Genomic DNA, 72,089 nt, shown 5'->3' on the forward strand with positions numbered 1-72,089 from the left:
CCCTGGACCTTCTTGCTGTGAGGCGACAGTGTTAACCACTACACCACCATGCCGCCTTGCTAGTGTCCTGTTTTATGCTGTGTTCTCTGCTGGGGGGGGGGGGGGCAGCATCATGGACAAAAAAAACATATACATTAAATCATTAAAAATGCTGGCTCAAGGCGGTCAGGTGGCGTAGCGGAGATTGCGTTCGTCACCAAACGCCGGAGACGCTGGATTCGCCTGTTCGAATCCAGCTCACAGCTCCGGCGTTGTCACCAGCTTGGCTGGCCGTTCACACTAATACAATTGGCAGTATTAGAGGGTGGGAAAGCTGGCGGGGTGGGTCCGGGTCATTGTAAACAGCGACTCCTACAGTTCGGTCGGGGCGCCTGCTCAGCGCGGATAGGATCTATGGGGGGTAGTGTGATCCTTCCGCACGTTACACCCTCTCAGTGAGAGTCCGCGCTGCCAGGTGAAACGGTTGATTGGCTAGACGTGTGTCGGAGGAAGCACGTGATAGCCTCCACTCTCCCAGACCGACAGTGGGGGGTAAGTGTGCAGCGACCAGGAAGGGGATTGGGAATTGGCATAACGACTAACATTGGGATGGGAGAAAATCGGAGGAAAAGGGAGGGGGGAAAAGATCAATAAAAAAATTTAAAAAATGCTGGCTCAGTGATTGGCCTCCCTCCTGATTCCTTGGAGATCATTATTGCCAAGCGAACTAGGACTAAATTGAACACAAATCTTTTGAAGACCACCCTCTGTACAATATATTTGATGCTCTGCAAAGCTCATTTAGTGTTTCTGATGCCTCTATGCTCTATTGAGCGATTGAGAAGGTCCTTTGTTCCTGCTGCGGTTAAATTATTTAACGAACACCGCTAGCTCTGTGTTGAGAGGCTCTCTTCTTCTCAGTTACAGTGGGTGACAATATTGTCACAAGGAAAGATGAAATTACCTACCTGGGCTCCATCCTAGAGGCTAATCTTTCCTGTGACAAAATGGCATCCAATGTAATAAAAAAAGTCAACCAACGAACTCGATTCTTGTACCGGATCTCCTCTCTGGTAAACAAGAATACCCTGAAGACTCTGGCAGGGGCACTCATTCAAGGGTACTACAACTATGCTTGCACCTCATGGTACCAAAGCACCTCAAAGGCACTAAAAACCAAATTACAAACATCTCAAAACAAACTAGTCAGACTACTGCTTGACCCGACTCCTAGAACCCACCTCACCCCTGCCCACTTTGCCAACCTAGGATGGCTTAGAGTAGACGACAGAGTACAGCAACTTGCAATGGGCCTGGTCTACAAGATACACTACACGACCAAGGTACCCATGTACATGTCAAAATACTTCCCAAAGGTCAGTGAATACCACGATCACAACACCAGAGGGAGCTCCACAAATCATGTTAAACCCAGATTCGGCTCAAACAAGGGACTAAACACGTTTCGCAATTATGCCACATCAATGTGGAACGCCCTACCCAAAGCTGTAAAGGAATGTGAATCACTACCCACTTTCAAAAACACTCTCAAAGAACACCTACGGCAGGGCTCTACAGTGCGACCATATTGCTTGCATATGCCCCTAAAAATATTTGTGTGCGAACCTCAAAAGTCAATTAGGCGCACGGTGTGCGACTGCAGATTACAGCCTTCAGTCGTACTTTTTATTTCTCCGCTGAGAATCGTTAAAAAAACTACAAGTCCCACATTGCACTCAAGCCAATGATCCAATCACAGTAGAGTGAAGTGACTGGTTTCATGGGAAATAAAGCAAATGACCAATCGGAAGCTCTCATTTTGCTTGTTTACTTCCTGAAACTCCGCCATTGCGATCAGGGCTCTCGTTTTCCGAGACACTAACTTATTATATAGTATCTTTCTTACCAATAGCAATAGATTTTAGAACACCTAGATTTATCGATAGCAATAGTAATATAACGTTAATGCAACAAAACGAATGCCTTGCTTTGTTAATCATAACGTTGATGCAGTAGAGTATGTCTGTGTGTTGGCTGTAACGGACATGACAATAACATAACGTGTACACATTAAAATTGCGATAATCTATTCTAACATTTTCAAATCGATGCAGTTGAATTTCCCCCTTAGGATCGACGCATTGTTACACCCCTACACCAAAGTCACTGGCCCACTGTGTATCTGTGTGTATAATAACTTGGCTAGCGTTATCAACAGCAGAGATGGGCTAGGGTCCAGCTGCGGCGCCGGACGGCTGGAGTGCAAGCGGTGTGATGTAATTGGCAGACTCGACTGTCAATCAATGGTCTACCTGACACGCAAACTCATAAACAATGTTTCTGTACTGGAGGTGTACAGTATTTCAATAGGCAACCCTGAAAGGATTATTTTTCTAGAAGAGCAACACAGCCAAAACATAGGCATTGTATGCATAAAAGGGGCAAAAGCTAAAGTTAAGTGACTGAACCTTTGTAGCAGTAGTTTGATTTGATAGTTTATTTGATAGGGACAGCACATGTACATCAAGTACAAAATACAAAATGTAAACATGCAGGGTTGTAGCAAGAGCTAATTTACACACATGCACGCACAGTACAAATATACATTTATTTTTGAAAAAAATTAAAAACTCTGTTACTTGAAATATTTTCACTGTGCTCCTAAATATTTTTGGGTGCTCCTAAATTTCTTTGTGTGCTCCTAAATTTTTTCATTTAGGAGCACATGTGCTCCTTGGGAAAAAGGTTAGCGTAGAGCCCTGTACGGGAGACTGCAATTCGAAACTGGCCCCTACAAATGTCCTAACCCAGTTGTACAGTGAAGACCATGTATGGCTTTGTCAGTATTCCAATGTACAGTGTACAGTGTCCCCCCCCCCCACCTCCAATGTACAGCCCCACCCACCCAACCCCACCCCCAGGGAACAAAATTTACTTTTTGACTTACCAGCCCATTTGGCTGGTAGATTTTAAAAACTACCAGCCAGGCAGATCTTTTACCAGCCAAAAATTATAAATAGCTTTTTAGTATATCGCCATGTGTTATTATTACTATATAATACTCTCATATGCTATTTTCAATTAATATCATAAACAACATAAGGAATATTAGCATAATTTTGAGTTGACTGAAGGAATGAGTCAGCGTTAATAGTTTTAAATGCAAATAATTTATTGAAACATAGAAGTGGGGTCGGGACACACACACACACTGTTTCAACTCACCACCCCGCATCATATTGTAGTCTAGTCTGTCTTCAAACGTCCACTCCTCTCGAAACGTTCTTTTTCGTCTGAGAAAGGCGCGGTGGGTTTTCTTTTTAGCGGCAGGCTTACTCCTTCCATATGGTTCCACTTCCACATATTTGTAATTGTAACCCATTTAATAATAATAATATTTACATTTATATATTTAATTACCGCATATATATATATATATATATATATTTATAGGGCAACCAACCTTTTTACACTGCCATACACTGAGGCATCAGGGCATGTATAAACCCCTTCCTCTCCCAAACCGTTTCTACAATTGTTTTATGTTGCATGATGATCATGAATTCATTTATTATAATTTTTTTTTATATTTGAATATCAACATTATCTGTCCATCCTCAGTAATCCTCAATTTACTATAATATACTCCTGACTTCATCGTCTTTCCAAACGCGCACACACACAGAGAAAGGGAGAGTGCCCCCCCCCCCCCCCCCCCCCCCCCCCCATTTCCCTTTCCCCAGTCCACACTTTCTGCTGTTCTCTATGGCTCTGCCTCTGGTCAGGATTAGCTTGCTAACGTAACGTTAATTTCGGGCGATGTGGGCATAAAGGAATGGCGACGATGCAAAGCATGTTAGATGCATTTGACCCGTTGTGAGAAAAAAAAAAAAATACTTATTTCGGGTCGCAAAATAGGCGCACTGCTGTGTAGCCCTGCTCTGCTTAATGCCAGCAGAAGCACGGACTGGGCGGATATGACGCCGAGTTGCCACGGGATTTTCAAAATAAGAGTATCGATATGAACCGAACGTTGCTAGCTGCCGGAGCCATAGATATTATAGCTGGAGCTGCGCTTGGGGCGGAAATGAGACCCGCCACAGGATTTTCAAAATAAGAGTATCGATATGAACTATTTTGTTACCGGCCTGGTGGCGGGCAGACCTCTCATTGTTACTCGCCAAACCTTAAATCTGCCCGTCATTGGCGCTTGGCGGGTACTTATTTTGTTCCCTGCCCACCCCACCTACCGAACCTCCTCCAATGTACAGTTTCTACGTCAAATGTATATAACTCTTTTTCTGGACACTTTTTGTATCACAAACAGTACTGTATTTGCAAATCTGGTATGTCATAATTAAATGTATAGATGTAGCAGTACTGTCTATCTGTATGTCGTGTGTGTCATATGATGAATTGAAAATGGGGGACCCTGATGTAAACAAGACGAAAGTCTTTCTCTGGTCTGCATCCCCTTAACAATTGTATGTATTGAGCTGTACTGTACTGTACCCATTCTGCAATCTGTTAATAAACTTTTCAATCAATCAATCATCTTCTATTTACTGTGTTGTGTCATTTGTACTGTATGTAATTGTTTCTTGTTTGTGTATTTGTATTCGCTCTGGTGGCAAACCATGTTTCCCCTCTGGGATTAAGAATAAAACCAGACCATGAATCAGGCAGGAGGCAGTACTGGGTATCAGGCTCATTGACTGGAGGTCTCTGTGTGACACACATCAGATGCACAATCATTAGGTTTGGTGTGCAGTTGCTTGGTTTCACCTCATAGGCATCCGAAAATACTGTGTTACAAATTACACTATTATACTGTATATATTCTGTTTGGCAAAAAACTAAATTAAATTCCATAAACAATCAAAAATATTAAATGACCCATATTCACTTCAATAACAAATATGAAAATAAAACACATTATAATCACACAGTATCATTCTTAACATTCAAATAGGGCTTTAGTGACCTTAGAACAACATGTAACTGTGTTGTGTTATTATAATAACAATCACACCAGCCAGACTCACCTTATATAGCTGGACTGGTGTGGATTAGCTAGAAGGCTACTAGGCCTACAGCCTTTCATTCCACATAGAACAACGTGTTGAAAAGAAACAGACACAAACATCTCCATACCTGTGTTCCACACATCAGATGCACATCACTGGGTTTGGTGTGAAGCAGCTTGGTTCCAGCTGATCAACAGAACAGAACTTGACTGCAGTCAGCTGGAGCTCTGGAGCTGTTCAAATAACAAACTCAGCAAGACCGACGGCTTCTCAGTTACAGTGGGTGACAATATTGTCACAAGGAAAGATGAAATTACCTACCTGGGTTCCATCCTAGAGGCTAATCTCTCCTGTGACAAAATGACATCCAATGTAATAAAAAAAAGTCAACCAACGAACTCGATTCTTGTACCGGATCTCCTCTCTGGTAAACAAGAATACCCTGAAGACTCTGGCAGGAGCACTCATTCAGGGGTACTACGACTATGCTTGCACCTCATGGTACCAAAGCACCTCAAAGGCGCTAAAAACAAAATTACAAACATCTCAAAACAAACTGGTCAGACTACTGCTTGACCTTACTCCTAGAACCCACCTCACCCCTGCCCACTTTGACAACCTAGGATGGCTTAGAGTAGACGACAGAGTACAGCAACTTGCAATGGGCCTGGTCTACAAGATACACTACACGACCAAGGTACCCATGTACATGTCAAAATACTTCCCAAAGGTCAGTGAATACCACGATCACAACACCAGAGGGAGCTCCACAAATCATGTTAAACCCAGATTCGGCTCAAATAAGGGACTAAACACGTTTCGCAATTATGCCACATCAATGTGGAACGCCCTACCCAAAGCTGTAAAGGAATGTGGATCACTACCCACTTTCAAAACCTCTCTCAAGGGACACCTACGGGAGACTGCAATTCAACACTGGCCCCTGTAAATATCCTAACCCAACCCCCTCCAATGTACAGTCATTTACCTAGTATGGTTGTCAATAGTCCAATGTACAATTTTGTTTGTTTGTACAGTGTGTGTCCCCCCCCCCCCCCTCAATGTACAGTTTTGCCAATGTACAGTCATTTACCTAGTATGGTTGTCAATAGTCCAATGTACAATTTTGTTTGTTTGTACAGTGTCTCCCCCCCCCCCCCCTCAATGTACAGTTTTGCTTGTTTATACAGTGTGCCCCCCCCCCCCCCCCCCCCAACCACCTCCAATGTAGATTACCCAGTATGGTTGTCAATATCCCAGTGTACCCAACCCCCCCCCCCACCCAACCTCCTTCAATGTACAGTTTCTACGTCAAATGTATATACTCCCTTTTCCTGACTCCTTCTGTATCACAAACAGTACTGTATTTGCAAATCTGGTATGTCATAAATGTATAGATGTAGCAGTACTGACTATCTGTATGTCATGTATGTCATATATGTCCTGATGAATTGAAAATGGGGGACCCTGATGTAAACAAGACGAAAGTCTTTCTCTGGTCTGCATCCCCTTAACAATTGTGTGTATTGAGCTGTACTGTATTGTACCCATTCTGCAATCTGTTAATAAAGTTTTCAATCAATCAATCAATCAATCAGAGGAGAGAGAGCTAACAGGAGCTAGTAGCTAGCTGTACAGGAGCTAGCATTAGCCTACTTTCTCCCAGACTAAACTAATACAAAGTGGGTTAGTGGTCTTGGATCCGAACACAATGTACACAGGATGAGTGGAATGTTTTGCGGAACATGTAGCAACAAGTAGATAACGTTTAAAACACGAATGACAACTTTTATAAGCGTTTATCAGGCGGAGCCTCAACTCACCTCGTAGAAATCCGGAAAGTGTGTATTTTTTTAGTAGGGTATATCTGCAGAGCCGCAAGCCCAACGTCTGGGCGGGGCTTCGTGGCTTGGACTAGGTTTGAGGTGGATCTTCGTGGCTTGGATTGATTGATTGATTGAAAAGTTTATTAACAGATTGCAGAATGGGTACAGTACAGTGCAGCTCAATACATACAATTGTTAAGGGGATGCAGACCAGAGAAAGACTTTTGTCTTGTTTACATCAGGGTCCCCCATTTTCAATTCATCATAACATATATGACATACATGACATACAGATAGACAGTAATGCTACATGACATCTATACATTTATGACATATCAGATTTGCAAATACAGTACTGTTTGTGATACAAAAGTGTCCAGAAAAAGAGTGTATATACATTTGACGTAGAAACTGTACATTGGAGGAGCGTGGGTGGGTGGGGTGGGGGTGGGTGGGTGGGGTGGGGGTGGTGGGGGTTGTACATTGGAGGTGGGGGGGGACACTGTACACTGTACATTGGAATACTGACAAAGCCATACTTGGTCATTTACTGTACACCTGGGTTAGGACATTTGTGGGGGCCAGTTTCGAATTGCAGTCTCCCGTAGGTGTTTTTTGAGAGTGTTTTTGAAAGTGGGTAGTGATTCACATTCCTTTACAGCTTTGGGTAGGGCATTCCACATTGATGTGGCATAATTGCGAAACGTGTTTAGTCCCTTGTTTGAGCCAAATCTGGGTTTAACATGATTTGTGGAGCTCCCTCTGGTGTTGTGATCGTAGTATTCACTGACCTTTGGGAAGTATTTTGACATGTACATGGGTACCTTGGTCGCGTAGTGTATCTTGTAGACCAGGCCCATTGCAAGTTGCTGTACTCTGTCGTCTACTCTAAGCCATCCTAGGTTGTCAAAGTGGGCAGGGGTGAGGTGGGTTCTAGGAGTCAGGTCAAGCAGTAGTCTGACTAGCTTGTTTTGAGATGTTTGTAATTAGTTTTTTAGTGCCTTTGAGGTGCTTTGGTACCATGAGGTGCAAGCATAGTCGTAGTACCCTTGAATGAGTGCTCCTGCTAGAGTCTTCAGGGTATTCTTGTTTACCAGAGAGGAGATCCGGTACAAGAATCGAGTTCGTTGGTTGACTTTTTTTATTACATTGGATTTGGTTTGATCTCTCTCTCTCTCTTTCTCTCTTTCTCTCTTTCTCTCTCTCTTTCTCTCTTTCTCTCTCTCTCTCTCTCTCTCTCTCTCTCTCTCTCTCTCTGAGCATTGCATTGCTTATAGTTGTCAATTGTGTCGGTCAGTTCATTGCAATTTTACCTTCAGTCACATTTAGTTTTATCCTGCACCTGGCCTAAAACAGGTTGGATGTGCACACAGCTGCTCTACTGTATTTGTAGCAGAGCAACCACTAGCGATATCGCGCTAAAGTGCCCTTTTGAGTGAAAAAACTAGAGGATGTGCCCCTCCAATGGTCTAAACTTGACCATGTGCCCCCACAGTTGAAAACATCGCGCTAAACCTAAAGTGCCCTTTTGAGTAGCAAAAGCGAGAGGACGTGCCCATTGGTGCCCTTCCAATGGTCTAAACTTGACCCAGATGGTTAAATAATGTCACACAAAAGTGTTAGCTACAACTCTGAGCAGCCCCGTCACTACAATATTCCATCCATTTAAATGTTCAGTTTTAGACACATCCCCTCTTGAATGTTCAGATGCCAGAGGGCTTAATGCAGTCTGAGCTGTAACCCTGCATCCTACTGCTGTGTGTGCGGTAGGTAATACAGCAAACTTCACCCCCCCCCCCCCACCCCCGGTGCCCCCACGGTTGAAAAACGCGCGCTAAAGTGCCCTTTTGAGTGGCGAAAAATTAGAGGGTGTGCCCTATTGGTGACCCTCCAATGGTCTAAACTTGACCATGTGCTCTGATGGTTAAATAATGTCATGCAAAAGTGCCCTTTTAAGTGGAAATAATTAGAGGATGTGCCCTATTGGTGCCCCTCTAATGGTTAAACGTGACCATGTGCCCCCACCCACAGTTTAAAATATCGCGCTAAAGTGCCCTTTTGAGTGGCAAAAGCGAGAGGACGTGCCCTATTGGTGCCCCTCCAATGGTTAAACTTGACCATGTGCCCCCACAGTTGAAAATATTGGGCTAAAATGCCCTTTTGAGTGTCAAAAATGAGAGGACATGCCCATTGGTGCCCTTCTAATGGTCTAAACTTGACCATGTGTGCCCCCACAGTTGAAAAACATCACGCAAAAGTGCCCTTTTGAGTGAAAAAACTAGAGGATGTGCCCCTCCAATGGTCTAAACTTGACGATGTGCCCTCACAGTTGAAAACATCGCACTAAACCTAAAGTGCCCTTTTGAGTAGCAAAAGCGAGAGGACGTGCCCATTGGTGCCCTTCCAATGGTCTAAACTTGACCCAGATGGTTAAATAATGTCACAAAAAAGTGTTAGCTACAACCAGGGGTGTAGCTCCAGATTCTGGGCCCCATGAAAGAATGTATTTGTAGGCCCTCAGTGAATGCGAGCGCGCGTAAGCGCGTGAGCGGAATTTTTTTTGGCCATTTTTTTATTGATGAAAACGCATAATATGGTTTTTACCTATACATTCGGATCAGCTGTTCAGCACCTGCACTGTTGGTGGGTGAGCCTAGTAAAGGATGTCGCATTGCGTTCATCTTCAATGAATGGACCAATGCAATAGTCTACCAAAGCCCCCCCTCTCTCTCTATATATCTCACACACACACACACACACACACACACACACACACACACACACACACACACACACACACACACACACACACACACACACACACACACACACACACACACACACACACACACACACACACACACACACACACTTCAGAAACAAACATAGTATCAATGAGAGCATCAATAATACACCTGAGTGATGTCTAGTAAAAAAAGATTTTTTTTTTTTTTTTTTTTTTTTTGGGCCCCCCCCCCCAGTGCTGGGCCCTTGGAATCATCCTAAGCTACCCCCCCCCCCCAGCTACGCCCCTGGCTACAACTGTGAGCAGCCCCGTCACTACAATATTCCATCCATTTAAATGTTCAGTTTTAGACACATCCCCTCTTGAATGTTCAGATGCCAGAGGGCTTAATGCAGTCTGAGCTGTAACCATGTGTAACAGGTTAATATGTTCCCCTTGTGAATTTCGCCAAAACACCCTTTTTCATTGTTTTGTTGGAATCTCCTACCTTTGTTTTGGTGTGGATGCTGAACGCACCACCGTGATCTCTTACCTGTGGTGTCACCTGTGTTGTTTTGGGATATGGTGTGGATGCTGAACGCACCATCGTGACATTGCGTGATGACATCATTATGCACGATCAAACCTGGCTCACGTTCTGTTGCTTTGGATATGCAATTAAGGTGAGCCACGTTGTTAATGTCCGCCTGATAAACATTGATAAAAGTCGTAATTTGTGCTTTAAACATTATCTACTTATGGCTACATGTTCAGTTAAATATTCTACTCATCCTGTGTACATCCTGTTCGAATCCAAGATCACAAACCATTCTATATCAGTCTAGTCTTGATGGGCTAATTTATCATTTGGTAACTAGCATAAACTCACTGTTATGTTCGCACGGTTTCTCATTACGTGTATTCACACACGGCTGACGTTTTGTCATTCTTATCTTTTGTCAGAAGGTGGAGGAAGTCACTGCACACCAAATCTAATACCTTTGTATGTTGGATCTATGTTACACAGGTATGGAGATGTTTTTGTCTGTTTCTTTTGCAAACGTTTTATATGATTTTAGTGGGAAATGAAAGGCTGTATGTTTAATAGCCTTGTACAGTGTAGCTAATCCACACCAGTTCAGCTATATAAGTTCAGGCTGGCTGGTGTGATTGTAACACAGCAAAGTTACATGTTACTCTAATGTGTTTATTTTCATATTTGTCATATAAAGATATATGGGTTTTATTTTATATTTTTGTTAAGATTGTTACGGTAAGCTTTGTCGTATATTATCTAGATAAAACATGTAAACATATCAATGAAACTGTACAAAATGATTAGACGAAATGCTGATTTGGCAGAGGGGCCACAGGGGCTTCTGGAGAACTGGTGTCAGCTGGCACCAGGCCAAAAGGAGAATAATCCTCCCCCACGGTCGAACCCAATTTGGTAGGAGACTAGAGAGTCAGGTATTATCTTTAGAACAGGCATGAACAAGATCTGGGGGGAGGGGGATACATTCTGTAGGATGATGAAACCTAGAATTTGAAGGCTCAGAGATTGGAGGTTAGGGAGGGGGTAGGCACCCCGAACCTCTAGTCTTCAGCAGGCGGCGGTGGAATCGGACGAAGACCGCCCAGAGACATTATATCCGCCCCCACATTCTCTGTACCAGGAATGTGGAGAGCCCTCAGACTGCGCAGCCTGCGGGATGCCCATAGCAACAGTTCGCGCGCCGCCCGGAGCAGGAGGGCGGAACGAGTCCCACCTTGCCTGTTGATATACGCCGCCGCCGTCACACTGTCCGTCCTGACCAAAACGTGTTTGCCTACCACCAGGTGGTCGAACCGTTTGAGGACCAGGAGGACCGCCTTCAACTCCAACACGTTGATATGCAGGGTAGCCGGGCCAGTATGACCTGTCCAGCTGCCCCCCACTGCATGGGTCCGACACGTCCCTCCCCAACCCGTGAGAGAGACGTCGGTGAAGACCGTGACGTGTGAGCCCCTGCTGCCTATGGGGACCCCAATGGTGAGGATACCCAGCCTCCTCCAGTGGGCGAGATCTCCCCATATCGACAAAGGAACCGTCAACCGTTTCCTCCTGTCCCTCACCGGCTGTAGTCTCAAAGAGACAAACCACCTCTGTATCCTCCTCATAAAGAGGAGGCCAAGAGGAACCACCATGTGAGCAGACGCCATAATGCCCAGCAGACGCATCACCTGCAGCGCCGTAACCGTCCCTCCCAGACGGAAACCCCCGAGCGCGTGACGGAGAGCCCCCCGACGCTGCTCCGAGAGGGTTGCAATCATGGGCCTCGACCTCAATGTCAAGCCCAAGTACTCCACCTGTTGACTGGGAAGAGGGGTACTCTTCTTCCAATTCACAGCAAAACCCAGGCTGGTGAGGAATTCCACCACCAGCCGAGTATGAGACCTGGCAACCTCCTCTGAACGGCTGAGGAGTAGAATGTCGTCGAGATAGAATAGAACTCGTATCCCCCGACGACGTAAGGGCCCCAGAGCAGCCGCCACGCACTTGGTGAATGTGCGGGGAGCCAGAGAATAACCGAACGGCATCCTGTGGTACTCGTACGCTACGCCCTGAAACAGGAACCGTAGGAACTTCCTGTGAGGAGGGTAAATGGGGATGTGAAAATACGCATCCTTCAGGTCTATGGAGGTGAACCAGTCCCCCCTCCTGACAGCAAGCAGAAGGAGTCGGACGGTCAACATCCTGAACGGTCTCGCCACAATCAACCGATTGAACGCGGACAGATCCAGTATAGGTCTGACCCCCCCTGTTTTCTTGGGCACCAGAAAATAACGGGAGTAGACGCCTGACATTGCGTCCTCTCTCGGGACCACAACGACGGCCTGCTTCGCCAACAGAGATTGGATCTCGTCGGCCAGGGCTGTCACTGCGTCTGACCCTAACAATAGGGTCGGCACCAAACCCGAGAACGGAGGATGGGATTGGGCGAACTGCAAAACCAACCCCTCCTCTAACGTTCTCTCCATCCACTGATTCAGAGGGCATTCCCGTCGCCATATGTGAACATAATCCCACAGCGCCCCCGCCGTCAACTGACGCTGGGCCGCAAGGAACAGTAGATAGTTGGCCCGGTCCCTCCCGCTGTGCGAAGCACCCAAGGGGGGACCCCGACAGAAAGGGCCGGTTTGATACGGGAGGAGCTGTCATCAAACTTGTGGACACACACTCCCCCCCTGAACACCCCTCCAGCGCATGCTGAGGAGTTGTTCCGCAGCTAGATATGCAAGGCATGAGGACCCCATGGGCTCCTACACGCCGAAGCCCTGCAGTGATATTGCTACCACTCAAATCACGCTCGCCTCTCCTTTGCAGACCACTGCCGGTTTGACGGGAGTGGGAGGCAACAGCGCGATACCCCGCCTGGCGAAGGCGAAGCCGGGGCAACCCCTGCTGAGCATTCAACAGAAGAGGCAACGAGTCCCCCTGCTGACCACTGGAGCTAGTGGCAGCTGTAACACCAGGTTCCTCCCACCCCCAACCTGCGGTGTAGGAACCACGCGACGACGGAACATTCTCACGGACAGACCCAGGCTCAGCCATCAACTGGGTGTCAGCCCTTGTCCCCATGAGAAGTGAAGAATGAGGCCGCATACGCTTCAATGAAGGTTCGCGGCCCGCAGCCAAAGGAGAACGATCAGAGCCCCGCTTCTGTGGGTAACAGAGAGAGGATTGAACGGGGAGCGGGCTGCTCGCGGCAAAATGACGACGGCTTGTTTTACCAAACTCGAATTCACCCAAAATGACCGATCCCTCGGCCGCCAAGGCTGTCGGCCTCGCAATACCCTGTTGACTCTCCAACCAGGGCACCACTGGCGGGGGAAACATGGCCGCCTGTCGAGGATCTCGCCACAGTCGTTGACGAGATCGTGCTCCCACCTCTGGCTGCACAGCGTGAGGCGGTGTAGGACCCAGATCAACAACCGCCTGCGCCTCCACAGAATGCCCAAAAAGACTATCTGTGGAAAAAGGAGTCGTGAGGAGAGAAAGCCTATCCTCTTCCCCAAGAGGAGATTGCTCCAACCAGACATGCCTAACAACCAAAGTTGATAGCATCCCGCAGTTATAGCTTGCGACTGAGTCAAGATCTCCATAACACCACAAACATGAATTATGTTTACAATGCCGGTCGGACCCAAAGTCCTACTACCCGACGCCATCGTGGATAGGAAAGTAGCCAGCTGAGCCATAACACTGGCCGCCGCTAAATGCCATCCTGTAGCAGTATACCACTCATCCGTCCATACTGCCACCCTCCGAGCCGATATGCTATCAAGCATCGGCCGGGCGGAATGTCGTTCATCCCCGCTTGGGCACAGGAAAGAAGCTACCTTGCTGCTTAGCCAAGGTACCCCCGGCCTGCACCCTGTTGTTAGCCCCTTTACCTGTAAAAAAAGGAAAATAGAACTCAGCGAACCCCCCCACATCCACCACCGACTGACCTTCATCAATGAAGCTGGTAAGAGGAGGGAAAAGCGGTATCCCGCGGCGGGGATTATTAGACATTCCAGCGTCAACATCAGCGTTAGCAGAAGTAGCAGTAGCAGCATTAGCGTTAACAGCATGTTCCAGGATCGCCAGGAAATCGTCCACTGCAGTGGAACGATCGCCAAGCCGCCCCGGCCCTGGTGCCGAAACACACTCCACAGCACGACCAACACCGACATTGATGCCTACTGACACAGACCTCACCTTTGTACAAGCCGACTTGCTAGTCAAACCTTGTACGCTGCCCCTCGATCCGTCGTCGTCAGCCGAGGAACCATCAGCACAGGTCTCATGTGTCGCTGAAACAAGCTCCGAAGAATCCAGGGAAAAACAATCCTCCGGTAAGCCTTCAACATTACGAATCTTCCTTAAACTTTTCATCCTGCTAGTTACGTACGGTGCACGCAGCCGATACGATGGAACGAAAATAGAGGAAGGGTGTTTGGTGACCAGAGTCATGGTTATATAGGCTACGCCTCCATAAGGGCGGGGGCCCTTCAGGTATGGGTGCATTTGGTTGTTCGTTGGGATACAATAGGTATCATAGGAGATAGGAGGTATCTCATAAGGCTCAGAGCGGGACGCGATAAGCAAATACGATATATAACTGATTTTATATGTCAGGAGAAGACTGGTACTCATCAGCAGGTCCACAGACGGGCCTCCCATCTTCGTCTCCACAAAGTACTGGGGGGGTCTACTGTATGTGAGACATATTCCTTAGAGTGAAAGAAAAATGATATGTGAACAAGTATGTTGTGTGCCAGGTTTATGTGCAGTCATGGTAAAGTGAGAGGTGACGGGTGGACCACCACTTATGTCATGTGTCCAGGCAGGCCTCAGGTACAAGTCATTTTAACTCCAGCAGCCCATTACGTACCAACCCGTTTCTTTTCCCATGAATCCCTGCACAGCCACTGACACTAAACCCAAAGAAGCTTTAGCTGCCATGACATAAAGATGCCAGACATCCATACATCTGCTTATAGATCTGTTTGATAATGTCTAGCTCAGGAAAGGCTAAAGTAATCTTGTGTGCATTTAACATCCTGCTATCCTCAAATTTACAATTTACATTACATTTGGTTTCCTTGAGGTAAATTTCACCCCAGCAATTTAAACCTCTAGAAAAGTATTAAAATGTTAACCAAAGTTTGTGTCTGGGGTGCACGGGGGTAAAACAATTAGATTTTAGAATATTTCAGATAATGAAATTAAATGTTTATCATCAACTATCTAGTTAGTATTTACAGGTACATTGAGTCCATCCTCGCCTCCATCACACTATGGTACGCTCAGGGGTGTAAAGTACTTGAGTAATTGTACTTCGTTACAATACTTAAAGGAAAACTCCAACATTTTGGGAAATTAGCTTATTTAACATCTTCCCTGGAGTTAGACAAGAAGATACATACCTTTTTTGTCTCTGTGCGTGCATTTTAGCTTTGGGAATAGATGCTCCGTTAGCATAGCTTAGCTTCATCACTGGAAGTGAGTAGGGGCCGGAGCCTTACAGTGTATTGCAAGGTCTGACATTGACCAAACTTGATATGCATGACCTTGGTGGGCTCTAGGTCAACTCCTGAAAAGGGGGTCAATGTCAGACTTTGCAATCAAAAGTTAGGGGGCTAATAACCCTTGCCATAATTTCAGTGTGCCCCCTAACTTTTGATTGCAAGGTCTGACATTGACCCCCTTTTCAGGAGTTGACCTAGAGCCCACCAAGGTCATGCATATCAAGTTTGGTCAATGTCAGACCTTGCAATACACTGTAAGGCACTGTAAGGCTCCGGAAGATGTTAAATAAGCTAATTTCCCAAAATGTTGGAGTTCCCCTTTAAGTACTGTTTTGGGGGATTTGTACTTTACTCGAGTATTATTAGGTTTGTATACTTTGTACTTTTACTCCATTACATTTCAGAGAATAAAAACATACTTTTTACTCCTTACATTTAAAATGCAGACCTACAAAGTGTCGTATTCGATTTATATAGAATAATCTTCAGGACGAAGAGATAGCGTGTATATATTTATTCAAAGGTAAGTATCGTTCAGCATGAGTGTAACTCCATTCACGGCTGGCAGCCAACTGCCTGTCAGGACCCCTGGTCAGGTATACATAAGCAAGGTGCGCCTGGCGCGCCTGTCGTAAATGATATATTCACAGCATGAATAATATAGTAAAGATATATTCAAAGCATGAATATTACATCCTCCTTCTTTTAAAGAAAGCTTAATAAGCTATGAACAAAATTGAAATTAAGAAGGGTTGTGCAATACTCTGTAAGAGTTTCTTTGTAAACAATAACAAGTGCGTTACCTGTGTCAGGACCAGGCAATGTAAACAGGTAGGATTAATATGTTAAACATAAAGATTCATGTATCAAGGTATTACAGTTCGTATTGTGTGCCCTCTTATTCTGGATAGTCTGCTTTAATATTTGAATACTTCAGCTGTGAATAAGGTATGTATTCATGGCTTATTTGGTCGTGTCTCAACACTCTTACCATATGCAGTTCTTATTTGTAGAAGTAGCTTGCTAACAAAATGGGAATATATCGACAATTAAGCAAGGTAAGTAGGTCATAGATTCAACACATATAGTAAGTCATCATTTCAGCATACAGTAATATTTGTTACATTTCACCACCCCTTTTTCCTTTTTTTTTTTTTTTTTTCAATGGGGCAAAGGTGTTATAATAGGGCAGCGATCCGCCTGCACCCTGTACATTTATAGGTCTAAAATGTCCCGAGGCTTCACTGCTCGGCCGGATCTGGTGTAGTATGAAGCTGAGTTCTCTTCTGAGTCCTCCGACAGTTCAGGGTCGTTGGTCTCCGGCGGTTGATCGACGCACTCTGGACTTGGCATACCGTCGCTTTCCTGGAAGTGTTCCTCTTTTGTGTCCCTCAGGTGCCTGCGGTTGCGGCGGTATTCGCGTCCATCTTGGGTGCGAACGTGGTATGACCGCGCAGTGTCGGCTGGTTGTATGACTACTGCTGGCCTCCAGCGTCCAAGTTCTTGTAGCCTGACAGATTCACCACACTGTAGTGGGGGCAGCGGTCTAGCTGACCTGTCATAGTATTTCTTCTGGTGCTTTTGTCTCTGCACTCGCTTGTCATGTCCATCTTTTTGGCTTACTACCCCTGGCCGCAGCTGTTGGTTGGTGCTCGGGAGGGTTGAGCGTAGCCTGCGGCTCATCAACAGCTGTGCCGGCGATTTGAAGTTGTCGACTGGGGTGTTACGATATTCCAGGAGGCTTAGGTACGGGTCTCTTCCGTCTGCCTTAGCCTTGTCCATGAGTGATTTTGCCGTCTTCACGGTTCTCTCCGCTAGTCCGTTGCTTTGCGGATAGTGTGGGCTTGACGTGACGTGTGTAAACTCCCACGACTTGGCGAATGCCTCGAACTCTTTAGACTTGTATTGTGGTCCGTTGTCTGAGACTATGGTCTCTGGGACGCCATGCCTGGCACAGGCTGCCTTTAGTTTGTGGACAACAGCTGCCGATGTGGTGCTGTGAAGTCTGTCTAGTTCGAAGAATCTGCTGTAGTAGTCGACGGTCACAACATAGTCCTGGTTGTTCCAGTTAAAGAGATCTGTCCCTACAACCTGCCAGGGGCGGTCTGGGATACGATGAGGCATCATGGGCTCCTTGGTGTTTGATGGGCGGCGCTCTTGGCATATTGAGCACTTCTCCACGACTTGCTCTATATGTCTACCCATTCCAGGCCAGAACATGATGTCTCGTGCTCTCAGTTTGCATTTTTCCATTCCCATGTGGCCTGCCTGCATGGATCTTGATCAGCATCTCTCCTCTGAGGCTGGTAGGGATGACTATTTTCTCCCCTTTGAAAATTATTCCATTCGTTTTGGATAGTTCATCTCTGTGATTCCAGTATTCGGTGATGCTCTGGGGGCATTGTTTTCTTTCCTCAGGCCATCCCTCCAGGATAGCCTGGCTGAGCAGCTTTAGCTGTGTGTCATTGTCTGTTGTTTCTCTGATCTCCTGTAGCCTGTCGTCGTGTACAGGTAAGCTGTTGTACACCATGTGTACCTGAAGGTCCATCCCTTCACTGAGACCGTCGTCGTGAGAGGTGAGTGATTTCCTGGACAGCGTGTCGGCTACTGGGATGTCTTTCCCAGGGCGGTGCACGATCGTGAAGTTGTACTTGTGTAGTTGTAGTATCATCCTCTGTAACCGCGGTGGGGCTGCGGCGATCGGCTTCTTCATGATCGACTCCAGGGGCTTGTGGTCAGATTGCACCATAACATGGCGACCGTAGGCATATTGGTGGAAACGTTTGAATCCATAAAGGACTGCGTACATCTCCTTTTCGATTTGTGCGTAGTTGACCGCGCTGTCCGTGAGTGATCTGGATGCGTAGCTAATGGGCCTTCCTTCCTGCATCAGCACAGCACCCAGACCATACTTTGATGCGTCCACTTGTAAGCTGAGCTCCTTATCTGGGTCAAAGTAGATGAGGACTGGCCCAGGTTCACTGGTAAGTATGTCTTTCATCTTTTGGAATGCAGCGTCGTGCTGCGCGTCCCACAGGAACTCATTCGATTGTTCAAGCAGCTGTCTCATGGCTGCGTTGATCTCGGAGAGGCTCGGGGCGAATTTCGCCAGATAGTTGACCATACCTAGCACGGTCTCCAGTTCTGCACGGCTCTTTGGCGCCTCCATCTCCTTGATGGCAGCTATCTTGCCTGGGTCAGGCTTCATGCCGTCAGCTGAAAGGATGTGCCCGAAGTAGCTCACTTCGGTGGCTCCGATGGTGCACTTGTCTGCGTTGAGCCGAACGCCTCTCTCCCGTGATCTCACCATCATAGCATGTAGGTTCTTATCGTGTTCCTCTCTGGTCGCGCCATATACAAGGATGTCGTCTACTATAGCTGCTACTCCGTTCAGTCCCTCGTATGTCTCGTCGATTTTTCGTTGGAACTCGTCCTGGGCAGAAGCGAGCCCAAATGGTAATCGTAGGAATCTGTATCGTCCAAACGGTGTGTTGAACGTCGTCAGCTTCGATGATTCTGTGGAGAGCTTGATGGACCAGTATCCCGACCTTGCATCCAGTACGCTGAAATAGCGTGCGCCTGTTAGTCTGGGTGTGATGTCCTCTAGTGTCGGCAGAGGGTAGTGCGGGCGCTTGATAGCCTTGTTTAGCTCCTTAGGATCCAAACATAGTCTGAGCTTGCCTGTGCGTGGTTTCTCAACAATGACCAGTGCACTGACCCACTCCGTTGGTTCGATGACTCTAGCGATGATCTGTGTGTCTTCCATACTCTGTAGCTCCTTCTTTAGTCGGCCACGCAGGGCGATCGGTGTCCTTCTCAGTGGGCAGACTACTGGCGTGGCGTCTGGGTCTATATGGATGTGACACTCTCCTGGGAATAGTCCTATCCCTTTAAACACGTCGTGGTATTCTTCCATGATGGTCTGTTTATCTGCGTGTGCATTTACTGACAATACTAGTTTAATGAGGTCCATATTCAGGCATGCCTGTAAACCTAGAACTGGGGGTGCCTGAGTGTCTACTATGTAAAAGTCTAACAACATGCCACGCTCTTTGTATTTACACTTTAACGTGCATGTGCCCTTTACCACTAGCTTCTCTCCACCATATCCTGTCAGTCTGCGTGAAGTAGGCTGTATTTTTCGTTTATCTTGTAAACTGTGATACTCTCTCAAAGGAATTACATTTACTTGTGCACCTGTGTCTAACTTAAATTTAAGCTCTGTGCCCTGTTTTCCTACTTGTATGTCTGCGAACGCTTGTTCTGTTGCATCAAACCGTCTGTCTGTCACGGTGTCTACATACAGTTCGTCTGACTCTTCTCCTGACTCAGAGCGCATGCTAATCTCGTGTACTGACTTTTTCTGGAAACTACCGGCCCTGCAGACTTTGGCAAAGTGGTTCCATTTTCCACACTTCGTGCACTGTTTTCCCCTAGCTACACAGTTATCCCCTTCCTTGTGAGCTCTACCCCCACAGTATCCACAGTTCTTACGTGTGTCTGTGTCGCTCGCTCTGTTCGCTCTCTCTGTCCACTCTGCTCTGGGGCGATATCTCTGAGCGCTATACTTCTGTTCATGTCTGTGCACCTCGTGCACGAGCTGCTCCTGCGCGCTGCTCGTGGCGCCAGTAAAGCTCTTTATCTGTGATTGTGCTAGCTCGTGGGCTCTAGCTATATCTACCGCTTTGTCTAACGACAAGTCTGATCCAACGTTTAGTAGTTTCTCTCTTACTTTTGCTGAGTGTATGCCAAACACTATGCGGTCTCTAACCATCTCATCATTGTTCACATATGCACAGTCTTTCACCAGTAGTTTCAATGCAGTGACAAATTGTTCGAATGACTCGCTCGGTTGCTGGGTTTTCTCATGGAATTTGTACCTGGCGAAAATTGTGTTCCTCCTTGGAAGTACGTATGCTTCGAAATTGTCATAGTAGTTCTTCAATACCTTTGCTTCATCTTCACTGAGAGTCCATGTGTTGTGAATGTCTCTCCCTCTTTCTCCGCTCCACAATAGCAGGTAGCTACATTTCTCGTCCTCTCCTTTCTTCTTGAGTGGGCCCGAAAACATCAACTCTGCATGCTGCCTGAACTTCTTCCATTCTCCCGGTAAGTCCAGAGAATCCCAATTCATCCGTGGCGACGGGACTCCGTTGATATCCATGTTCATCCTGCTTCTGACACCATGTCGTATTCGATTTATATAGAATAATCTTCAGGACGAAGAGATAGCGTTTATATATTTATTCAAAGGTAAGTATCGTTCAGCATGAGTGTAACTCCATTCACGGCTGGCAGCCAACTGCCTGTCAGGACCCCTGGTCAGGTATACATAAGCAAGGTGCGCCTGGCGCGCCTGTCGTAAATGATATATTCACAGCATGAATAATATAGTAAAGATATATTCAAAGCATGAATATTACACAAAGTACAAAGTACAAATCTTGCAGGTCCAATCATTTTAATGAGTATTTTTTAATTGTTTATCTGGTCAAACTAACGTTATTAATCCTGCGACCGCAGGTAAACAGCCAATCAAATCCCCATCAATGGAAAATGAACCCGCCCATACCCATGCTGATTGGTCCTTGTGCAAGACTAGAAAGCGGGGATCTTTGATTAAACACCTGCTATCAGAAGAATAGTCAGTGACAAGTCTGGGTGTGTGTCTTGGATGGGGATGTGGTGGGGATTGATGTGTGGGGTGGGGTGTTTGGAAAACTGACTGTTAAATTCCTCAGTCTAAAGAGATGACCTTGCCCCTGGCAAGCCTTCTAGTGATCCATTGTTAAAGCGCCTCCGAGTGAATCTTTTCCAGTAATGAAGAACACTCTTATCTCAGTTTTTGGATGAATCCCACTCATGAGAAACAACTAATATGTGATTCTTCTTGCAGGGAGTGCACTCCTATCACAGATAGCTGATAAATTACATTATTAAATTAAATGTCCTCTGTTCTTTCATTTCAGCATTGTCTATCGCAGAACACATTCCATTGTGGACAGAGTGTATGCTTGGTTTCATTCCAGCCTTGCCTAAACACCAGCTGATGATTTCACTAATTGGCTCACCTCTTCAACTAACTCACCTGGTGCAATGTATAGTTAAAATGAAAACTTGGCCGATGATGGAATCCCTTAAAAAAAAAAAAAAAAATTACTTTTACTTTTTAGTACTCAAGTACATTTAAAAGTAGGACTTTTTGACTTTTACTCAAGTGTGTTTTTAGCCAGATACTCTGACTTTTACGTGAGTCAGATTTTGAGACAGTACCCATACTTTTACTTAAGTATAATTTCTGGGTACTTTTTACACCCCTGGGTACGCTGCAGCCAAGGACAAAGGCAGGCTGCAGCGTGTCATCCACTCTGCTGAGAAGGTGATCGGCTGCAATCTGCCATCTCTCCAGGACCTGTACGCCTCCAGAACTCTGAAGTGTGCAGGTAAGATTGTGGCCGACCCCTACCACCCCGGTCACAACCTGTTTGAGTCACTCCCCTCTGGAAGGAGGCTGTGGTCCATCAGGGCCAAAACCTCACCCCACAAGAACAGTTTCTTCCCCTCTGCAGTGAGCCTCATCAACAAGGCTCGGGACAAGTGGTGCAGTCGTAATATGGGAAATGCCCAAACGCCACGTGCACGCGCGCTCCCGCGCACGCGCATACATGTTCCCTCATATGCGCACAGAACAGATGATTATTATGCATAAATGTTTTAAATGTAATTGTAGTTACAATTTCTTTAATTGAATTAACTTACACTAGAAAAGTAAATACAAACTAAATTAACAATGTAACTTAGAGTTAGTTCACAGAAGGACAGTTTCCTTCAGCGACTCCCCCCCGGAGCTGCGCGGCTGCTCCGAGGACTCATGACGCTGGTGGAGAGGCGGTAGTGGAGGAGAGGAGCTGGGCGGCTGCTCCGAGGACTCATGACGCTGGTGGAGAGGCGGTAGTGGAGGAGAGGAGCTGGGCGGCTGCTCCGAGGACTCATGACGCTGGTGGAGAGGCGGTAGTGGAGGAGAGGAGCTGGGCGGCTGCTCCGAGGACTCATTGACGCTGGTGGAGAGGCGGTAGTGGAGGAGAGGAGTGCGTTGTTATGCTATCGGTATCCTATTATTATGCAAAGTCTAGGTGATAAGTGCCGGCCGCCGCGACGAGTCCAGTGACAATTGTGAACGCATTTTTGTGTCCGCGCGTGCACATCCGCGCGCACTTCTGCCTCAGTGACAAGTTACATTAACACACCCTACTGGACTATATACTTGCCCACTGCATTTTTACTCATTCTAATTAGTGTATATAATTGACCACATCTGCCCAGTTGTACAGCCCTGGCCTATTCCTATTTTATATATGTGCTATATTTAATTTAGTTTATATCCCATATAATTTTATTCAACCCTCCTCTACTCCCTGTACACACATGACTGTGTGGCACAGCGGAACAACAACACAATCATCAAATTTGCTGACGACAAAGTAGTGGTGGGCCTGATCTCTGCAAACGACGAGAGGGCCTACCTGGAAGAGGTCAAGGTCCTAGCGGGATGGTGTCAAGAGAACAGCCTCTCCCTGAACGTCAGCAAAACAAAGGAGATGATTGTGGACTTTAGGAGGTCGGGGGTCAGGGACTACAGCCCCCTCAGCATCGACGGGGCACCGGTTGAGAGAGTGAACAGTTTTAAGTACCTCGGAGTCCACATATCCGAGGACTTGACATGGACCACACACATTGACAGTGTTGTGAAGAAGGCACGACAACGCCTCTACTTCCTCAGGCGCCTAAGGAAGTTCCAAGTCAGTCAGAAGATCCTTAAGAACTTCTACTCATGTACAATAGAGAGCATCCTGACTGGCAATATCACCTCCTGGTTTGGGAATAGCACCGCACAAGACTGTAGCAGACTACAGAGAGTGGCCCGTTCAGCCGAACGCACAATTGGAGGGGGGCTTCCCACTCTCCAGAACATTTACAACAAGCTGTGCATGGGTAAGGCTAAGAGAATTATCAAACACTCCAGCCACCCAAACAACTGCCTCTTTGAACTGCTGTGGTCAGGCAAGCGATACCGGAGTCTCATGGCAAGCACAGAAAGACTCAGAAGAAGCTTCTATCCCCAGGCCATCAGGATGCTCAACGAACAATAACACTATGTACTGTAACAACCATCAAATGCACCCACAGCACACACATCCACACGCACACACTCACTTTAAACAAACAACTCACTGCAGCACCCTCTTTACACACTTTAGAACACCTAAACACACTTTATATTTATTGGTAAAGAATTTGCACTACAACCCATACCTCATTACACCTTACTGTAAATTGTACCTAAATTGTACCTCATCCCACTTCTGCTTTGCACTATATAGTATATTGTATAGTAACTCAGTTACTTCTACTCTGCATTTAACATTGTACATATGTACATACTGAACACTTGTGCCTACGTATGTGACTTCTATTTTATACTTGCTATACGTATTTTATTTTATACTTATCTATTTTGTGTCTAGCACAGTCTCTGGAGCGTAACAGAAAGAAGCATTTTGTATTAAAGTATTCTGTACTTCTGTATGACAACTAATAAAGAAACTTGAACTTGAAACTTATTTACTGATTCTGATGTAACTCTAACCAGTTAATTAACAGTCTCTCCATCTATGTAACTCTAACCATATTTGCATATCTTGTTGTATGTTACAAACTTAAAGGAAAACTCCAACATTTTGGGAAATTAGCTTATTTAACATCTTCCCTGGAGTTAGACAAGAAGATACATACCTTTTTTGTCTCTGTGCGTGCATTTAGCTTAGGGAACAGTCGCTCCGTTAGCATAGCTTAGCTTCATCACTGGAAGTGAGGCGGGGCCGGAGCCTGGCGTTCCCTTACAGTGTATAGTTTGATTGATTGATTGAAAAGTTTATTAACAGATTGCAGAATACACTCCAAATACAACTCCAAAACGTTCATGTAAACATGTTGTGACCTGTGTATTCACCACGTGGAGAAATAAAAAAAATAATTGAATTAGACAATTACGTTTTATAAGCAAATATACTCTGAACTATTTTTTTTGCCCAACCACTCCTCTCTGAGCGCAGCCAGTGATTTCAATGTGACGCTGTGTTTGTTTACATTCTCATTCATTCAAAAGATCCGAACCGATTGAAGTTTATGGATACCATGACTTGAAATCCTCTTACCTTGACGATTAAAAGCCTCCCCAATTTAGAAAACAGTAATCCAATGGCTGGTATATTTTACATTACAGTACTGTCTATCTGTATGTCATGTAGTATGTCATATGTTATGATGAATTGAAAATGGGGGACCCTGATGTAAACAAGACGAAAGTCTTTCTCTGGTCTGCATCCCCTTCAATCAATCAATCAATCAATCAATCAATAAATCAATCAATTAATCACAAATGTAACACAAGACGATGTTGTGTATGTCGTAAACAAGGAGAGAGAGAGAGAGAGAGAGAGAGAGAGAGCGAGAGAGCGAGAGAGAGAGAGAGAGAGAGAGAGAGAGAGAGAGAGAGAGAGAGAGAGAGAGAGCGAGAGAAAGAGAGCGAGAGAGCCCCCCCTCATCCGCATGCGCAGTAGGTACAAGCCCCGGGCCGAAGCCGTTGTGCGGCTCTGCAGATATACCCTACTCGTGTCTGAACGTGACGTGAGCTGAAGCTTCTCCGCCTGTTAAACGCTTATAAAAGTTGTCATTCGTGTTTTAAACGGTATCTACTTGTTGCTACATGTTCCGCAAAACATTCCACTCATCCTGTGTACATTGTGTTCGGATCCAAGACCACTAACCCACTTTGTATTAGTTTAGTCTGAGAGAAAGTAGGCTAATGCTAGCTCCTGTTAGCTCTCTCTCCTCTCAGCTCCAGAGCTCCAGCTGACTGCAGTCAAGTTCTGTTCTGTTGATCAGCTGAAACCAAGCTGCTTTACACCAAACCCAGTGATGTGCATCTGATGTGTGGAACACAGGTATGGAGATGTTTGTGTCTGTTTCTTTTCAACACGTTGTTCTATGTGGAATGAAAGGCTGTAGGCCTAGTAGCCTTCTAGCTAATCCACACCAGTTCGCGTGAATATTAAAGGCAACCAACTTGTGTTCGGCTTTTCTCTGATTGGCCCCGCCCCCACGCGCAGGCAAGCGCAGTCGTCCCACGTCCCAAATGAAATCCAAGGAGCGCAAGCGAGCGGCAGCGCGGGCAGCGTGTTGCTTAATGACAGCCCTACAGTGCAAGAATGTGACAATTTGACCATGTGACCGCGGCAACGCGGGAGAGCGGCAGTGCGGAAATAGGCTGTCTCTAAGACAAACTCTAACCTTAACCAGCTCCTTAACAGCGCCTAAACTTAACCGTTCTAACCTTAACCAACTCCGAAACAATGCCTAACCTTAACCTTAACCTTAACCATGCCTAACCTTAACCATAGAAAGAATATTGCCATTCTCTTAGACAAACTCTAACCTTAACCAGCTCCTTAACAGCGCCTAAACTTAACCGTTCTAACCTTAACCAACTCCGAAACAATGCCTAACCTTAACCTTAACCTTAACCATGCCTAACCTTAACCGGCGAAAGAATACACGTTAAAAAAAAAATCACGTTAAAAAAAAAAATGTCATGGGATTCGAACTCGTCAACAACGAACCGCAGGACCGCAGGACCGCTGCTCTGCCAGGTGAGCTGAAGCGCCGAATGAAAATCATGGCGGATTACTTGGGCGGTTACCTAATTTCGCTTGCGCTCTGCCGCTCTGCTCTGCGGTTGCCGCGCCTGCCGCGGGGCATGGCGCAGCCAATCAGGGAAAACGCGGAAGCAAAAGCAGCACTGTAGGGCTGTCATTAAGCAATAGGCGCGCGGGCAACCAACTTGTGTTGTGTTGGGCTGCTGTTCCAACGCACTTGTGTTCAGCTGCGGTAGCAGTGGAGCGCTGCTGACTGATTTATGTTTCGCGTTTTTAACAACCAACGGTAGATTCACTCGTCACTGTACATGTATAAACAAAGCCCATACAGTTATGAAATGCGCTGAACTAGAAAATACATCTGGTAGTTCGTTTATGACGTTAATTAATAATAAACACTGTTAGGACTCTTAATAATAAACACTGTTACGACTATCTGACTCTTACTAATAAACACTGTTAGGACTATCTGACTCTTACTAATAAACACTGTGTTAGGACTATAAACACTGTTAGGACTATCTGACTCTTAATAATAAACACTGTTACAGTGTTAGGACTATCTCGATTCACGCGTCACTACTGTAACTAGAAACTCTGGGTGTCTAGAACTGTAAGCTGTAACGTTATTTCGCGTTTTTAACGTCAGCGGGGCGATGCGGTGGTTTGTCCCCGGCTTCCGTGCACCGCCGCCGGCTCTACTCGGTCCAGCTCCAGCAGCAGCGACCGTGCTCCGTTGTAGAACGAAGCCCTTCAATGACAGCTCTCATATTTTGCGAATGCATAAACTATATCTTAAATTATAGCTATGTGTCTAATATGGCTGTCGCTTATCAATGACTTCGCGACAGCCATATTAGACACATCGCCATAATTTAAGATATAGTTTATGCATTCGCAAATATGAGAGCTCTGTCATTGAAGTGGGTGGTGGCAGCATTACTAACGGTAGCGATTTTTATTGTTTTGTCATGACCAAACATAATCCCAACATAGATAGGAGGTGTACTGTATGTCAAATGTCGGTCATGTGGTGGAAGAGTTTAGTACAGTCACACAACAGAACACCGCTGTAGTACAGTCACACAACAGAACACCGCTGGTTCGACCAGCGCTTCTGCCGCGCCGCAAGGGCGTGTGCTAGTGGATTGATTGATTGGCCGTGTGGCCAATCAGAGAAACGCTGAACGAAAAGCTGAACACAAGTTGGTTGCCTTTAATATTCACGCCACCAGTTCAGCTATATAAGGTGAGTCTGGCTGCTGTGATTGTTATTATAATAACACAACACAGTTACATGTTGTTCTAAGGTCACTAAAGCCCTATTTGAATGTTAAGAATGATACTGTGTGATTATAATGTGTTTTATTTTCATATTTGTTATAGAAGTGAATATGGGTAATTTGATATTTTTGTTAAGATTGTTTATGGAATTTAATTTAGTTTTTTGCCAAACAGAATATATATACAGTATAATAGTGTAATTTGTAACACAGTATTTTCGGATGCCTATGAGGTGAAACCAAGCAACTGCACTCCAAACCTAATGGGCCGTGAGCCAGTAGGGTTGGTCGTTACCATCTTGGGGGACTAACGTTCATAGTGATTTTTGGGAAGGTATACACCCCTGCTGCTAGAAAAGATGTGATAGCAATGCAGCAGTTGCCTCCAAATGTGTGCTATCACCCATTTTATAACACTACCAAGCATATTTTTCAGGCCTCCTGTCCGAAATTACGTGCCCCAAATGAATCATGATAGCTCCTGAACCATAAGGCCTATATGCATGTTTCTGGTCTCCTTTGATAGGTAACAAGCTAGGACATAATGGATCCAGTGTAAGTAAACCCACATCTATTACCATTCCAGAGTAAATGGAGATACAATGAAGGAAAATATCATATTTTTACCCTCGCCTGGTACATAATCTTAATTTAAAAGGCAATATGACCATTATAACCAATATCCCATGTTTAATAATGCAACTGAATGTGTTCTCCTACTCGTTTCTGTGTACATGTGGAGAAATTGTATTCAGAATTAGATTGAAAGGGATAAGGTTCCACTACGAGCAGAGCGCTCGCTATACTCATATAACTATGGTTATAGGATAACCGTATGTTATGATTCCTCTTGTAGTCCACAACTGAGCCATTGATATTACATTGATAACACCAGCTAGCTATTTATTTAGCTGTGATATAATAACCATATGCCTGGTCCTGGAGTGAGCTATTGCTTTTATAAAACAGTTACCAAGTAGGCTATGGCAATATGAAAGTAAGACGCACTTAACACAATTTAAATAGTTTTTATTAGTAAATAAGAATGTTCAAAATAAAATAGTCCCTTTATCTGAAAACCATCAGTCTCCCCAGTTAGTAGCTAGATTAATAACCTTAGTGGCAATAATCAAACACTCTGGAATAAAGTATCCATATATGGGCATAAGTGCGTTCTGGATGAGTTGAAGAGGCTTGGGGGCAGTGACCGGGAGGCCAGCAAGCAGTGCGTTGCTCTAGTCGAGGCGGGGGATGACTGTTGTGTCTTTGGTCAGGAAGGGACGGATCCTTCTGGTGTTGCTCAGGAGGAATCTGCAGGTTCTGGTTCTGATCTGCAGCTTCTGATCTTCAGGTTCTGGTGGTCGCTGCGATGTGAGCAGAGAAGTTTAACTGGTCGTCGAGGACAACACCAAGGTTCTTGTCGGTCGAGGACGCGGCCACAGCTGCATTCTCGACTGTGATTCTTCACTTCACCCTATGCAGGTAAGAATGTGAACACTTGTGTTTTCGTTTGGTTGCTACTGTTATTGCTTTGTACATGTTGCAGTGTTTGTGAAAATGCCAATGACATGCTACGTTCAATGTAAAAGCGAGTTGCCTGGTTGGATAAATAATCATATCAACAGGTTGATGTTAGCTAGCGAGCATACAGGCATCACGAGACCAGTTCGGCCCGAATAGTTTATTTTCTTTGTTATGCAAATAGTCCTTGGGCCAAAGCCCCAAAATTCTAGATGTGATTTTATTATACCGATGCATCCCTAGATTATGTTTTGATATGATAGACCTTTTGGTTTTGTAGCTTATTAGTGGTTATGTACAAATGTGCTGACGACAGTATTATCCTAACCCTTCTCAGTCAGTCAGAGAAATCGCATGGACCCATAATACAAGACTTTGTAGACTGGTGTGATGGCTGTTTTCTGGATTTAAATGTATCCAAAGCCAAAGCAATGATTATCTCACCAAAACACATAGACGTCGCCCCAACAACCATCCACGGAGCTGAGATGGAAATTGTCCAGAACTGTGTTTGATGACAAACTTAAATTTAGCGACAACAACACAGATGTTATAATAAAAAAGTCTCATCAGTGTCTGTACTGTATTCGTAAACTAAACTCTTCTAGAGAATTCTTGACCAGAGAATTCTGACAACGTTTTATTCTTCCTTTATTGAGAGTATTCTAACCTTTTCATTTGTATGCTGGTTCACATCCCTCTGTCAAAGAGACGAGAACAAACTGCAAGGTGTTGTCAACCTTAGCTCAAAAATTACAGGCAGAACACAAAGATCCCTAATGCAGTTTCACAGTGCTCAAGAAAGTACATCAAATAATTGATGACCCCAGACATCATCATGACAAAACACATCGTCCTTCATGTGTGTGTTGACCTGCTGCCCTCAGGAAAGCACTTTAGACAGCCTGCCTGTAAAACACACAGAAGAAAGTTTGGGTTTGTACCAGAGGCCATTCAACTGGTGAATGGCCACAGTACAAGGAAAGGTCAGTTTACTAACATGCACTCTTTGACCCCTTGATTTTAACATTTTTGAACGAAAGTGCACTTTTTTTGTACTGACCGAATCTATTTATTTATTGGACTTGACAAATCAACAGTGTAGGGATCCCATTCTGGCAGTGTCATGTCTCTTGTGCTTTGAAGTAGGGGTGCACCGATATATCGGTCGGGTATCGGTATCGGCCGATAAGTGCCTTGTTGACTGCTATCGGCCTATCGGCCGATAAGCTCAAATGTGCCGATAGCAGTCGCCGATAAATACCCATTTATTTATTTATTTATTATTTGTGTAGCGTCAAAAGGCAAAAAAAAATAGTTCACTCGCGACCTACCTGCACAACGCCCGCCGTCCCCCACACGCACACAAGCTACTGCATGAAGTAACTACTTATGATTAACAAGGCATTCGTTTTGTGGCATTAGCGTTATATAGTTAGTGTTACACGGACAATAACATCAGCATATTATTATTACCCATAGCAGCAAGGCATTACTCCGAGTCCGTTCATTAGCTACCGGGAGATGCAAGACTAACGTTACTGGTGAAAATGTGATTTGCGTTGGAATACTCCTTTGTCAACTTGCTGTACTTTGCTTGCAGGTCTGCAGCCATTATTGCTGCATTATGAATAGCCCCAACTTTAGCCAAGGTAACGTTATGGCTAAACCTTTAACAATAGTTAACGCTAGCTTTCGGTTAGCTGTTCAATGCTATTAATAACACAACTCCCCGTCAACACCCTCTCTCGGGAAGATGGCATTTAAGAAAGTATCTGCTGTTAAAATGAAGTGTTACACGTTCAATAACAAGCATATTATTTACCCGAAGATAGCAGTAAACAAGGCATTACTCCGTTAGTCCGTTCATAGCTCGGTTCCATTCCGTTGCTCATTCCGTACCCAACTACACATTCTGCAATCTGTTAATAAAGTTTTCAACCAGACAAATGTATAGAAAGGCTTTGTTTTATTATAACATTTGTTGCAGTAAAATCATTATGTCTCATTTGGTCATGCGTGGAGCGCCGGTCGGCGGGCCGGGCAGCTAACGTAGCTAAGTTAAGTGTGTTCTGCTCTCGCAAACAGAACAATGGCGGCATGCCCGGAAGTAGAAAAATGTATAAACGCTTGCCGATTGGTGGTAAGGACAGCAGGAGGTGGGTGCTAGCGGTGTGGCGTAATTGGCCGAATCGACTGTCAATCAAAATGGTTCCATTGCATTGGTTGAAAGCTCTGGTTGAGAGAATAGTATCCCGCTGCAGGCCGCAAGAATGGTTCCATTGCATTGGTTGAAAGCTCTGGTTGAGAAAATAGTATCCCTCTGCAGGCCGCAAGACGATACTGGGAGAGAGATAGTGATACCATAAACATATTTCTTGATGTTTCCTTTTTTTAAGTAAGTTAAGAGGCCTACAAATACAAACATACACATACAAATATACAGTAGTTTCATTAAAAAAAAAAAAAAAAAAAAAAAAAATATATATATTTTTTTACAAATACTTATATACAAATATACAAATATCGGTATCGGTATCGGCCGATAGTGTTAGTTGAACAATCGGTATCGGTATCGGCGGCCAATTTTCATATCGTGCATCCCTACTTTGAAGTGTCATGTATGTCTCTTGTCCCTGTTTTGTCTTGTTTTGTCTTGAATGTGTAGAAATGCAGCTGTTTGCCATATCATGCTCTAAATTGCCCCTTGCGGGACTAATAACGGGTTTTGAATTGAATTGAATTGAATCACCTGCTGAAGGTATGGAGTGCATTTGTTAAAAAACGTAGTTTTTGCAAAATAAGTCTCCTGCCATACTTTGCTCCCCTTCATAGATTCGCTTGTAGGTTGTGTTGTCTGGGGTTTAGAGACATCGCCATGCTAACGTTTGACTAACTGCTAACTGAGTCTCCTGAACACGTAGAGACAACTCCCGAGTCGATCGGACCTTCCTACGCTGAGGTATCATAACTTTTGCGCATCTACCCCCCAACCGGTGAATGCCTCACTGTTGCGGTTTTTCTGAGGTATTATGCGGTAGGTGTGCGACAGTTATGATAGCTCAGCGTAGGAAGCTCTGATGGACCCGGGGGTGTCTCTATGTGTTCGGGATAGAGCACAATAACCTGATTACGATCATGTCTCTATCAACCACAGCCCGAGCCGTGAGCAAATTACGTGAGGGGAGCAGAATATAGCAGGGGACCTTTTTTGGATCCACCTGGAAATTTGAAAAGGGTAAAACTTTTTGCATAATAAATATAACCCCCCCACTTTCCCAGTTCATTACTTACATTGAGACAATTATTTTCCGTGTAAAAGATTTTTGGAAATGTTATGTTTGAATATGCATTGTCTACATAAATATATGTTAATTTGCATATATTTCCAGAACATTAGTCCACAGATTGGATAAAGCCAGTAATTAATTTCTATACATCCCTGTTCCCTAGATTATCTTTTTATGCGATAGACCTTTTGGGAAATTTTTGTTCACCGTTTAATAGTAGTTAGCCCCTCTCGCAATAAAGACCTTTCTGATCTACCGGTAATCTAATCTATCTAATCTACAGACACAGAAACAGGGCTTGGGAACAGGACTGAAACAGAGTGGTATATAATATATAGCTAGAATGCATAATCTAAAGACATGTTTAGTGGACCTCAAATACCTATTTAATTTGTTGAAAAGGACTACAATATGGGACCTTTAAAACGATACCTGTTTCAAACTATCATTAAAATGTAACAACCTCAGAATGTCTCCTTTAAACAAAAGGAGATGATTGCGGTGCTTCTGAGTGATAATTCTAAATACAATGCCCTGGGAAAATCCACATTCAACCACATCCCATTTAATTTTATTCCACCCTTTTTATTTTTTATTCAACCATAATTGTTTGTCCGTCAATGTCGCAGCAAAAACAACCAAATCAAATTCCTTGTATGTGAAAACTACTTGGCAATAAAGACCTTTCTGATTCTGATTTAAGTACTGTATGTAGTGAAATTAAAATGTGTGTTCAGGGCATTGTACTTAGACTGATCACTCAGAAGCACCGCAATCATCTTTTCTTGTTTAAAAGAGACCAAGCATTCTGAGGTTGTTACATTTGAATGATACGGTTTGAAACGGATATAGTTTTAAAGGTCCCATATTGTAGTCATTTTCAACAAGTTACATTTTTTTACGACTGCTTTGATGCCTTTTGCACATCAGAGTTTCAATGGGCAAAACTCAAAATGCAAATTGCCAAACTGACTTTCAAAATTCATACTCTAAGATACTAAATGCTATGCTTACATCTAAAGTACAGAACTCTTAATACAAAGTGCCAAACTCAAAATCATATGCTCCATTCTCAGAATACAGCCACCTAATACTACATCAATGTTCAATTGCTTATTGCTACAAAGACAGATCACTAAATCAATTCAACAGGTGTTTGTACTAATGCCTCATTACCTTCAACAACCTTGCCCAGTTGAGTAGCATTGCAATACAATAAAGCAATGGAGCAAGTTGGTGCAGCTGAGGTTGGCAACGAAGGACAGGGTCATGGACGGAGTCGTGGTCAAGGAGGCAGAAGAACATCTGTCTCAAATGAAATTATAATCACAATTGTTGATGACGTAATACAGTAAAGCGAGGTTTAACACTGGCTGAAGCTGGCAGGGTGGGGCAGCCAAACCTGAACAGGTCAACGGTGGCATCCATTATCTGATTTTTTACAGTAAGAGAGATAATCCGTAAGTCAATATGTGTAATTTACTGTACAGTAACTGTATATTGAAATTACAGTAATTGTGAAATTTATATTGTTGTCTGTTACAGTATATTTCATAAATACTGAAGGTGTGCGTGTGAATATGTTTTGTAATTGTTATCTTTACTGTACATTAGAACTGAACGAGCACCTCCAAGTGGAGGAGGTGGCCGTCTTCTCTCTGTGCAGCCGGAGAGGGCACTTGTAGACATGGCGGTCAGATGTGACGTCGATGAAATTATTTGGCCAAATGGCGATTATTTTTTTACAATAGTTTGTTTACTGTAAAATACAGAGCTTTACTGTATGTATTTTTCTTTACTGTAACAATTACTGTAAACTTCAAATCAAATAATCTTTCAGAAAAACACAAGCATTATACTGCAGTCTATCACAGGGGTTACTGTATGAGGAAATTACCATTGCATAGTCTCTTTTGTAAAAAATAGGGAAACAATGTCCAGGCACGCACTCCAGGTTTTTCCAAATTTATTGGCAGCCTGTAATCATATGATGTTTCGGTGTGAACACACCTTCTTCAGAATGGCTTGCATGAAGCATGAAGGGTAAGTGACCCTAGTAAATACAAGTCAAACAGGAAGTGACAACATAGGAAGTGACAACACATTCCCACAAGAGATCTGCAAAAAAGTACAAAATACCACTTACAAGCACAACCTTTTAAGAATTATGTAAATCAAAAAGAAGCATGTAAATAAAAATAAAAAAGAAACAGTAAATCACAGAGATATATCTATATATAGTTATATATATTTTATACAGAGTAGGCCTACATCTTAAACTCTAAACATAAACACTCATGACCCATATAAGCCATCTTTCAATTATAAAGAATGATAAATGAAAATAGTAAACAATCGAATGAAATGAAATAATCAAATGAAACAGGTCAAAACATTTTCTTCATTGAGGCCTCTAGGCTCTAGACAATCCAGAAAATGAATATAGAAGCATTCCCTTTGTAGCAAGAGCCTGTCTCTGTCGCCGCCTCTTGGTGGTCTCAAGACCTGCTCTATACCCATGTATATTAATCCCGAAATATCATGTCCTAACTAGGGATGGGAATCGAAAACCGGTTCCCGTTGGGAACCGGTTCCTAATTGGCCGATGCCTGGAACCGTGTGGCTCCTGTGACTTTCGATTCCCTTATCGCTGCCAGGTTTTTCCTACAGTTGCGCGCGTTAGCATGTAGCCATGGCAGACTCTATTTGATTCCTTAAGGGCTCGAAATTGCCTGGCTTTTGGTCATATGCTCCCGAAATGCTCCCGCTGTTTGGCTACTTCTATGTGCAGTGAAAACTACTTGAATGCTTTAGAACATGGTCATTGATTTAGTTTAGGGTGAGCTAAAATTAGCCGCGGAGCTATCGCTAGCTAACGTGAGCTAACGCTATTTAATCAAGCTCACAAAGAGAGATAAACAGCTGACAGCGGATAGTACAGGTACAAATACAATAAAACAGCGGGTGGGGACTGTTGTGTAAACATTGTACTCTTTAGTTCACATATAATAAGAGCCGGATTGTTTATTTACTAAGTCTCTACTCTGAGTCCGTCAGACAGGAAGTACCATGGTGCAACATACAAATGTGTCCGTGTAGCAACACAAGCCAATACCTACAGGACAGGGGCCCGGGGAGGGAGCTCTGTGTGTCTGTGTGTGTGTGTGAGACAGAAGTCAAGAGGAATAACGACTGTTATTCAATAGATTAAATTAGTTTAAGAATAAAAAAATAAATACATTTTAAGAGAATCTCAAATACATTATTTTATTTAAGTGTAGGCTATAGTTAATGTTTTATTTTTTGTATTTTTCTGACATGGTAAATGGCTGCTTTTTTATATAGCGCTTTTATCCAAAGCGCTTTACAATTTGTTCCTTACATTCACACAACGACGGCGCAGGCAACCATGCAAGGTGCCAACCTGCTCATCGGGAGCAGTTAGGGGTTAAGTGTCTTGCTCAAGGACACATCGACACGCTGCCCGGGAGGAGCGGGAATCGAACCGGGAACCTCCGGATTGCCAGACGACTGCTCTACCTCCCGAGCCACTGTCGCCCCTGACATGGGGGCTCAACAATAAATGACAATCAGAAATGTCAAGTTGCATGTTGTTATTCTAACCAGCTTAGTTCTGTTGCATTTCCAATTTATTTATTTAAATTATAAATTGATCAGGTATCGATAAGAGAATCGATAAAGAATCGAATCGATAAGCAGAATCGATAATGGAATCGTATCGATAAAATCCTATCAATTCCCATCCCTAGTCCTAACTTATTAAAGTGCCTTGCAACTGAAGACTTCTCGTCATTTCTTCTTATAAAACATAGTCTCTTTTGGTAACAAGTATTCTGTGTTTGACCGCATTACTGTATTTGATAATGGCCGTTGTATTTGAAAATGCACCAATAAGTAAACTTTAACGATGCACATATCCACTGTTCTGGTGCTGTGATACTGTAAACTTTTCCATAATCTATTCTCTGATTTGACACTGGTATTTTACGGTAATTTTGCATGCTGTATTACATTTTGAATCCAACATGTGCAGTATAGCATTCTGTGTTACTGTAATAGCTGATAACAGAGTCTTTGAAAATATCCAGTCAATCAGCCTCACGACTATTGGGTGATCATTGAAAAAGCACCAAGTAACCCTTTTTTACTGTACTTTATAATAGTTTGTTTACTGTAACTGTTTTTGTTTTTACTGTACAACACAGAGCATTACTTTATGTATTTTTCTTTACTGTAATGATTCAACTACAACTAGTGTAATCATATATTTTGTTTGTCTTTCATAAAGACACAAGCACTATACTGCAGTCTATCACAGGGGTTATGAGGACATGACCATTGCATAGTCTATTTTGGTAACAAGTATATTGTGTTTGACCGCATTATTTGATAATGACCATTGTATTTGAAAAGTGCACCAATAATTAAACTTCAAAGAGGAACATATCCACTGTTCTGACACTATGATACACTTTTGCAGGACATATAATCTAATTTGGTTCAGTTGTTCACTTAATTGTTGGAAATATATAATGTTTTGGTGCTGTTATACGCTTTTGCATATACTATTCTCTGATTTGACACTGGTATTTTTATTTTGCATGCTATATTGCATTTTGAACCCAAAATGAGCAGTATAGCATTCTGTGTTAAGAGTTTTGCTCATTGAAACTCTGATGTGCAAAATGCGTCAAAGCAGTCGTAAAAAACTGTAAAGAGGTATTTGAGGTCCACATAAACATAATCTAGGGATGTATAGGTATAATAAAATCACATCTAGAATTTGCCCACCCAGATGGTGCCAAAAAAGTTTTCTTACCAAATATACAATCTATTAACTGAGTAAACCTTACGCAATATTCATCATTGATATTTGGATACTTTAAATCTGTATGAACTGAGTAGTTAGTATCAAATTAAATAAGATCGAGCAGCTCCATGCATTAATTGAATAAACAACAATTTGGTACAATACCAGTATGGTATTGTTTAAATTGTACAGCTTTTTGCAGCTATTTTTTTTTGTCAGGGAAGTCCAACAATTGTGGACCTGAATGTGCCAGTTAATTGTAATCCTCTCTCTCTCTCCTTATGTCTAGTCAAGCCAGGTTGTGGAGGAGAGAGACGGGGATGAACAGGCTGTAGACTACTTTGCCCGTCCTGAGCCTGCTATGATGCAGGTGTTTTTACATCACCACCCAAAACAAGATTCAGCCAAGAGCGAGTAAGTACACTGGTCCACTTGCACTGGTCCACTTGTCCATGGCACGTACTACTTACTAGGAATGCACCGAATATTCGGCCACCGAAACATATCGGCCGAAAATGGTTAAAAAAGGCCCTTTCGGCATTCGAAAAAATATCACAGAATGTCAAAGAACAGGGTTACGTTCGTAACCTAAAATGTTGTGATGATGTAATCAAAACACATTTCATTAGACACAGACCAGCTCAGACCTTCAATTGAATTGAAGCGAGCAATGGGCTTGGTTTACCTGCATGTATTTTTTCTGTTTCTCTTTCTTTCCCGGGATGCGCCCCGGGCCGATGTAACTATTGGTTGAGGGGTGCAATATAAATAAATGTATCATATCATGTGAAAAAAAGTAGTAGAACGCGCTCGCCTCACTAGACTTGACACTGGGTGCTGTAACCTCTGATACTATATATAAAAAATAGGGAAACAAGTCCAGGCACGCACTCCAGGTTTTTCACATTTATTGGCAGCCTGAAATCATATGACATTTCGGTGTGAACACACCTTCTTCAGAATGGCTTGCATGAAGGGTAAGTGACCAAGTTTATACAAGTCGAACAGGAAGTGACAACATAGGAAGTGACAACACATTCCAACAAGAAATCTGAGTACAAAATACCACTTACAAGCACAACCTTTTCAGAAGCATGTAAATCAAAAAGATATATCTATATATATTATACAGAGTAGGCCTACATCTTAAACTACTGAAATATAAACACTCATGACCCATAGTAGCCGTCTTTCAATTATAAATATAAAGAATGATAAATGAAAATAAAAAAAATTAATAAACAATCGAATGAAATGAAATAATCAAATGAAACAGGTCAAAACTTTTTCCTCATTGAGGCCTCTAGGCTCTAAACCAGTGGTCACCAACCTTTTTAAGCCCAAGATCACTTTATTTTTTTTGTTGAGGGCAAGATCTACCTATTGAAGCGTTGAGAGAAAAAGACAGCCAAGATTGTACTTTAAACTAAATTACTTTTATTTGCCTGTATTCTAATAACATGCAATGCTTTGGTCCAACATTAAAACGTCAAGTGCAGTAGTCATCTTATGCAGCATCACTTTTCACATCAAAACAAAAGTAGAACTGTAATGTGGACTTTCTCATATTATTAACATTGACAAACATATTTACAATTAGCATTTTATAAAGTAGAACTGCAATGTGTACTTTCTCAGTCAGTGCTAAGTGCAGTCAGTGCTAAGTGCAGCATCACTTTTCACATCAGAACAAAAGTAGAACTGTAATGTGGACTTTCTCATATTATTAACATTGACAAACATATTTACAATTAGCATTTTATAAAGTAGAACTGTAATGTGTACTTTCTCAGTCAGTGCTAAGTGCAGCATCATTTTCACATCAAAACAAACGTAGAACTGTATGTGTACTTTCTCAGTCAGTGCTAAGTGCAGCATCACTTATCACATCAAAACAAAAGTAGAACTGTAATGTGTACTCTCAGGGTAAGATATAAAAAAAAATCTATTTTATTTTTATTTTTTATTTTTTATTTTCATGGAGAGATCTACAGGGACAGTCTCAAAGATCGACGGGTTGGTGACCACTGCTCTAAACAATCCAGAAAGTGAATATAAAAGTTTTCCCTTTGTAGCAAGAGCCTGGGCGGAATCACCTGTAATCAGGGTGTCCGCGGATCCTTAAAAAGTATTAACACATTGTCCGCCAAGAACGGCGTAAGTCGTTATTGCCCGCCATGCATTGAACGCCAACAACGGCGTAAATCGTTTTTGGGATTAATATTTCATTTTTTCGCCATGGCATTCATAATTCATCCAGCCTCCCTCCGGACTGCAGCGGCACCCTGTCTAAGATTGCAACGCCTCAATACCGCCGCCTGGTGGATGGTCGGGCGAGTTACACTCACGTCCAGTGGTGCAGTCGTGGTCACACGCGGTTACACGCCGTGTTACTAGATGATCACTGAGGCAGAAGTATGCGCGCACAAAGATGCGCTCTATCCATTTGTTGTGCGCTAAGTACCCGGCCAGTGGCCACCCATAACAAAAGCACGTCTTCAACCACGCCCCCGCCCGCAAATACAAACAGATCATTTGAGTACACCCGGCCACCCATAACAAAAGCGCGTCTTCAACCACGCCCCCGCCCGCAAATACAAACCGATATAAACAGATCATTTGACAACAGTATCATGTTCCTACCTGCAACGCAACCTGAACCAACGATGCCACCACCGCTCCCCAAGAGAAGAAAGTTGCTGCTTCAGAATCAGCTTATCCAAAGCAAACTTAGTTTCGCTATACCTGCACGACCTCCAACGCCCGGGTACAGTACAGTACAGCTCAATACATACATACAATTGTTAAGGGGATGCAGACCAAGACTTTCGTCTTGTTTACATCAGGGTCCCCCATTTTCAATTCATCATAACATACACCAGATAGACAGTCTTGCTCTCTTAATATGCTGGTTAAATCGGCTGTCTTTAACCTGAATTAGCAAACAAGATACAAAGCATTCAGTTGACTAATTGTATATGTTCTAATGTTCTCTGTTCTAATGTTCCTGCTACCTTTTTCAGCTTCGCTATTTCAAAAAAAAAAAAAAAAAAATCTGTTCTGTGCGCATGCACGTACCGGCGGTTCGGCGCGCGTGCACGCGTGCGCGCGCGTGGCGTGTTACCAGTTCCCATATTACGACTGCACCACTGCTCACGTCAAACCGGAAGTGGCGATCGGTACGTCGAGGAAATCCCTCCGGCAGTTATATCTTGTTACGTGGATCCAGACAAACACTCGAGTGCATTTGGATCGCTTTCAAAACGCAATAATCGATATGATTTCGGCGTTTATTGCGCCATACAAACCGGAAATGGATCTAGGAGATCGGCGTCAAATAATTGGGATATTTTTCCTCCAGTCTTATCGGCGAACGGTAAGAGGACACTAACGTTATTTTCAGCCCGATTGTCCATTTCCTTGTTTGCAATCAGTCTGCTCAATATATCAACCCATACTAAATAAAGCCGTTACTGACGATCAAGGAATTATAAACGACCCGCCCCCCCCCCCTTTCCATCACGCATGATGAAGCATAATGTATACCGATCATATGCATTTGAATTTTTTTATATAGCGTGTATAGGAAAGAACGCCAATTGATAATCTATCATATGCGTCAGGGCCTATAACTAACGTTTTTGGAATTACAGCAGAAAAGCTTAAAAACATACTTATATTCTCGAAGGTATTAACACAACAATGTATGAATGAAAAAATATAACGTTCCCACATCCTGAACGATAGATAATCGATGTTGAATGGGCCATAGTAATGTCAATATAGCTATAATATTTAAAAAGTTATAGCCCTGCAAAGAAGGTAAACATCTCCATAGGCTTACAATGGTGGCAGATTGGGTATAATGATGGGCACAATGCGTTAAAGTCTTACATTTGTTTATCAACAATTAAGGCCTTAATTTGTCTTAACCCTTTCACTGCCACATGACAGAAGGTTAACCCTTTACTATCACACAACCGACGGCGATGCACAACCGGCTGTCGTGTGGCAGTGAAAGGGTTCAAATGTCTTAAATCCATCATTCAGAGGTCTTAAACATGCCATAGACAGGAATGATAAAATGCCATGTCATCTTATGTTTCATTATGAAATCTGGGGGAAAATGGGTAACGGGAGATAAAGTCGGACTTTTTATTTACAGTGTTGTAGCATCACGCAGACCGGAATGGAGCGGAACCTACAGAGGTCCTTATGTTTGCCGGGAACTATTTCAGCAACGGAGTCTATAGCTAACGTTAGCAAGTCACGTTTACTTATGGGAAAGTGCAAATTTAACGAGAACTGGCTCGACAACCCAGTGTTTGCATCATGGTTGGTCCCAGTCAAAGACCATTACGAGGCCCGCTGCAAACTCCGCAAAAAATATTTTAAACTGGGGACGATGGGAGTGAAAGCAGTCGAGTCGCACATGCTGAGCGCTAAGCATACCTCTAAACCCGCCTGCAAACTAGTATTTCGCATTTCTTTTCGGCCCCTGCCTCCACCTCAGCTGCGCCATCTCAGGTAGGACTACCTGCAACCTATTAATACTATATCTATATCTGTACATATCTCTTACTTACTCTTAGTTATGCTGCTGGCTAGTACGACTTGAATGAATGAAAACTTTATTTAACAGATTGCAGAATGGGTACATTACAGTACGGCTCATTACACACAATTGTTAAGGGGATGCAGACCAGAGAAAGACTTTCGTCTTGTTTACATCAGGGTACCCCATTTTCAATTCATAGTGACATTTATGACATACACAACATACGTGACATCATGACATTTATGACATAGGGACATACATGACATACAGGTATATAGTACTAGTAATAGTTACATTTGTGACAGTGATATACAATATGCAAATACAGTACTGTTACCCAGAGATTCTAACAGAAAATATATACATATGATGGGGAGGAGACTGTACATTAGGGGGTGGGTGGGTGTCTTAGTGTCTTTATACCTGTATCACTGTACACATTAATTAATACTATAATACAACTCTGTACATTTTTATTTGATTTGATTTGATGTTTATTTTCGTGTCTTACATACAGGTGTATGCCCAGCCCATATGGGCTTACAAGACACATAAACAATAAGTATATAATAGTATACTTGACAAATTACTTAAAAAATTATGACATATAGACCAAGATGGCCACAAAAAAAATACAATAAAACGTAATATAACACAAGCTGTAAGAAATGTACTCTATGTAAACAAAGAAACAAGAGGAATTCATATACAATACATACATATACACGACACAGACTGCCAAAACAAATCCGGATTTACAATTAGAATTTTCTCAAATAAAGCCCTCCTTAAATCGGTCTACAAAGGGCAATAATAAACAAAATGATATTCATCTTCCACCACTCCCAGATCACATAGAACACACAACCGCTCCTCCTCAGGTTTACCTTGGAATCTACCCACTTCCACAGCCAATGGCAGGGTGCCAGACCTCAACTGGGCACACAGAGACCTCTGTCTTCTCTTTAAGTTTAACATCTTGTAGACAACTATCTTTTACTTGTTGGGATTGACAGAAAAATCAATATATCCATCCCTCAGAGAAGGAAGGCGGAAACACGTCACCGGATATTAAGTGGAACCAAGTCTCGTGAGACTAAGATAATTGCACAAACAAAGAGAAATCATGCGCCACTCATACATCTTATATAAACCCATATGAAATACAATCATGTGTATTATTATTAATATGCAAAAATAAGCATATAAAATTGAAAACGAATATAACTATATTAACCAACTGTTAACCATAGCTGCAGTTACACTCCCACCAATTACACATACTAATAGAATGTGGAATTTCTTATTGCGCATACTAATAGAATGTGGAATTTCTTATTGCGCATACTAATAGAATGTGGAATTTCATATTGCACATACTTCAAAGGATATGTCTCTAAGATCAATTGGATTCACCAGGTAAGTATCTCTTTCAAATGTAAGACAAAATAAAAAAAAATCCTATTTCAGGGTAAAGGTAAGCAGAAAATGGGTAAGTGCCAAAACAGCTTAATGGCAGGGATATCGTCTTGCCTGTATTGTAGCCACGGACTTGTAGATTGCTCACTCTTAGGGAGTTTACTGTCGAGGTTGCAGTCATCGTGGTGAGTCGTAACTTGATCTGGTCTTTGTTGGCTTTCAACGTGTCGGCGACTTCCCTTAGAATGAAGGTCGAGTCGCTCTGGGAGTCCAGCAGCGCGTACACAAGGACTTCTTCTGCTGGACAGGTTGTTAATGAGAGCCAGACTGGGATTATTGCAGAGGTGATCGCGCCAACATTACCAACGATAGCTCTGTGAGTTGTAGCCGCTGTAGTGGGTATTTCAGGAGGCGTCGATTTAGGTTCATCTTTACCTTGATCTATCCTTTCTCTGACGTGTGTAGGTTTCCTGTATTCCTTGGCTCTATCCGAGTGCAGGGATGTAGGGTGCCGCTTGTGGCACACGTCGCACTCACTCCTTCTGCTACAATTCTTTGAGAGATGGCCAGGCTTAAGACAACCGAAACACAGCTTGTTCTCTTTAACGAAGGTGGTTTTCTCTTGTTCTCCTTCTTTCATGAACCTTCTGCATTTGAGCAAGGTGTGTCCATCCTTCTTGCAGAAGACACATGTCATGACTGCCTTCTCGTTTGAGCTTGTAGTCAGTACTTTCGCGCCAACGGTCCTATTCCTTCTTTCCTTTGGGTGCTCTGCTTCGCCTTGCTTGATTGAATGCATGGAGGTAATTGGGTGACAGGCGATCCTCACTTCGTAAATCAGGAATGCGATGAACTGGCTGAAGGTTGGGAAATGGCCATTCCGATCTTCCATTTCAACGGACTTTCGACTCCACCTGGCCATCAACCAGTCTGGAAGCTTGGAGATAATCTTCCTATTCTCGTTGCAATCGTTCTGTGAGGATAGGGGTTCTTGTGGAGCCCAATAGCGAACACAGGAGTAGAGAGAATGGAGCGGTTTAGGGTGTTTTAATTGTTTCCCCCCAAGCAGACAAGAATCACATGCAGGAATGTACAACAGATGGGGATGAATGTTCTTGGGGGGGTAGCACAGGGGTACTCCTTGTGCAGTACGAGAGAATGGTCCTTGAGCAGGTGCACTCCTCGTGCAGTATGAGAGAATGTTCCTTGAGCAGGTGCACTCCTAGTGCAGTGCGGGAGGAAGGTAGACACCGGCTGTGTCGGGGTTGAGAACAGGAACTCCGTAGTCCAGCACCAGGGGTCCAGATGGGCACGCTGGAACGGAGGTCCTTGGGCACAAGAGAGGGAGGTTAGAACAGGGAATAACAACAAGAGCGGGTAGCAGGGCTTCAGGTCGAGACGTCGTACCTGGGAAGGCAGTTTAACACTGCGACACCGGATGACAGGATCTGCCAGTTGATATAGGAGCCTCTTGATTAGGTGATCCCTTGCAGCCGCGCTGATTGCTCCTCATCTGGCAGGCTCGAGGCCTGATCGTGACACGTTCAGGATTTCCAAGGCTTTTATGTGAATCATAGCCGCCTCACAACTGCGGAGAAAATCAACTAAACTTCTGAGCTCGAGGCTGTCTTTGTGTCCGATCTTGGGCCACGCGTTGAGCTTCTCTCTATAGGACTGTGCGATAGTGAATGGGTTTCCATACCTCTCGTTCAAAAGCTTCCACGCCGCAACATAAGCGTTCTCTGTGCCGAGTAGGAAATAGCCATTGATCGCCTTTCTCCATCTACATACTTGCGGAGATAGTAGATCTTTTCATTTTCCTGGATGTTCTTCTGATCTATCAGAGTTTGAAATGATAGTTTCCAGTCACTGTACAGTACTGGATCCCCTTTGAACACTACAGGTACAGGAATGGGGATTCTGTTTGAACTCACTGCATCTGCCAGGTTCCTGACGAGCTCTGAAGTACTTTCACCCAGGAAAGGGACTACAGTTGTTGGTGCAGAGAGCACATACGGGGAAGGAGGACTTGTAGGAACAGGCATTTGGTTGACTGTTCTCCTCTCACTATCCACTTCGATGTTTAGCTTCTCTTCTGCTGTCGCCACTTGGTCGTACACTTGGATTCTCGCTTGGGCTGCATTTAGACTTTTCATTTCCTCCAGTTGCTGTACCCTTCTTTTCCTTTCATCCAGATTCTTTGGAGGGCTGTATGCTGCAATACCAATTGAGCTTTGATTGTAGCTTCCTCTTTCTCTTGCTGCATTCTTCTTTTCAACTTTCTCTCCAAGCGACGCTTAACAGCTGCTGCTTCTTGTTCGGCTATCTGTTTTTTAGCTTCCTCTGCCAGCCGCTGTATTTCTCTTTTGTTCTTGGTCTTGCTCTTTTGTTAGCTTGAGAACAGCTTGGCCTGCAGCAGCATCGGCAGCAGCTTCTTGACGTCTTACTGTGGACCCATTTGATCGTACAGAGGTCTTCTTTGAGTTAGAGAAGAGAGAGTGGTTGCTTCCTTCGAATAGAGAACCGTCTTCAAGATAGTCATCTTCTTCTTTAGGTGTATGTCCATACAGTCGGCTTGAGGCTCTTTTGCAGATGAACAGGGATGTTTGTGAGCACAGATCGACTCTCCGACGGGTTTCCTGATCTGGCATTTCAACTTGTCGTAATTCTTCATATGCGCGCTGGACGTCAGCGGAGAAACCACGGGTTTCAGTAATGACTGTTTCGAGTTCCTTAGTTACTATCTCAGTTTGCGATAGTATCTCCTTGGCGCCTCTCACATTTCTTTTCCATCTCTTATATACGAATTGGAACCTTCGTTGGAGTCCTATAATTTTCTCCTCTTGCATCTCTCTGCCCTTCTCTGTCAGAGTTATGATTCTTTAACTTTTTCTTGTATTCCTTTCAGCAGCGTCGCCGTCTTTACACTTTTCAGGCTGCTCTTGGGAATCTTCTTTGTTTCTGGGTTTATCCCTAACCTGTTCGATAACCTGCTCCTTTTGAGCTATTGTATCATTGTTACCTTGTTCTAGCTCAGTAATCTCTCCTTTACGTGACATGTTGTAGGCTATATGTAAATGTCAAGTGAATATGTGAGGATAATAAGTGTATAAGCCTTACTATTATTACTTGATGTGCGATTACTTAATTAATTGCTTAGTTATAAATGTAGACTTATTTAACCAAGCTAGTTTACTTATTTAACTAGGCAGGTTGACTTATCTAAACCAGGCTAGTTGACTTATTTTAACCAAGCTGGTTTACTTATTTAAACCAGGCTAGTTTACTTATTTAACCAGGCTAGTTTACTTATCTTAACCAAGCTGGTTTACTTATTTAACTAGGCTGGTTGACTTATCTAAACCAGGCTAGTTGACTTATTTAACAAAGCTAATCTCCCTTTTGATCTACGTGTATCAAATAAGATTGATCAATGAAATTACACTTTTAAACCTCAAATCGCTTATTTCAATACATGCATGAATGGGAATCTAGGCTACAGAAAGTCAAATGCTTCAAAAAACATTACAAAACACATGGACAACGGCGACACCTTGTGGTTGTGTCTCACTTCTCTCACCCTTCTAGTACATTTACAATATTACCCTTTGTTAGATCACTACTTCTTATAAGTGTCCAACCTCATGGCTTTTTTGCAAATATATGGTGAAGAATGTGAGTTTAAACTTTACGCAGATGCCGTCATTCCACGTGTGTAGTTTGATGAGCGATGACTTGAACACCGGCGCCATCTTCTGGTTTTACACCGTGGTCCATCCCACGCGCTGCTTCATGACGAGCGAGACGAACACCGGCGCCATCTTCCTTAGTTACATTATCTATTGGAATACCAAGATTGGCTTGCTTAATTTCTTGCACCAGGTCATTAACATAAAGGGCGAACAAAGTGGGAGAAAGCACATCTCCCTGTTTTACACCGAATAGGGAACCTAACAGCATTCAGCTGCAGACAGGCAGATGGGGCCTTATACAGGCTTTTGATAGCCTTATAAAATAGACCATCAATACCAGAACAAATTCATTTATAATCCAAAAGCTCTCTATTAATCCAGTCAAAGGCTTTTTTAAAGTCAACGAAACAAACGAATGTATTCTTGCCCTCGTCCAATCTGGCTCTCACCACCGATGATAAAACAAAAACATGATCAATACAAGCTCTCTTAGCCCTAAACCCATTCTGCTCATCCACCAACATTTCATTATATTCTAAGTATTTATTTAATCTATTATTAAGAACACTTGAATATATGCTAGACTGTAACTTTCTTTGTGTTTTTGCGGGGGGGGGGGGGGGGTTGTATTTACATTTTTTATTGCTATTTATTATTATTTCATATGTGATATTTATTTTTTCAGGTTGGTTTTCCTATCCTTTTAGTTTTGAATCGCAATGATGTGATGTGGAAAACATGTAAAACGATTGTATGAATAATGGAAAATGTAATAAAGAAAAGTTTAAATAAAAAATTAAATAAAAAAAGAACACTTGAATATAATTTATAAACTGTACTGATCAAACTAATACCTCTGTAATTTTGTGGGACTCTAGGTCAGCTTTTGCAGATTTGGTGATGGGCTTAATAATGGACTTGTTCCATATCGAGGGGATGGTGCCGGTGTGAAAACAAGTTTGATATAAACAGTGTAATACATTCAAGGTCTTATTATACATACATACATCTGATTAGCACTATTACTCAATAGTAGTACTAATGAATATATTCTATATACCCAGTTTAATCACCTGTACATTGTATATTACTTTTGCACTTTACTGTTACAGTTGCACTCTGGTTGAAGGCCAAACTTCTTTTAGTTGTACTGTACAACTGTACTAAGTGCTGTTTAATGACAATACATTTGAATTTAATCTAATCTGTTCTAATGGAGGAAGTGGCAGCAAAACCCCTGAAGAGAGAGACATAGAAAGAGAGGGACGGCAGTCTGCCGGTGAGGTGATGAGAGAGAGAGAGAGGTCTGCCAGCGAGGTGACGTGACTTCTGACATGAGAGAGAGAAGAGTGGAGAGAGACGGAGAGATATTTATGTTTGTCACCCTTTTGTTTCATCCAATCCATGCAGTTACTCCTTTATGTTTTAATAAACATCTTTGGACCAATGTGTCCCTAAACTTAAACTAATTGGTGTCGTTGCGTGATTTTTGTTATTGTGAAATTGGTATTAAATTTCATTCTGAGTGGCATTAAAAAGTATTAAAAAGCCTTAAATCTGACTGGGCTAAACCTCCAGATACCCTGTGTAATTCTGATTTTGTGGTTTACTTGCTTAAATGTCCTTGCAATCTTTACTATGTTGGAAAAACAAGAAGACATTTTTAAAAATCGAATTTCTGAGCAAACATTTTCTATAAGAAGAAATGACGAAGTCTTCAGTTGCAAGGCACTTTAATAAGTTAGGACATGATATTTCTGGCTTAAAACACATAGGTTTAGAGCAAGTCTTGAGACCACCCAGAGGGGGTGACAGAGACAGGCTCTTGCTACAAAGGGAAATATTCACTTTCTGGATTGTTTAGAGCCTAGAGGCCTCAACGAGGAAAATGTTTTGACCTGTTTCATTTGATTATTTCATTTCATTTGATTGTTTATTAATTATTTTTATTTTCATTTATTCTTTATATTTATAATTGAAAGACGGCTACTATGGGTCATGAGAGTGTTTATATTTCAGTAGTTTAAGATGTAGGCCTACTCTGTATAATATATATAAATTATAGATATATCTTTTTGATTTACATCTGGTTGTGCTTGTGTAAGTGGTATTTTGTACTCTTGTGCAGATTTCTTGTTGGAATGTGTTGTCACTTCCTATGTTGTCACTTCCTGTTTGACTTGTATAAACTTGGTCACTTACCCTTCATGCTTCATGCAAGCCATTCTGAAGAAGGTGTTTTCACACCGAAATGTCATATGATTTCAGGCTGCCAATAAATGTGAAAAACCTGGAGTGCCTGCCTGGACTTGTTTCCCTATTTTTTATCATATCATAGCCGCTAAGTTCAAGTTCAAGTTCAAGTTCAAGTTCTTTAATAGTTGTCATACAGAAGTACAGAATACTTTCATACAAAATGCTTCTTACTGTTACGCTCCAGAGACTGTGCTAGACAAGATAGTATCAAATAACATAATAACATAATATAGCATGAATTTAGAAGAAGAATGAGGTCACAGTTGTTCGGTATAGACATATGTACAATGTTCTGAGTTACCATATAATATACAATACACAATACTATGCAGTGTACTAATGTACAGTACTATCTAGTGCAAAGCAGAAGTGGGATGAGGTACAATTTTAGGTACAATTTACAGTAAGGTGTACGAGTTGTAGTGCAATCCTTCATCCATAAATATAAAGTGTGGGGAGTGGGTGCTACAGTGTGTTTGTTTAAAGTGGGTGTGTGCTATAAAGTGTGTGTAGTGGGTGCTACAGTGTGTTTGTTTAAAGTGAGTGTGGATGTGTGTGCTATGTGTGTTTGGTGGTTGTTGTTGTGTAGTGTTCATTCATTGTTCGTTTAGCAGCCTGATGGCCTGGGGATAGAAGCTACTTCTGAGTCTTTCTGTGCTCGCCTTGAGACTCCTGTGTCGCTTGCCTGACGGCAGCAGTTCAAAGAGGCAGTTGTTCGGGTGGCTCGAGTCCTTAATAATTCTCTTAGCCTTCCCCTTGCAACGCTTGTTGTAAATGTTCTGGAGAGTGGGGAGCCCCCCTCCAATTGTGCGTTCGGCTGAACGTGTCACTCTTTGTAGTCTGCTTTGGTCTTTTGCAGTGCTATTCCCAAACCAGGAGGTGATGTTGCCGGTCAAGATGCTCTCTATTGTACATGAGTAGAAGTTCTTAAGGATCTTCTGGCTGACTTGGAACTTCCTTAGGCGCCTGAGGAAGTAGAGGCGTTGTCGTGCCTTCTTCACCACACTGTTAATGTGTATGGTCCATTTCAAGTCCTCGGATATGTGGGCTCCGAGGTACTTGAAGCTGTTGACTCTCTCAACCGGTGCCCCGTCGATGCTGAGGGGGCTGTAGTCCTTGACCCCCGACCTCCTGAAGTCCACAATCATCTCTTTTGTTTTGCTGACGTTCAGGGAGAGGCTGTTTTCCTGGCACCATCCCGCCAGGACCTTGACCTCTTCCAGGTAGGCCCTCTCGTCGTTGGCAGAGATCAGGCCCACCACCACTGTGTCGTCAGCAAATTTGACGATTGTATTGCTACTCCGCTGAGCCACACAGTCGTGTGTGTACAGGGAGTAGAGGAGGGGACTCAGAACACAGCCCTGGGGGGCCCCTATGTTGAGGGTGATGGATGAGGAGGTGCAGTTGCCTGCTCTCACCACCTGGGGTCTGCCAGTCAGGAAGTCGAAGACCCACTGGCAGAGGTCATAGCCCAAGCCCAGGTCCCTGAGCTTGGCTATGAGTATGGAGGGGACTATGGTATTGAATGCCGAGCTGTAGTCGATGAATAGCATTCTCACATAAAGCTAACTATAACCGTAGCCGCCAAGCTAACTAACGTTAGCCGTACCCTACACAGCGGAGTGACTCCACGACACCAGTTCCATTAGTGAGGAAAGGGGGGGGGGGGGGGGGTATATTGACGAAGCTTGGTTCAAAGATAACTTCACATGTATTGGCTATTTGTTTCTTTATATTGCTTCATCATGCATCGAGCTCCTCCAGCTTCCAACTCTGTGTTGATATCCTAGTGTGACATCATCAACTACGGCAACTAGGAAGCTCGAAACTCAAACCTAATTTTGTCCAGTAAGACTTGAAAGGAGATATTATTTTCTATATATTATCTACTGGCCTAGATCTTTATGCAGTTTTAAAGCACCTTGTCTTTGTTCTGAATGCACTTTGTTGTAGTTATCCTACAGAAAAGAAAATGCACTTGACTTTAATGCACATTTTGCTGTATGCAAAGAGAAAATGTTTAAATTGTACAATCTTTCAGCAGTCAGTCTGGAATGAATGTATGCATTAAAAAGTGCTGAATAAGGGTGCCCCAGTGGCGAACCACATAACGCGCTGAGTCGCGGCACGGCCGACCCGGGTTCGATTCCCGGACCCGTCGTTATTTGCTGAATGTCTTCCCCCCACTCTGTCTCCCGTTCCTCCTCTCTCTCTCTCTCTCTCTCTCTCTCTCTCTACTGGACTGCCCAGTAGCAAAAAGCGATAAACGCTAAAAAATAAATCTTAAAAAAAAAGTGCTGAATAAATGTTTTATGGACCCCATAATAGTGATTTTTAATATTATTTAAGTTAAGTTTTGCCATAATCATGTATTTTGCCATAATCAGGTAGCTGAACAACATTGGTAAAAAATAAATACATTATATATATTTATAATTATATTAATCATATTCTGCCATTCGGTTTTCGGCCAACTGTTTCCTATTTTTGGTATTCGGTTTCGGCCAAGAATTTCCCATTCGGTGCATCCCTACTTACTACCCAGCTTTGTAGTGGGTTGGGGGAATAGTACAGTATGTACGTATATTTAACTCTTCTGCCCCCTTAGCGACTATTTTGTGTTTTTTGCCTATATTTCTTTGTGTTTCTGTGTACAACAATGGCTGTGTTGATTATTATGTCATGAAATTGTGTCCGTTTGCTTATTTTCCATATATTCACAGAATTTGAAAAGATTAGATTTTGAAACCCTCTAACACAAAAGTTAACAATATTAGCTTTCAAACCATCCATAGTGGTTTATTTCTTGCCATTAGGGGGTTAGGGTTAGGGTTACCCAGACAGAAAGATTAGGAGAAGGTAAAATCTCATCCCCGTGCCCACCCCAACATCTGCTCAACAGTCCCCTAACCTAACCCTAATCCCAACCCCAACCCTAACCCTAACCCTAACCCCAACCCTAATCCCAACCCCAACCCTAACCATAACCATACAAACGGAAATATTTGGAATCTTTGATAGATATGTTGAGTTAGGTTCATAGTGGTATTCATGAAAAAAGAATTGGAACGAAATATTACAAATTAAGTTTTTTATGACCGTGAACGTGATGCAATCTTTTCATGCACTAACGTGACAACTCTGTCAGTTACCTAACAAGGCACAAGGGTTAAGGGGACCGCAAGGATGGTGTACTGGTGGGTGGTGTCTGACCGATTGTGGTGGGCCGGTCTGGGCCAAAAAATGCCAGGGCCGATTATTTTTGTCCCAGTCCAGCCCTTGTCCTATGGATATAAATAAATTGGTTAAAGGGCAATGTTATATATTTGATTATTTGGTGAATACTACTGTGGGGGAAAAAGGCTATATATATATAGAGAGAGAATGTTATGTGACCGTGACATTGACTTTATTTATATGTGATAATTATAGATCCTTCAGAAAAATAAATAACGCACATCCTCCGTTCCTTGGTGCTGAGCCAAACTGTAAAAACAGTAGTACATGAACAAAGCGGGGCTCGCAACTCACTTTTGATGCTCCAAAGGTGTTTAATTGTGACAAAGATAGCAGATACAACGTTTCGACCGTTCCGGCACTTGAAAAAGACCGGAAGGGTGGAAACGTTGTATCTGCTATCTTTGTCACAATTAAACCCCTTTGGAGCATCAAAAGTGAGTTGCGAGCCCCGCTTTGTTCATAATTGTAGATTATGACTGAAAAGATTTTTATTTGTGTTTGATATTGGTATTATTTGTATTATTGTTTCATTCATTACACAAATGTGAACGAGAGCAACAGCGCCCCCTGTGTTTGATTCTTCACTTCTGCATTGGGTGCAACACTGGGCAGACTGAAAGGTTATAGAGTGGCACTATGCTGGATAATAAGGTTTTATTACATGGCGTTTTAACATTCGCCGAAATGCTTGATTGTGATTGGTCAATAGCGCTCGGTTGCCCATAGCAGCGGTCCGTTATTTTTCGATAACGGACCGCTGTCAGGGGCAACCGAGCAATAATGGCCGCTGTTCGCAGCTGGAGCAATCAAGCCCACTGACACACACTGCATCAGTGCAATCACGGCTGCCGGCGATAATAATAATAACTTTATTTGGGCTGACAGCGGAGCCACAGAACAACTGCGTCTGCATTTGATCTCGTCTTGTCGATGGTGTAAAATGAATTAGGTATATTGTTAGTAAGTTAGCCATGTAATAAGCGGGATAATGTATAGCCTATCCCTTACATAGCGTGGCACTATGCTGGATACTATAAGGTTATAGGGTGGCACTATGCTGGATACTATAAGGTTATAGGGTGGCACTATGCTGGATACTATAAGGTTATAGGGTGGCACTATGCTGGATACTATAAGGTTATAGGGTGGCACTATGCTGGATACTATAAGGTTATAGGGTGGCACTATGCTGGATACTATAAGGTTATAGGGTGGCACTATGCTGGATACTATAAGGTTATAGGGTGGCACTATGCTGGATACTATAAGGTTATAGGGTGGCACTATGTTGGATACTATAAGGTTATAGGGTGGCACTATGCTGGATACTATAAGGTTATAGGGTGGCACTATGCTGGATACTATAAGGTTATAGGGTGGCACTATGCTGGCTACTATAAGGTTATAGGGTGGCACTATGCTGGATACTATAAGGTTATAGGGTGGCACTATGCTGGATACTATAAGGTTATAGGGTGGCACTATGCTGGATACTATAAGACTGTTGAAAGAAACAGGCAAAAAGTTATCATAAATTAATTCATGATCTTGATCTGATAAACATATTACAAACAAATGATCAATAGGCTACTCTTTGGCTAAACGATACATGGAGTAATTGACATGTAATTGATATTGCTAATATAATATCCATTCCATTGAATATATCACTTCAGACTGAATTGTCTTTACTAGTGGTCTGTGTACTCTGAATTGCTCCCCAGAACAACACAAACTAGGAACAACATTGATATTGTTACAAGTACAGATACAACCACAATGTCATATTGCAGGCTTGTTGGGTTTTATCTCAGTATTTTATTAATGTTGGTCAATTTTCTTGGAGCAGATTCACTTTTAAATCACATCAACAACTGCATTTGGAGGATAACATTTTTTTTAGAACTTGAGAAATACAAACTGAACAAATGCAAAACACACAAGATCTGAACTCTTCATTGGTGTACTTCTCTCCTCTCCAGGTACAATTGCTGCATTGCTCCCCAACAACAAGCAGAGATATGAACGAGTCAAGGCCTCACTGCTGTGACCAATGTGGAACACGCTTCAGTACCTCTGGAGGCTTAAAGACACATCAGCACATTCATACAGAAGAGAAGCCCTATAACTGTGACCAGTGTGAGAAGAGCTTCAGTCAAAATGGAGACTTAAAGACACATCAGCGCATTCATACAGGAGAGAAGCCTTATAACTGTGACCAGTGTCAGAAGAGTTTCAGTACATATGCCAACTTGAAGAAACATCAGCGCATTCATACAGGAGAGAAGCCCTATAACTGTGACCAGTGTGGATCACGCTTCAGTACCTCTGGAGGCTTAAAAGGACACCAGCGCATTCATACAGGAGAGAAGCCCTATAACTGTGACCAGTGTGAGAAGAGCTTCAGTCAGTATGCCAACTTAAAGAGTCACCAGCGCATTCATACAGGAGAGAAGCCTTACTACTGTGACCAATGTGGAACACGCTTCAGTACCTCTGGAGGCTTAAAAGGACACCAGCGCATTCATACAGGAGAGAAGCCCTATAACTGTGACCAGTGTGAGAAGAGCTTCAGTCATTCTGGAGACTTAAAGACACATCAGCGCATTCATACAGGAGAGAAGCCCTATAACTGTGACCAGTGTGAGAAGAGCTTCAGTCAAAATGGAGACTTAAAGACACATCAGCGCATTCATACAGGAGAGAAGCCCTATAACTGTGACCAGTGTGAGAAGAGCTTCAGTACATATGCCAACTTGAAGACACATCAGCGCATTCATACAGGAGAGAAGCCTTATAACTGTGACCAGTGTGAGAAGAGCTTCAGTACATATGCCAACTTAAAGACACATCAGCGCATTCATACAGGAGAGAAGCCTTATAACTGTGACCAGTGTGAGAAGAGTTTCAGTACATATGCCAACTTGAAGACACATCAGCGCATTCATACAGGAGAGAAGCCCTATAACTGTGACCAGTGTGAGAAGAGCTTCAGTCATTCTGGAGGCTTAAAGACACATCAGCGCATTCATACAGGAGAGAAGCCAACTTAAAGTAGATATGCCAACTTAAAGAGACACCAGCGCATTCATACAGGAGAGAAGCCCTACTACTGTGACCAGTGTGAGAAGAGCTTCAGTACCTTTGAACACTTAAAGACACACCAGCACATTCATACAGGAGAGAAGCCTTACTACTGTGACCAGTGTGAGAAGAGCTTCAGTACCTCTGATAGCTTAAAGACACACCAGCGCATTCATACAGGAGAGAAGCCGTATAACTGTGACCAGTGTGAGAAGAGCTTCATGCGGTGGACTTCAGGGTTCCCTTGTACCGCCAATTGGGGGAACATGCGCACAATGACCAGGTAGGGGAGGGGGGGGATTAGCATAACGACTAAATTGGGGGGGAAAGCACAGAAAAACAGGCGGAGAAAAAGAGGATAATAAAAAATTAAATTAAAAGATTCTATCAAATACGTGCTAAATATAGATGCAACAATGCATTTTTAGTTTTGAAAGATTGTGTCCCTCCCAACTATTCTTTGACATCTGTAAGCTTTGCAACACTACTCACTAGGAAATACTACATGTGGTTTAGGAGGGGTGGCTCCTAGGTAGAGCAGGGCAGGACGCAGAAAGAGACAATATCTCCTCCTGTGTATGAAGATCATCATTTAAATATTGATTGGATGAGGGCAATCTGAACTTTTTTCTAGTTCAAATAAAGGTGAAAATGAATTTGGATCAATTGTATTCAATACAGTGTAAAATAAGCTACCAACAGTGCAAATCGTGAAACTGTACGACTTTGCTGCAGTCCCGTTCTCGGCGCTCGCCTCCACACTGTTTAGAACATATTGGGCGCATCTTGCAAACTCACTCAAATCTTGATGAGACTAAACTTTAAGCGAAACTTTAATTTAACTATCGGCAACATTGTTGTGTTTGGAACATGGTTAGTTAATCAATACGTCCACTCACTCGCTGTGTGAATTCTGCCAACATTGATCTGCTTGTGTCCCGACATGGGCTCAGTTTGGCATTATGCAGTTTTATTACTTGGGTGCTGGGAGGGTAAACTCTGCGTTTGCACATACAGCCCCTCCGATTAATAATAATAATAATAATAATAATAATAATAATAATAATAATAATAATAATAATACATTTGATTTATAATGCACTCTATATCTGGAAACCAAGTCTCAGAGTGCTACAGAGTAAAAACAGACTAAAAACAGACTTTAAAAACATTAGGCAATTAAAGAAACAAGACATAAAGCATAAAAAAGGGATAAAACACACAAGGCAAGTATAAAAAGGTTAAAACTAAGGGAAGGCTTTGGTGAAGAGGTATGTTTTAAGTCCTCTTTTAAAGGAAGCAGTGGTCTGAGGTGGTCAGGGAGGGCGTTCCACAGGCGAGGAGCAGGCGGGCAGAAGGCCCGGTCGCCCCCAGGGTGCGGAGCTTGGTCCTGGGGGGAAGGAGGCGGTTTGTGTTGGCGGAGCGAAGGTTACAGGTGGAGGGTTCTGGGGTGAGGAGATCTTTGAGGTAGGGGGGGGGGGGGGGGGGGGGGGCGTTTCCGTGGATGCATTGATGGGTCAGAAGGGATATTATTTTGTATTCAGTCCGGGTGGTGATGCGGAGCCAGTGAAGTGAGAGGAGGATGGCTGTGATGTGGTCGTGTTTACGCACTCTCATCAGGACCCTAGCAGCGCTGTTCTGGATGTATTGGAGCCTCTGGAGACTCTTGCTAGAACCCCGATGAGAAGTGTGTTACAGTAATCCAGCCTGGAGGAGACAAAGGCGTGGACCAGTTTTATCAGCATCTGGGAGGGTGAGTGTGGAACGGGTTTTTGAAATGTTCCTGAGGTGGAAAAAGGAGGTTTTGCAAATGTGTTTGATGTGGGCAGGCATTAAAGCGTTCCGTCTTGAGACGGATTTCCGTCAATTAGATTATATTTATATAATATTTGTATTTATATTAAAAAAAAAGAAAAAAAATGTATATAAAGTTTACCAATAGGGATGTATCAGTAGTATTGGCAGTGGTAGTAGTCGTAATAGTAATCTAGTCTATTTTTTATTTTCTAAAAAATTAACTAGTTCAACACAGGTAACCACTTTTACTTAATTTCTTTGATGGCTCAAATGTATCCTCTAGTCTCTAGTCGATTTTGTGTTTTGAGCACAACGTTCATCATAGATCTAGCCTCTTAATTTTGCTCTCAAAGTGCACCAGATTGATGCATTTAACATTTAAAACTTGGATGCCCCCCTAGAGGGCCCGAGATTCACCCACCACCACAGTCTCACTAAATCCTGTGGGAAACACTGAGGATTAAAAAATGTTTTACGCCTGTGGGTAGGGCGTTCCACATTGTTGTGGCATAATTGCAAAACGTGTTTAGTCCCTTGTTTGTATGATAACAAGCCTTTTAGTTCATGGTTCAAAGTAATGGGAAAAGGGTGCTAGCTCGCCATCAATCAGAAGCTAGCCACAAGACTTGCATTCACGCTCTCCAGCACACAGCCTCCCTGCCTGGCACAACAACCACAACAGTAGGGTCTATAGTCACAGTCAGGACAGTAGGCTCTACAAGTAGGCTCCCTTAAAACGCTAATGCTATTAAAAAAACAAATACAGTGTAGGGTAAAATAAGAATATGACTAGAGGGGAAGGTCATGTCCTGAGAAGGAGATGGGGGAGATTGAATCTTGTGGGGGGTACCAATGAGGATGGCTTCTGTTTTTGAGCTGTTTAACTGTAGGACATTTGATTTAATTTTATTTAATTTAATGTACTCAATCAACCCTACACCACCAGCAGCCAGTCTGTTATTTCATCATTTATTTCCTTTGTTGAACCAGACCAGGCTTTAGCTCCACTATTTTCATCTTGGTTAACAACCAGGAAAGAGAACGTATTGTATTGTGGTTGAAATCTAGTAATCCATGCATGGAAATTATCTTTTATTTTCAGAGAATCTTAGTTACATCAAGATTGTGCCATGAAGGCAGTGTTGTGTTTATATGTGATGTTTTTACAATGATGTCTGCATATATAGATTGATAGTGCTGAGTGGAATATATTGGAGCACATAATCCTCTCAGTAACTCTGAAGTAACGTGTTCATGCATTCAAGATATATCTCTTAATTTTTCACATTCTGTTCATAGTGAAGACATTAAACGGTAAATATAAATGTGTAATGTGTATTCATTTTATTCTCGTCATTGTGCATTGTCGTATAGGTACTAATCTGGTAGTTCCACTTAGATGGAAAGACATGCAGGACACAACTGCTATAGAAAATATTGTATTATGTGATTGAATGGAATAAACTTCTTGGTTTAAAACAATACAGAACATTTTTAATCTTTAGGAATCAAATGTACTGCAGTTCACAAAGAGTCACCATCAATATTGTCTGCTCTGGGAGTGGAGACCACTAGTCACCACCACTAACTTGTGCTTCAGAAACCTTGTTTAAATGTGTGGATACTAACGGAAAGCATGTACATATGAAAAAGTAGAGCCAGGTACTAATATCTAATTGTGTGGCCAGTTAAATGAGAAGCCATTCTTCCTGTTTTCAATGATCAATATTGAGATCTGGGGGGAAGCCCAATTCCAGTGATGTATACAGATATCCAGGAGAGGTCATATTCCAGGTGGAGTGAACTCCTATTGAGCGGAGCCTTGGACCTAATGAGGAACTAAATGTTAACAAAGTATATAGAACAAATATTCACTCGATAGTTTTTGAATTAGAGGTAAACAGGTGGATAGGTCTTTACTGAATGTGTCATTAGGAAGGGAAGTAGAAGCCATTCTGGAAGTATTTCAGGTCTGAGACCTCAGTAACGATAATCAATAGTTTAACATCAAATTCCGGTTAATCATGATTATTATGCCCTCTAAAGTAAATGTTGCTGTATTTATAAAGGACCTTTCAATACAGTTAAATAACAAGAGCTTCCCAAATCAAATGTAAATCAAAATAAAAACAGGATTTTACACATTAAGAAAATGTTTGCAGGTTGTTTTTTAAATTAAATCAAGATTAAAATACAAAGTGCTTAACGAAGAAGTCATATAAAATAAATGCAACACAATAATTGAAATGGGAATAAAACAACAATAAATAACAATAGTGGTAATGAAGTAATGAATTAGATAAGAGCTAATCAAATAAAATACCCTGGTGAGACAGACTCTGTGACCGCTATGAGGTCCGTCTCTGTGGAGTGACCAGTCCTGAAGCCTGACTGATTAGGGTCTAGGAGGTCATTCTGTAAGAGATAATCAGTAGTGAGTTGGTTGGATACAGCAGCACGTTCAAGTGATTTAGAAAGGAAGGAGGGAGAGACGGGACGATAGTTATCTATGACGGTGGGGTTCATGGTTGTTGTTTTTATGAGCGGTGTGACTCTGGCTTGTTTTAGGGAGGTGGGAACCAGACCGTACCAAATAGTGTCAGACCGAATCACCCACGTCATTTGTTTAACCATTTATTATAATGCAGAATAAATGCCAACGGTAATAGTTATTCTTGGTGAGGTGGTTCTACTCTTAGCGGTGCTCCCTGCTGCAAGAGATTAAAGCATAACGTTTAATGTTGCTCCATGTGAGTAGACCTTTAGGCCGTGGTGGGACATCTTAAATCCAAATGAAAACCTTATAGCGAGCTGAAAGGTCCCACTTTATTCTAGCATGTGGAATAAAATCCTTCTTAATGTTTGTTTTACTTTACTTGGGAGTACCAGATTGGTGGAGTTTACTGCATGTCACGTGTAGAATGATCGTCTGGAGGCTATGACTTGGTGCAAGCTCGTTTATTGACAACTTCAGTATGCAGTAACAGACAGACTCCTTCACGTTCCGTGTAACAATATATAACTCCAGATCAATGCGCATGCCTTAGAACTACCCCTGCATATCTTATATACGTCCGTATATGACATCTCCCCTTTTCAGCATGTTATCTCTAACATCATAGGAACATTCCAAATGAGAAGTACTATAGGCTGAACATACCTTTTTAACTTAAATCTGAGACATCATCACACATTCTGGTCTCTGTCTAAAACAATGAACTGTTTAAGCTTTCAAGTGTTATTATTACAGTTAAATCACCAACCAACATTTCAACATCCAATACAACATTCCTTTCTTGTTTCCTTTTTTTTTTTAACATTGTACCCAAAACTCTGCACAGTCCATTTTACCCGACGATCTACAGGTCAAGTCTCTTGACTGGCTTACTCAGTCGTCCCGATCGGGTCACCGTTTGACCAGACAACGGGGTTGTAGGTGTAGCTGTAGCCACACTCTGACTGGCAGGAACAGTCTCTAACAAGGTGTGTCTGTCAGAGTGGGAGTCTGTCCCTGCGCTCTCACCAGGCATTGCTGGGGTTGGCTGCATCGCAGGCACCGGTTGGAGGTGGCGGTGGTTACGCCGCAGCTCTGTTCCTTGCTGTGTCTGGATGACGAAGGATCTCGGGGTGCTGCTCTCGCTGGATATCACTGCTGGCAAGGACCACTTCTTGTCATGGTCCAGCTTGGAGAGTACAACGTCTCCTGGTCGCAGGGCGGGTAGGGCCCTGGCCCCATGGCGGCGGTTGAAGTAGAAAGCCTGTTTAGCTTTTTCCTTCTGATCCTTCTCTCACACAGCTGCCTTGCTGGGCCATTTTGGGGTGAGGTTTTTCTCAAGAGTGGGGAGGGTGGTTCTGAGTTTCCTCCCCATCAAGAGCTCCGCTGGGCTGTAGCCTGTGGAGGAGCACGGAGTAGACCTGTAGCTCAGTAGAGCCATAGCTGGGTCATCTTGCTTGAGGATTTTCTTTGCCGTCTGCACGGCTCTCTCTGTGTGCCCGTTGCCTTGCGGGTGATGAGGGCTGGACGTGTAGTGTTTGAAGTCCAGTTGCCTAGCCAGCTCCTTGAACTCCATACTTGCAAACTGGGGTCCATTGTCGCTCACCACTTCCTCAGGAATTCCGAATCTCGCAAACACGGCCTTCAGCCTCTGAATGACTTGTGTACTGGTTGTGGAAGACAGGTGGAGTATCTCGATGAACCTACAGATACAGCTGGGAAAAGTCCAGGAACAGCTGTTTGCCTGCCGTTATGATGCCGTTTTGCGAGGTTAATGTTAACAATGACCAGCGGGGGCGCTCTCATACAGCTGGTGACAACTGCCCGACGCGCCGGCTTTTGTTCATTCATTGGAGGAGCTCCGCGCTGGACTAAGCTCGAGTTCCATTCAATTCCATTACAGCTGGTGACTTCATTCATAGGATGCTACAACGTCCTACAGTATGTCTACAGACTGCATGAATGAATGTTGCTGAATTAAAGAATGAATAAGTTAAACGTGTCAATTCAGCAGTCAAAGTGTATAATATTAAAATGTGTCAAATCTAACTTCATTAGATGGCCGACGTACGGCTCTCTTGTCCATTCATTTCATCAAAAGAAAGCGTTAGTGTAATGCTTCTTGGTAACAATAAGTTTGTGTACGCAATGTTGCTGAATAAAATAATTAAACCGTTAAGACCTGTCGAATTAGCAGTGGAGGTGCCAGGTGGGCTCTATTTATAATGATATATTTTGTCTAGTACCGTGGTCTAGTGGTTTATCCCCATTCCTTTCAAGCCGACGCCCGGGGTTTGATTCCCAGCCCTTTCTAATATTTATATTTTTTTTTATTATTTATAAAATTAAATTGCCCGCAACGATGTGCATAATACAATAGTAATAATATATAATAAGAATCCAACCAATAGAGCGACATTGTGCAATAAACAAGTAAACAAAGTAGGGCATATCGGCATTTGTACATGAGTGCGTCATCAAACCGGAAGTCGGCCTACTTGGCGATAAACTTGGATGTAAACAACGCGTGATTGCATCGAACTAGCAACTCTTCAAGTTCATTTTTGCTCAAAATGGTCAATTATTGCCGTGTTCTTGGCTGTACTAATAGGTCGGATAGGGAAAAGCATTTGGAGTTCTTCAGATTGCCAATTGTCATCACAAATCAAGGAGAAGAGGGCAAACAATTGTCTCAGGAAAGGAGACGTTTGTGGTTGGCCAAACTGAACCAGGATTTCCATGGCAAGACTCTTGTCAACATTCGAGTTTGTTCTGCGCATTTCTTGTCAGGTAATGTGAAATATATTCTTGGCTGGATATGATTGTTATCTCATTTCATAACCTACTACAGTAGTAGTGTAAGACTCAGTTTACGTTATGGTAACGTTACGTCAGGTAACGTTATGTGAAATATTAATAACAGCAACTATCATTTTACAGTGGAATAGTATGATGCTGGATATGATTGTTATCTCATTTCATAACCTACTACAGTAGTAGTGTAAGACTCAGTTTACGTTATGGTAACGTTATGTCAGGTAACGTTATGTGAAATATTAATAACAGCAACTATCATTTTACAGTGGAATAGTATGAGGCTGGATATGATTCTTATCTCATTTCATAACCTACTACAGTGTAAGACTCCGTTTCTGTAAATGTTCCTAAAATGTAGTGTCAAAACAAAGTGTTTCTTGTCAGGTAACGTTATGTGAAATATTAATAACAGCAACTATCATTTTACAGTGGAATAGTATGAGGCTGGATATGATTCTTATCTCATTTCATAACCTACTACAGTGTAAGACTCCGTTTCTGTAAATGTTCCTAAAATGTAGTGTCAAAACAAAGTGCTTCTTGTCAGGTAACGTTATGTGAAATATTAATAACAGCGACTATCATTTTACAGTGGAATAGTATGAGGCTGGATATGATTCTTATCTCATTTCATAACCTACTACAGTAGTAGTGTAAGACTCAGTTTACGTTATGGTAACGTTACGTCAGGTAACGTTATGTGAAATATTAATAACAGCAACTATCATTTTACAGTGGAATAGTATGATGCTGGATATGATTCTTATCTCATTTCATAACCTACTACAGTGTAAGACTCCGTTTCTGTAAATGTTCCTAAAATGTAGTGTCAAAACAAAGTGTTTCTTGTCAGGTAACGTTATGTGAAATATTAATAACAGCGACTATCATTTTACAGTGGAATAGTATGAGGCTGGATATGATTCTTATCTCATTTCATAACCTACTACAGTAGTAGTGTAAGACTCAGTTTACGTTATGGTAACGTTACGTCAGGTAACGTTATGTGAAATATTAATAACAGCAACTATCATTTTACAGTGGAATAGTATGAGGCTGGATATGATTCTTATCTCATTTCATAACCTACTACAGTAGTAGTGTAAGACTCAGTTTACGTTATGGTAACGTTACGTCAGGTAACGTTATGTGAAATATTAATAACAGCGACTATCATTTTACAGTGGAATAGTATGAGGCTGGATATGATTCTTATCTCATTTCATAACCTACTACAGTGTAAGACTCCGTTTCTGTAAATGTTCCTAAAATGTAGCGTCTAAAGTGTGCTATATTTTTCATTATTGTATTCCAGGTAAAAAGTGTCACCTGTACAAGAAAGATGACCCAGATTGGGTGCCATCTGTAAATATGACCGGAAAGCAACAGCCTTCTTCTCTGCAACCACCTAAAGAAACACAATACCAACGGCGTGTGAATCGTACCCAGCAGAAACTGAAGGTGGATGCTGCCCATGCCTTGCTTCTTATGGACATACCAGCTGCTGCTGATGATTCTGCTGCAAGTGATAATGTGTGCAGTATAGGTACTCAAACTGATATGACTGGTGATTTTATTTATTCTATGACCAATGAAGTTATAAATCTGAGAGCGGAAAACCTTCAGTTGCGTTCTGATGTGAAACAGTTGTCCTCTACCTATGACCAAAGTGCATTTGTGGGTAAAGATGAGAAGGTTTTATTTTTCACTGGTCTACCTACATTCCAGATTTTGTTAGCACTCTATGCATACCTTAGTCCCCACCTTCCTGTGAAGAAGTCGCTTAATCCATTCAAGATGCTGATGCTGACATTGATGCGACTAAGGCTTAATGTTTCTACAACCTTCCTATGTTATGCATTCAATGTGTCAATATCCACTGCTTCTAGGGTATTTACTTATTGTATTTTGCACAATCACAATGTTGAGTTTTTTTGTGGAGGACATCTTCAGTTTTGCAGGATTTTGAGAAAGCATGGCACTTGAGACAAAACACACTATATCCTATATAATTGTATTTTAATTCCTCTTGTTTCTTTATATACATTGCGTACAGCTTGTTATATTACATTTTATTGTATTTTCTTGTTCTTGTGGCCATCTTGGTCGACAGGTCATTTGTCAAGTAATTGGTCAAACGTTTCACACCGAAACGTCATGATATGATTTCAGGCTGCCAATAAATTTGGAAAAACCTGGAGTGCGTGCCTGGACATTGTTTTTCCCTATTTTTATGTGTGGTACAATACACCATTCCCATCAGAACACTTGAATAACAGAAGAGACAGTTTTGTATGTAACGTGTTTAATAATTGTTTAATAATTTTGTCACAGGAGAGATTAGCCTCTAGGATGGAACCCAGGTAGGTAATTTCATCTTTCCTTGTGACAATATTGTCACCCACTGTAACTGAGAAGTTACAAGTTGTCGAACAGAACTTGTAAGTCGCTTTGGATAAAAGTGTCAGCTATTTTCTTTTATATTTTTTTTTTATATCCTTTATTTATCCAGGAATGTCCCATTGAGATACAATATATCTTCTTCCAGGGAGTCCTGACCAACACGGCACACAACACGTTTCAACATAAAAACAAGGGCATTAAACAAAAAACATACAAATCAAATATGTGATAGTGGCTTAGCCACACATTTTGCAGAGATTTGTAGCAGTGTTCCATTCCGATTATCAACACCGCAAGGTTTGTCTGGTTTAAGTGATAGGAGGAGCTTTTCAATATCATTTGGACTTGTGCATTTAAATTTAAATCGGCATTTCTTGTCATACATTATATGTTTTTTAATTACAGAGTCTGACAGCTTACCACTCATTGGCAACATTTGATTTATAATTGTGTTTACCTTGGAAACAAAGTAATTGTTGAAATGAGTTGCAATGTCAAATGGTTCATTCAATGTTTTCCATAGTCTCTTACTATCCCCTTTACACTCCTCCAATCTGGTTTGATAATAATGTTTTTTCTTCTGTAATTGTATTCATTTATAAATGTATAACTGTTGATTGATATGCACTGTCCCTGATCAAATAAACTGAGTAAACTCAAACGAAACTATTGTTTTATTGCACAATCGTAGCGGGCATTGTAACGTTTGGGGTTTTGCGAGAGAACCAGTGTTGCAGTGAAAGATTAAACAAGTGAGAGAGACAGATGGACAGAATGAATTAATGAAAACTTTATTTAACTGATTGCAGAATGGGTATAATACAGTATGGCTCAATACACACAAAATGTTTAAGGGGATGCAGAGCAGAGAAAGACTAGCCTGTGAAGGTGTCACATTGGATTGGCAACCCCCCACACACACCATTGAAATGCTAATTGTTGGGGGACCCTGATGTAAACAAGACGAAAGTATTTCTCAGGTCTGCACCCCCTTAACAATTGTATGTATTGAGCTGGACTAAGCTCATTGAGCTGAGTAATATTATTGGCAAAACTTAGCCTGAAGTATATAATTAGGTTGCTGTATATCAAAAAAAATAATAATAATTGTTCTTGTTACTGACTCGTGTCAATCTTCCATGTTTTCGCTATAGTGTGTAGACCTTGCTACACATGTATTTCGTTCATATTGTTTATGGACAATGAGATGGGAGTGGAACTTTGTACATGCCCTTTGGGCTTCGTTCCCTCCTAGCACTGTTTTTTTAAATAATGTGCTAAATAAATAAAATAAACTAAACATATGAAGCTAAATACTCTGCTCTCACATTGTAGCTTCCTGGGGGCTTGTTCAGAGGAGGCTGAACTCACATTTCGCCGTGAACTCAGCTGTAACATTATTACTGACTGTGGATCGCTCGTGCTATCGCGCAACGTGATTGGTTGTTTCAAAACAAAGTGGGTCTGGGAAATGAAGTGTGGATTCGCGCAAAATGAATTAATATATATACATTTAATAACGTTAATTTTTAATCGTTGGGCATGGGGGGAGGTATCAAGTCTTTTCAAGTCAAGTGAAGTTGCGTAGCAACAACAGACAATAAGTTGACTCAGAATAACTCATGTACAAATGCCGATATGCCCTACTTTGTTTACTTGTTTATTGCACAATGTCGCTCTATTGGTTGGATTCTTATTATATATTATTACTATTGTATTATGCACATCGTTGCGGGCAATTTAATTTTATAAATAATAAAAAAAAATATAAATATTAGAAAGGCCTGGGAATCAAACCCCGGGCGTCGGCTTGAAAGGAATGGGGATAAACCACTAGACCACGGTACTAGTCAAAATATATCATTATAAATAGAGCCCACCTAGCTATCTACACAAAATATATACATTGACTGCTCCATTCGACAGGTTTTAACTGGTTAATTATTTTATTCAGCAACATTGCTTTAGACATGGTATGGTATTTATTTTAGACAACAAAACATACAGATCGTTATACAGTATACTGTGTAGGACGTTGTAGCGTCCGTCTAATGACTTTGCGCCTCCTGGCGGCATAAAATAGAACAGCAGCCTGGGTTCCTAATTCATTTCCACGACGTGATATAACCGTGCTCACGTCGCGGCAAAGCGCCCAGGAAAACTAAAAGCTTCATCTGTAGAGTAATAATCTGATATTACTAGGTAGTTGTTGTGCTTGTACTCACAGAGGTCCATGGCGATCCTCTTCCAGGGTCGCTCTGGGAGTGGCGTGGAGAGGAGAGGCTCTTTTTGTTGAGTTCTTTTCAGTTCACAGCACAGGCCATCCCTTTTTTATGAGTCTGGCGACTGACAACAGTTCGGCGTCAGCTGCTGTGGCCGCTCTGATTTCGTCCATCTTGCTTGTGGACGCTGGGATCCCCTCCATTACACTAGCCACATAGCATGCCACCTCACGCTGTGTGTCCAAGTCTGCATCTGTGTTGGCCATTGGGCTGCGTGACAGAGTATCTGCGACAACCAGAGTCTTTCCAGGAGCATACTCTGCCACCGCGTTGAACCTCATGAGCCTCATGAGGAGTCGCTGGCATCGGAGAGGCACATTGTCCAGGCTGCGAGTGTTAATGAGAGGTACAAGGGGCAAGTTATTAGCTTGAACTGGCCCAGTCCACTGAGGTACCGGTCGAACCTCTCGTACGCCCACACGCCCGCCAGACCTTCTTTTTCAATCTGGGCGTAGCGCGTTTCTGCTTCGGTGAGGCGTCTTGAGCAGTACGCCACAGGTTTCCACTGCTCGCCATGAAGTTGAAGTAGCACGCCCCCTAACCCGTAACTGCTTGGGTCGGCAGACACAGCGGTGGGCTTGCTCACGTCGTAGAAGGCGAGTACTGGTGCTGTGGTCAACAGCTCTTTGATCCTCTGAAAAGCTGTTTGCTGGGCATGGTTCCATGTCCATGCATTCTTGTGCTTCAGGAGCTCATACAGCGGTTGTCCTACTGTTGAGAGGTCTGGGACGTACCTGCCGAGATAATTCACCATTCCCAGCACCCTCCTCAGCTCCTGCACATCTGTTGGCGGCGCCAGCTGCCGGATAGCCTCCACTTTTGCTGGGTCAGGCCGTATCCCGGACTGGTCGATGATGTGCCCGAGAAACCGTAGCTGACTTTGCTTGATGGAGCACTTTTCTCTATTCAGCTTCAGGCCAGCCGTTTCTATGCGCTGCATCACCTTCTCCAGGCGACTGTCATGCTCTTTTTCTGTGGCCCCGTAGACGAGAATGTCGTCCATGAAGATCTCGACGTCCTCTAACCCGTCCAGGGTCTCCATCATCTTCCTCTGGAAGATTTCCGGCACGCTTGTGATTCCGAATGGCAGTCGCTTGAAGTTGAACCTGCCAAATGGCGTGATGAAGGTGGTGAGCTTACAGCTGTCTGGGTGCAACAGGATTTGGAAGAATCCACTGGCGGCATCGAGTGACGTGAAGACTGTGGCCCCGCTTAGCTTTGCTGTGATCTCGTCGGTAGTGGGTAGGGTGTACTGTTCTCTTTTAACAGCCTCGTTCAGCCTCTTGAGATCCACACAGATGCGGGCTTTGCCTGTGCTCTTCAGGACCGGCACCATGGGTGCACACCAATCGGTAGGCTGTGTCACCTTCTCAATGATGCCATTCCTCTCCATCATTTGGAGCTCCTCCTTGACCTTCTGCAGCATAGGGAGAGGTACACGTCGCGCTGTGTATACCGCGTACGGCTGCGCGCCATCTTTCAGCAGTATTCTTACTGGTTCAGTTTGTAATGTCCCATGCTCCCTGTATGCCTGCAAATGTTAATTTTTCCCGCTGCTGCTCACCGTTTCCTCCACTCTTCTCACTAAATTCATTTTCACTGACATTGGCCTGCTGAGTAGGTTGTTTACTGTAGGCCCCCGGATGACATAAGCTGTGAGTGGGTGTGTCTTACCCTTGTAGGTCACAGTGCTCTGGATCTGTCCTATGCAATGCAGCTCGCCACCTGGGCTGTCCAGTGGTATTTCCGCAGGCTCCAGCGGTCTGTTTGGCATGAGTGAGTGGTAGGTCTCCTCGCGAATGATCACATCCAGTGTCGCATCCAGTGTCGATTTTAAACTCGACCGGTGTGGAGCCCATCAACACCTTGACGGCCCACCTCTTTGGCGACCCACCTGCTTTACTCACTTCCCCCATGTAGTACCCATCTTCTGACCCAGAGTCCTGCTGCTGTTGCTGTTCTCTGACCTCACGTACTGCTTTCCTATTTCTACACACTTTACTCCAGTGCCCTACTTTGTCGCAGGTATTACATGTGGACTTTTTAGCTGGACAGTTCTCATCTCTACTGTGCCACGCTCTCCCACATTGTCTACATTGTCCTCTGTCGCCCCCTTGTGGCTTACCCTGGCGGCCATTTCCTTTGTAGCGCTTGTTGTGAGTCACCTCGTGTATCGCCCCGCCTCCGGCTGTCTCTCCTTGCATGCTGATCTGCGCCGCAACCTTTTCAGACTGCCTGACAGTCTCTATGGTCAGCGCGAGTGTCAGATCTCTCGTCATCTGCAACTTACGGGAGACTTCTTTGTCGAGGACTCCAACGACGATTCTGTCACGGATGTTCTCATCCTTGCTCGCGCCGAAATCACAATGCACAGCCAGTTCATACAAAGCCCTAATAAAAGTATCTGCTTTTTCTCCTGCTCTCTGTACCCGTTGATGGAAACATGCCCGTTCGTGTATGACGTTCCGTCGCGGTACAAAGTAGTCATCGAACTTCACTAGCACTCTTCTAAAGTCATTTTGACTACTTCAAATTCAAACGAACGGAATATATTCTCCGACTCGCTTCCCATAGCGTATATCAGACTGCTAACCTGCACGGTACCCTCTTCCTTATCCAACTTGGTAGCCGTTCTGAATCTCACAAAACGCTGCTTCCATTCGGGCCATTCTCCTGGTTTGTCGAAAGGAAAACTCGCCGGCGGTTGAAATTTTGCCATTTTTTTTCTACTTTACTTCTGACACCATGTAGAATGATCGTCTGGAGGCTATGACTTGGTGCAAGCTCGTTTATTGACAACTTCAGTATGCAGTAACACACAGACTCCTTCACGTTCCGTGTAACAATATATAACTCCAGATCAATGCGCATGCCTTTAGAACTACCCCTGCATATCTTATATACGTCCGTATATGACATCACGTAGGTTGTCAATCACAGAAATGTACACTACATTGACTTTGAAATATCCTAAACTTTCTGGCACTCTATTGTCCTATGTGGTGTAATCCTCACCTACCTGGAGACTTAAACAAACATACAGAACTATTTGCAAATGCCATCTGACCCAGGTCTGATCCAAACACGTAAGATAATAAACAATGATCAAATGTATTGTTTCAGTCGTCGTAGGTCATCAAAAGCAATTAAGTGGTATAGCATCTCAGATCACATCATCACTGTTACGTCAACACTTTAACCCTTTCACTACCACACTACCAAAGAGTTAACCCTTTCACTGCGACAATACAGAATGTTAACCATTTCACTGCCACACAACAAAAGGTTAACCCTTTCACAACCACACTACATAAGGTTAACCTTCGGTAGTGAAAGGGTTAAAAGATCAAAGATCCATTAAAACAATGACATCAATTTTAATAATCTTAAGTGAAAAAAGAGCATACATAAGACTCCCCCCCCCCCATGGTACTTATTGCATGTGTGTGTGCTGCGTGCATGATATTAATGTTTGATCTACCGTCTCTAGGAAAATCCATCATGTGTTGATTTTATGTGGGGCACTATGTGTATCCAAGATGGCAACTTTGTATGTTGTTTTTATTTGTTATATGTTACGGTTTAACTGATGAGGAGCGGTCTCGGCCTAGAGTGTTACTGTGTGTGTGTGTGTGTGTGTGTGTGTGTGTGTGCCAGTGGAGGTTTCTCTATGACAACACGTGAAACACAAATTCACTCATAATTCATAATTATTATTAATTTACATATACCTATATATATATATATTTTTTTTTATTATTATTATTTTTTTTTATTATAAATGTTTACCCCTGTAAAAATAAAAAGCCAGTGAATATTTTCTTCTTCAAAAATGGCCAAAACAATTTACAGCTCTGAGCAGGCCTGCACTGCAGTAATTATTTGTGCAGAATAACTGCACAGGTTGACCCATTGTTAAATAAATAATAAATAATAGCCAATCAAAATAGGCTATTAATGTCATCTAAGCACGGTCTGTGCATTTAAACTCTTGCCATTGAATGGAGGATTTAATGATTGACAGCCCTTGACATCCAATACACGGAGGTGGAATGATTGGCAGCCTTGCAAATCCAATCAGAGTATGGCTCCTACGTCTGCAGCTCTGTAGCTACACGGCTGTTTCTCCCCTCGCGGGATTGATTGATTGATTGAACATTTTATTACAGTTTTTCTCAATTGCTTTGGTGCATTTCTCTGATCAGAATTAAAGTTCTCATAACTGTTAGTGCATTTCTCAAAACAATTAGTACAAACTGCAAAACCTAGGTGATAACCTGCAGAAGCGTGTCACTTGCTCAAAATGGATAATTCATTCCTCAAAAGCAAGTATTCATGTCAATGAAAGTGTCACTGTCATCAAAATGAAAAGTCCTGACACCATTGTTTATGAACAAGATAGTCAAATGGCTTTGCCATGTTTTCGTTATGACATTTCACTCTGTAAGTGTTTTCCAATGCAAAAAAAGTCAGATCTTGGTGACACTTTCTTAAAATGCTCAAGACAGCTATTTGCACAGCCATTTGAAATCTACAGTTACACATTGCTGTATTTAGTGAGGTAAATGAGTACAAGACACGTATGTTTCAAATTTTTTATGCATATGCTCTTTGCAATTTTAATTTGTTCACAGCATTTTGCAAAAGAAAAATACAAACTAATTTACAACAAACATAAGAAACACCCTTTGGCCTTTGGGTAGAGCTGTGCACAACTGTAAACAATATTGCAGTACATATTGGAACTGAATTGGAACATACAACATACACAGTACTGTAAATCATTCATTCAC

At 42.8% G+C, this 72,089-nt stretch overlaps 1 long non-coding RNA gene across 1 annotated transcript; it reads left to right on the forward strand.

Annotated features, from left to right (window-relative positions):
• Positions 1-25,482: 25,482 nt before the first annotated feature.
• On the forward strand, positions 25,483-54,598 carry LOC311241359. Its single transcript, XR_014620530.1, has 4 exons — positions 25,483-25,618; positions 28,964-29,094; positions 37,544-37,668; positions 54,402-54,598. It is a non-coding gene; the product is annotated as an uncharacterized lncRNA (long non-coding RNA).
• Positions 54,599-72,089: the final 17,491 nt, after the last annotated feature.

This window comes from Notolepis coatsorum, assembly GCF_963971535.1.
Source record: "Notolepis coatsorum genome assembly, chromosome: 15".
NCBI lineage: Eukaryota > Metazoa > Chordata > Actinopteri > Aulopiformes > Paralepididae > Notolepis > Notolepis coatsorum.